The sequence below is a fragment of the Choloepus didactylus genome, chromosome X (assembly GCF_015220235.1).
Source record: "Choloepus didactylus isolate mChoDid1 chromosome X, mChoDid1.pri, whole genome shotgun sequence".
Classification (NCBI taxonomy): Eukaryota; Metazoa; Chordata; class Mammalia; order Pilosa; family Megalonychidae; genus Choloepus; species Choloepus didactylus.
The window spans coordinates 117,914,413-117,986,501 of record NC_051334.1 but is presented as its reverse complement, the minus strand read 5'-3'; the positions used below and the strand labels follow the sequence as shown (position 1 = coordinate 117,986,501).

General features: G+C 38.3%; 3 pseudogenes; 1 reads left to right on the top strand and 2 right to left on the bottom strand.

Annotated features, from left to right (window-relative positions):
• Nucleotides 1–28,169: 28,169 nt before the first annotated feature.
• LOC119522318 lies at nucleotides 28,170–30,879 on the bottom strand (annotated as a pseudogene).
• Nucleotides 30,880–30,920: 41 nt separating this feature from the next.
• LOC119523382 lies at nucleotides 30,921–31,871 on the top strand (annotated as a pseudogene).
• A 15,950-nt stretch (nucleotides 31,872–47,821) lies between these two features.
• On the bottom strand, nucleotides 47,822–48,361 carry LOC119522317 (annotated as a pseudogene).
• Nucleotides 48,362–72,089: the final 23,728 nt, after the last annotated feature.

The following is a 72,089-nucleotide window of genomic DNA, read 5'->3' as shown; positions in this document are numbered from 1 at the left end:
GTTTGGAAAATTCCAGGCTTCCAGAAAGTGAGACCCCAGAAGCTATAGTCCCACGTGAGGATTTAACCAAATATGTAACCCAGCCGCCATTTCAGTACAAGCCAGTATTGGAGATGGAGTTATCCAGAAAGGATTTGTGGAAACTCCTGTTGTCTGACAGTTTTGACCCCCGCGTGCTTCATGCCAAGCCTACATAATTTTTGTAAAATCTGTATAGAAGGACCACTGCCGGTCTGGACTGGAGGAACACAGAAGGAACAAATTGAAGGAAAATTTCTTCAAAGACAGAGCCGTGAAGATTGAAGTATGAAGTCAAGAAGTCTCAGGTTGGGAGAGTGGAGGAGCCCATGCACGTTGAAAGGGAGAGTTTGCCCGGGAGGCAGAGCGTGGGCTTTCCATCTTGATGCTCAGGAAGAGTGCTGCCACCCGAGGCCCTAGAGAGGGTGGAGCACATTCCCCAGGGATTGGGGAGATCCTGGCTGCCACCACACTGTTTGGAGAGGGGAGAGACTTTGCCCCGGAGAGGCAGAGTCAAGGTGGCACCGTGATGTTTGAGGAGGGTGGGGCCGGGAAAAAGGTGGTTTCACCAATGTGTAGATATGTTGGAGCACTCACCCCAGTGTTTGGAGAAAAAAGGGCTGCCACAAAGGCCCTTGGAAAGGGTTGGACTCCTGCTCTCTCAAGCCCCAAGGATAAAACAGCATTCTATAAATGACTCTTAGACTTTGAAATCTAATGAAATTTGCCCTGTGGGTTTTAGGAACTGTTTTAGTCCCTTAAACCCTGTTTTCCTTACTGTTTCTCCTTATGGCAATGGGAATGTTTATCCTATAACTGTCCCTCCTTTGTATATTGGAAGCAGTTAAAAGGTTCATAGCCAGAGGGGAACCACACCTGTAACTGATTTTGATGAGATCTTGTACTTACCTATTGTTACTGAAATAATTTAAGTTTATGTGATATTGTGGTGGGATGAATGTATTTTGTATATGGAAAGATCATGTCATTTTGGGGTCTGGGGGAGTGTGTGTGAGTTTGGATGTATTATGTCCCCCAAGATACCATTATCTTGATACAATCTTGTGGGGAAGATGTATTAGTGTTGATTAGATTGGAACGTATTAATTGAGTGTTTCCATGGAGATGTGACTTAAACAACTATAGGCAAGACCTTTGATTGGATAATTTCCCTGGAAATGTTACCCCACCCATTCAGGGTGGGTGTGAATTAAATCACTGGAGCCAGATAAAAGAGCTGACAAACAAGAAACTCAGAGCAACTGAGTGTAACATTTTGGAGAGGAGCTGCAGCTGAGACAGACATTTTGAAGACAGCCATTGAAGCTGACACTGACATTTTGGAGAATGCCATTTTGAAACGCAACCTGGGAGCAAGCAAACACCAGCCATGTGCCTTCCCAGCTAACACAGGTTTTCTGGATGCCATTGGCCATCCTCCAGTGAAGGTACCCAATTGTTGATGCCTTACCTTGGACAATTTATGTCCTTAAGACTGTAACTGTGTAACCAAATAAACCCCCATTATAAAAGCCAATCCATTTCTGGTGTTTTGCAAAACAGCAGCATTAGCAAACCAGAATACCAGGATTAATGGGTCCAGGAATCAAGAGGTGGAGATGGGAGTGGCACCATTCACTATCACTCCTAGTGATCCATTAGGAAAATTTTTGCTTCCTGTCCCTGTAACCTTAAACTCTGCTGTTCTACAAGTCTTAGTTCCAAAAGGAGGAATGCTTTCACCAGGAGACACAATTATCCCATTGAGCTGGAAGTTAAGACTGCCACCTGGCCACTTTGGCTTTTCATGCCTCTGAATCAACAGGCAAGGATGGGGATTACTATACTGACTGGGGTGATTGATCCTATCAATGGGAAATAGTACTGCAACTACACAGTGGAGGTAAAGAAGAGTTTTCCTGGAATGCAGGAGATCCCCTAGGTTGTCTCTTAGTATTACCATGCCCTGTGATTAAAGTCACTGGAAAACTGCAACAGTCCAATCCAGGCAGGACTACCAATGGCCAAGAAACTTCAGGAATGAAGTTTTGGGTCACCCCACCAGGCAAAGAATCTTGGCCAGCTGCAGTGTTTTCTGATGATAAAGGGAACATTGAATGGGTAGTCAAAAAAGGTAGTGATAAATATGAACTATGACCATGTGACCAGTTACAGAAATGAGGATTATGATAGCATGAATATTTCCTCCTTGTTTTGAGTATGTTTGTATTTGTCCATAAAGTAAATATCTTTGTTTTCTTCTCTATCTTATCCCCTTATCATATGACATAAGTTGTATTCATTTCATAGTATTTAAGTTATAGGATATCAAGTTTAAGAGTGAATGTTACCTAAGGTCTTGCAGTCTATTCTGGAGAGATTTAGTGCATTTCTGGTTGTCTGCAGGACAGCTGAGTATTGTTAGGTGAAACATATGTTTGTTGTATTTTGAGATTAAGTATCGTTTAAGGTGATGTGTACAGCTGCCAAGTTGACAAGGGGTGGACTGTGATGTTTAGTTTCATGTATCAACTTGGCCAGATGATGGTTTCCAGTTGTCTGGTCAAGGAAGCACTGGCCTAACCAGTACTGCAAGTACATTTGTGGCTGGTTAATAAACCAGAATGTTGGTTTATTAAATCATCAGTCAATTGATTGCATCTGTGGCTGATTACATCATTGAAGGGCGTGACTTATGCCATGAGAGAATTCAATCAGCTGGATTTAATCCCAGCAGTTGAAAACTTTTGAGGGAGAAGATAGAGAACTTTCACTTCTTCAGCCAGCCAGCCTCTCCTGGGGCATTCATCAAAAAACTTCATTGGAGTTGCCAGCTTGCTGCCTGCCCTATGGAATTTGGACTCATGCATCCTGCCCTATGGAATTTGGACTCATGTGTGTGACACTTTTATAAAATTGCAGTTTTATTAAACCACAGTTGTGTGAGACACTTTTATAAAATCTCATATTTACAGATATCTTCTCTTGGTTCTGTTTCCCTAGAGAACCCTAACTAATACACCTATTAAGCAATTAATCCCCATTTTCCCCTACCTGTCCCTGGCATCACCAGTCTGCTTTTGTCTCTCTATTTTTACCTAACTGGATATAGCATATAAATGGAAACATACATCTAGTGTCTTTCATTTAGCAAAATGTTTTTAAGTCTCAGCCACGTTGTAACATATATAAGTATTTTATGCACTTTTGTGGTTGAATAATATTCCATTGTATGACTGTATGACATTTTGATTATCATCAGTTGATGGACATTTGGGTTCTTTCATCCTTTGTCTATTGTATGTGGTTTTGCTATATATATTTATGTGCAAGCTTTTGTTTGAATACCTGTTTTCAATACTTTTGGTTATATGCCTGGGATTGGAATTCCTATATCACATTGTAACCTAATGTTCTGTATATTGAGGAACTGCCAAAATGTTTTCCATAATGACTGCATCATTTTATATTACCATCAGCAATTTCTAATTTCACCATATGCCCATCAACACTTATTGTATTACATTTTTAAAAATTCTGAGTGGAAAGAAGATGGCTGCATAGAGAGGAGTGGAAGTTAGTCCCCCTGGAACAACTAATAAGCAGCCAGGAACAACTAGAAAATAATATGGAATAACTGTGGGGGACAAACTTGACCATCCACTCATAATACACCAACCTGAATTGGAAGGAATGCCCGAGATCACAGTGTAAAATCTGTAAGTAAAAACTGTGGACCTGAGCTGGGAGGTCCCTCCCCCCACAGCCCAAACTGCAAAGCCTTGCTATGCTAGAGAACAGCATTCTCTCAAGCTGCAAAGCCTCTCTGTGCTAGAGAGCAGCACTCTCTGAGCAAGCAAATATAGCTCAGCTGAGCTCCAACTAGGGTTTCAATTAGCACATGCTCAATACAAGTTATGAATCCCCAACAAGCAGACAGAGGCTTTTGATGACTGACCTTGGAGAGCTGGAGGACCTCTCTGGGAGGGAGGGGGAGCCCATAGGACCAGGTGCTGTCTCTGGCCAATGGGTGAAACTGAGGGGGGCCACAGACTGACCCTGAAGGGGGTCTTTCTGTCCCTTTTTCAGCTCAGTGGAGAAAGCCTCAGCCATTTTCAGTTCCCAGCACTCTGACCCAGCCAAGGGTGGATAGCAGAGACAGAGTCTATTCAAATGCTAATAACCTCTCCCCAGGATGTGTATCTTCCCTAAGAGGAAAGAGGCGGTGCCAAGCTCTACTACCAACCTTCCATTCAGAACCAGACCCCAGAGCCTGAGGGAAAACAACCACGGGCCACACCTTCTTACACCAGTCTGGAGATACAGACTGACAGGTGGCACTTGCTGGGCAGAAAAGCACAGTGACTTCAGGCCTCACAGGGTGCATCAATCTTCTAAAACACCCTCAGGGAGACCTGAAACTATTGCCTCCTTCCAAGACCTGAGTCTGTTCTGGTCTGGGAAAACCTGTTTGGGATAACCAAGGAGGCCAGATGCCTAGACAACAGAAAACTACAACCTACACTAGGAGGGCCAAAGTTATAGCCAAATCAAAGGAACAAACTTAACTTCAACTGAGATACAGGAATTTAAACTAGTGCTGGATCAATTTAGAAAGTTTAGGGAAGATATGGCAAAAGAGATGAAGCATATAATGAAAACAATGGGCATACATAAGGTAGAAATTGAAAGTTTGAAAAACAACTGGCAGAATCTATGGAAATGAAAGGCACAACACACGAGATGAATGACACAATGGAGACATAAAACAGCAGCTCTCAAGAAGCAGAGGAAAACACTCAGGAACTGGAGAACAAGGCATCTGAAAGCCTGTACACCAAAGAACAGATAGAGAAAAGAATGGAAAAATTTGAGCAATGTCTCTTGGAACTTAAGGACAAAACAAAATGCATGAATGTACATGTCATTGTGTCCCAGAAGAAGAGAAGGGGAAGGGGCAGAAGCAATAATAGAGGAAATAATCAATGAAAATTTCCCATCTCTTATGAAAGACATAAAATTACAGATACAGGAAGTGCAGTGTACCCCAAGCAGAATAGATCTGAATAGGCCTATGCCAAGACACTTAATAATCAGATTATCAAACATCAAAGATAAAAAGAATCCTGAAAGCAGCAAGAGAAAAGTGATCCATCACATACAAAGAAGCTTGATAAGACTATGTGCGGATTTCTCAATAGAAACTATGGAGGCAAGAAGGAAGTGGAGTGATATATTTAAGATACTGAAAGAGAAAAACCACCAACCAAGAATCCTATATCTGGCAAAACTGTCCTTCAAATATGAGGGAGAGCTTAAAATATTCTCTGACAAACGGACAATGACAGAGTTTGTGAACAAGATACCTGCTCTACAGGAAACACTAAATGGAGCACTGCAGACAGAAAGGGAAAGACAGGGGTAAGCAGTCTGGAACACAATTTTGGGAGATAGTAGCACAGCAATGTAAGTACACTGAACAAAGGTGACTGTGAGTATGGTTGGAAAAGGAAAGTTAGGAGCATATGGGACACCAGAAGAAAAGAAGAAAGACAAAGACTGGGACTGTATAACTCAGTGAAACCTAGGGTGCTCAACAATTGTGATAAAATGTACAAATATGTTTTTACATGCGGTAGAACAAATAAATGTCAACATTGCAAGGTGTTCAAAATAGGGTGGGATTGGGAGAAAATACAATCAATGCAAACTAGACACTACAGTTAACAGATACATTGTATTATGCTTCCTTTAATATAACATAGGCAACATACCAAAGCTAAATGCATATGGGGAGCACATAGGGGAAGGGTATGGGACTCTTGGCATTGGTGATATTGTCTGACTCTTTATTCTACTTTAGTTTAATGCTGTTTTTCCTTTTGTTGCTTCCTAGCTGTCATGTTTTGCTTTGTTTTTTCTTTTTTCCTCTTTCTTCTTTTCTTTTCCTCCTGTCTCTCTACCTGCTTTGACTCTTCATCCTCCTTTGTGGAAGAAATGGAGGTGTCCTTATACAGATAGTGGCAATGGTGGTGAATACATAAATACATGACTATACAGGGAACCATCGATTGTTTACTTAGGACAGAATGTATGATGTGTGAACTAACAGTGCTGAATGGTTTGTGAAGGTAATGGAAAGGGGAAGCTCAGTCATGTATGTCACCAGAAGGAAAGTTGGAGGTTAAAAGATGGAAATATATAAAACAGTGAATCTTCTGGTGGACAATGTCTGTGATTAACTGTACAAATATTATAAATCTCTCTCATGAACTAGAACAAATGTGTGACACTATAACTAGAAGTTAATAATAGAGGGGCATGTAGGAAAAAAATATATACCTATTGCAAACTTTATACTACAGTTAGCAGTATTTTAACATTCTTTCAATGGTAACAAATGTACTATACCAATACTATGAATCAGTACTGGAGGGGGGGGGTCATTAGGGGTATGGGAGTATTTGTGTTTCCTTGTGGTGTGTGTCTTTATTCCTTTTCTGGAGTAATGCAAATGTTATTAAAATTGAAAAAATAACTGTGGTAATGGGTGCACAGCTGTATGTTGGTACCATGAACAAGTGATTGTACACTTTGGATCTTTGGATAATTGTATGGTATGTGAACAATCTCAATTTTAAAAATGGAAAAAAATCCTTATAGTCATCCTAATGAATGTGAAGTAGTATCTCATTCTGGAGTTCATTTATATTTACCTAATGGTTAATGATGTTGGACGTTTTTTCATGTGCTCATTGACCATTTGTATACATTTTTTGGAGAAGTGGCTATTCAAGTACTTTGCACATTTTTAATTGTTTTTTTTTGTCTTTTGTCTTTTTCTTGTTGAATTGTACAATTCTTTTATACATTCCAAATACTAGACACTTATCATATGTATGATTTGCAAATATTTTCTCCCATTCTGAACATTGTTGTTTTACTTTCTTGATAGTTTTCTTTGGTTCGCAAAGGGTTTTAGTTTTGATGAAGTTCAATTTATCTGTTTTTTCATTTGTTGCTTATGCTTTTCATATCTTATCTAAGAAACCATTGCCATATGCAAGGTCATGAAGATTTACCCTTATGATTGCTTCCAAAAGTTTTATAGTTTGAGCCCTTACATTTAGGTCTTTCATCTATTTGTAGTTCATTTTTATATATGGTTTTAGGTGAGCACCAAGTTCATTCTTCTACCATGTGGATATCCAGTTGCACTCATCAGAATTTGTTGAAAAGACTATTTGTTCCCATTGAATGATCTCAGCACTCTTACCAGAAATCAATTGACCATATACATATAGGTTTATTTCTGGCATACTGTTTACTGTATCTTTGTAGTATGTTTTGAAATCAGGAGGTGTGAATTATCCAAATTTGTTCATCTTTTCAAGATTGTTTTGGATATTTGAGATCCATTGCTATTCCATATAGATTTGAGGTTCAGTTTATCCATACCTTCAAAATATGCCATTTTAATTTTCATAGGCATAGCCTTTAATCTGTGGTTCAATATTGGGAGTACTGCCATATTAACAATAATAAATATTGCAATCCATGGACACAGCATGTCCTTCCATTTATTTGGATCATTGTTAATTTCTTTCAGCAATGTTTTGTAGTTTTCAGTGTACAAGTCTTGTATCTCCCAGGTTCAATGTATTCCAAAGACTTCTAGTCAACCAAGACAGAGGTGTGAGATGCTCCAGGGTTCTATTCCTCCACAGGATCTTTGATCAACTAGAAGAAACTTGCAAAGACATCTTCCTCAGAGCTCTGAAAAACTGTTAAAGGGTTGAAGTAAGTAGGCAAGCACCAAATCAAGAAAAATATAACTTAAAATGGTAGGAAAAGCTTCTGGTACCCTTGCTAGACACACCCCCATACCCACTATGGCTCAGTGTGGAGCCAGCCTGTATTCTCACTTTGGGTACCTGGTCATATTCCAGAGGGAGCAGAGTAACCCCTATGTGCATACTGGGTGCATGTATGCCTGTGATAATCTAGTGGCCGCCTGAAGTACTGATGCAGGTCACTTGTCTCTGGCTTGCCATCCCAGAAATTGCCTTGCATGCAGAAGCACCTTGCAGGCAGCTAAAGCAGAGTAATAATCAAATCAAAATGGCATGTAACAAAAGATTTCTGGCTATAATATATACAATACAGCACTTGGAAGGGGTGTTTGCCAGTTTGGATATATTAAGTCCCCCAAAATGCCATTATCTTTGATGCAGTTTTGTGTGGGCAGATGTATTAGTGTAGATTAGGTTGGAATCTTTGTGTCCATGGAGATATGACTCAATCAACTGGGCAAGTCCTTTGATTGGGTAATTTCCATGGAGGTGTTACCCCACCCATTCAGTGTGGGTCCTTATTAAATCACTGGAGTCCTATGAAAAGAGTTCACAGACAGAATTAGCTCAGAGCAACTGAGAGTAACATTTTTGAGAGAAGCTGCAGCTGAGAGACACCTTTTGAAGAAGGCCGTTGAAAGCTGACATTGACATTTTAGAGAATGCCATTTTGAAACACAACCTGGGAGCAAGCAGACACCAGCCACATTCCTTCCCAGCTAACAGAGATTTTCAGAGGCCATCATCCATCCTTCAGTGAAGGTACCCTGTTGTTGATGCCTTATGTTGGACACTTTATGGCCTTAAGACGGTAACTGTGTAACGAAATAACTCCCCTTTATAAAATCCAATCATTTTTGGTGTTTTGCAAAATGGCGGCATTAGCAAACCAGAACAGATTTTGGTACCAGAAGTGGGGTGCTGCTGAGTTTGCAAATACCAAACATGTTGGAATGGCTTTTTATATGGATAAGGAGAAGGCTCTGGAAGAATTGTGAGGAGCTTGATAGAAAAGGCCTAAATTGCTTTGAAGAGACTGTGGAAATAGGGACTCTAAATATACTTCTGATGAGGCCTTGACCAGAAATGTTGAATATGTCATTGCAAACTGGAAGAAAAGCAATCCTTGTTTTAAAGTGGCAGAGAATTTGGCAAAATTGGGTCCTAGTGTTGGCTGGAAGGCAGCATTTGAGAGTGATGAGCTGGGATACCTAGCTGAGGAGATTTTGAAACAAGCCTGGCTTCTCCTTGCAGCTTATAGGAAAATGCGAGACAAAGGGATAAACTGAGAAATGAACTCCTGAGTACAAAGAAACCAGGAATGGATGGTTTGGAAGATTCTGGGCTTCCAGAAAGTGAGACCCCAGCAGCTACAGCCCTACATGAGGATTTACCCAAACATGGAACCCAACTGCCATTTCAGTACAAGCCAGGATTGGAGATGTAGTTATCCAGAAAGGATTTGTGGAATGTCTTATTATCTGAAGGTTTTGACCCATGTAAACCTGCCAAACCTACAGAAGTTTTACCACATCTGTATAGACAGAGCCACTGCCAGTCTGGACTGGAGGGAATGGAAAAGGGACAAATTGAAAGAAAAATTTCTTCAAAGACAGAGCCATAGATGTTGAAGTCTTGAATCAAGAAATCTCGAGCTGTGAGAGTGGAGCAGCCCATGCATGTGGAAAGGGTGAGTTTGCCCCAGAGGCAGAGCACAGACCTTCTGCCTCAATGCTCAGGAAGAGTGCTATCACCCCAGGCCCCAGAGAGGGTGGAGCCCATTCTCTGGGGATTGGGGAGAGCCTGGCTGCCACCCTGTTGTTCAGAAACTGGAGAGCCTTTGCCCTGGAGAGGCAGAGTTTAGATGGCACCCCAGTGTTTGAGGAGGGTGGGGCCAAGAAGGTGGTCTCCCCAGTGCAAGGATATGTTGGTGCACTCACCCCAGTGTTTGGAGAGAACAGGGCTGCCATGAAGGCTCTTGGAAAGGGTTGGGCTCCTGCTCTCTCAAGCCCCAGTGATAAAATTCCATTCTCTAAATGACTCTCAAACTTTGAAATCTAATGAAGTTTGCCATTAGGAATTATTTTGGTCCTTAAACCCTGTTTTCCTTACTGTTTCTCCTTATGGCAATGGGAATGTGTATCCTGTGAATGTCCCTCCTTTTTATATTGGAAGGAGATAACTTGTTCTAAGTTTCACAGTCCACAGCTAAAAGGAGAATTATGCCTTAGGACAGACCATGCCTGTAACTGATTTTGATGGGATCTTGTACTTAACTATTGTTACTGAAATGATTTAAGTTTTTGTGATATTGTGATGGGATGAATCTATTTTGTATATGGAAATATCATGTCATTTTGGGGTCCAGGGATTGGAGTGTGCCAGTTTGAATGTATTATTTTCCCCCAAATGCCATTATCTTTGATGCAATTTTGCGGGGGCACACATATTAATGTTGATTAGGTTGGAATCTTTGATTGAGTGTTTCCATGGAGATGTGACTCAATCATCTGGGTGAGACCTTTGATTGGATAATTTCCGTGGAGGTATTACCCCACCCATTCAGGCTGGGTCTGAATTAAATAACTGGAGTCCTATGAAAAGAGTTCACAGACAGAAGGAACTCAGAGCAACTGAGAGTAACATTTTTCAGAGATGCTGCAGTGGAGAGACACATTTTGAAGAAGGCCATTGAAAACTGACACTGACATTTTGGAGAATGCCATTTTGAAATGCAACCTGGGAGCTAGCAGACACCAGCCATGTGCCTTCTCAGCTAACAGAGGTTTTCAGAGGCCATCGGCCATCCTTCAGTGAAGGTACCCTGTTGTTGATGCCTTACATTGGACACTTTATGGCCTTAAGACTGTTACTTTGTAACCAAATAAACCCCCTTATAAAAGCCAATCCATTTCTGGTGTTTTGCAAAATGGCAGCATTAGCAAACTGGAACAGGGTGGAAAGTCTATTTCATAAGAGAAGAAGGTGCATTCAAATCCCTGTAAATGGAGGAAATCTTAAGGCCATGAATGCATGCCAGAACAAAATGCATGCTTAGAAAAGAACAGACAGGACCCAACACACTTGCATCTGGCTAATCTTCTTAGTAAAAGGGTTAAGCTCTGAAGATCACCAGCCAACACAGAGCCAATTTGCAAAGACTGTGAAAGGTGTTTTTTGTATTAGTTTATTTGTGTTAGCTCCTAACACTCAAGGAAATTTCTGTCATACCATGAGCTGGATACAAACTTAAGGAACAGAGAGCTCAGGCACTAACTTCCAGAGTTAATACATTAAAATATTAAAATTCACAGTGCAACAAAAGATTACAGGACAAACAAAGGTACAGGAAATGATGATGCATCCAAAGCAACAGTATAAAAATCCAGAAACCATCAACTAAGAAGACAAGACTTAGGACTTTAAAAAATGAGATTAAGGTTGCTCAGAGAGAGAAAGAACTAAAGGATATGAGGAAAAACTATGTGAAAAAAATTAGAATCTTAGTAAAGATATAGAAATTATAAAGAATAACCAAAAGAAATACTGGAATTGAAAACCACAGTAACTGAAATAAATAATTCCATAGATGGGTTCAACAAAATATTGGAACTGGAAGAAGCCAGTGAACTTAATGATAAGAGAGTTGAAATGATTCAGGTTGAGGAGAAGAAAGAGAAAAGAATAAAACTGGAAAGTGCCTGAGAGATCGGTGGGACACCACCAAGCATACCAGTATTATGGTAACAAAGAGAAAGGGGCAGAAGGAATATTTGAAGAAATAAAGACAAAAAACTTCCTCAAATTTCACAAAAGTCATATGTGTATATATATGTATGTATGTATGTATATAACATACATACATACATACATTAAAAAACCCCAAAAATCCTTTAAAAGGATAAATTCAAAGAGATCCATTCCCAGATACATAGAAATCAAACTGTTGATTATCAAGAAGAAAGGGGAGAGTTCTGAAAATTGTAAGAGAAAATAAACATCATGTACATGATGCCCCAAGAGAATAAGTTCCTATTTCTCCCAGAAATCATGGAGGCAAAAAGGTAGTGGGTTGAAATGTTTAAAGTTCTGAAAGAAAATAATTACCAAAGAAGAATTTTATATCCAGTAAAACTGTCTTTCAAAAATGAGGGAAATATTAAGACATTCCCAAATAAACAAAACCTGAGAGAGTTCATCAACCTGGACTTGCCCTATGTTTCAGCTTTAGCTGCCAGAATGCAATATACCAGAAATGGATTGGCTTTTACAATGGAGGTTTATTCACAAATTTACACTTCTGAGGTCATGAAAATGTTGCAATTTAGGCATCAACAGGACAATACCTTCTCTGAAGAAAGGCTGATGGCATCTGGGTTTCCTCTGTAACATGGGAAGGAACATGGTGCCATCTGCTGGTCCTTCTCCTAGGTTCTGGTTTCAAAATGGCTTTCTCCAAAATGTATCTGGGCTTCTGTCTTAGCTTCTCTCAGTTCTCTGCTTGTTTATCCCAGGGTGTTTCTAAGCATCTCTCTTAGCTTCTCTTGGCTCCTGTGGATCCTCCTTGCTTCTCCCAGGGGCAAACTCTGGGTTACATTTCTTAGCTTCTCTCCAAAATGTCTTTCTCACCTTCTCTAGGGCAAACTCTGCTTCATCTCTCAGCTTAGCATCTCCAAATGTTTTTCTGTCTGCATCTGCCAATGTCTGGGTCTGTGTCAGCTCTGAGCTCTCTTAAGGACTCCAGTAAACTAATTAAAACCCACCTTGAATGTGTGGAGTCACATCTCCATGGAAATAATCTAATCAAAAGGTACCACCCACAGTTGGATGGGTCACGTCTCCATGGAAACAACCTAATCAAATGATCCCACTCACAATAGGTCTGCCTCCACAGCAGTGGATTAAAAGAACATAGTCTTTTATGGGGTACCTAACAGATTCAAACTAGCATACCCTATAAACAATGCTAAATGGAGTACTTCAGATTGACAGGAAAGAAAACTAGACAGTAGATTGCTGTGGCATAAAGGAAAAACATTTCTCCTGTAAAGGTGACCACATATATAATTATAAATGCCGGTTCTATTGTATTGTATTTTTGGTAAATAACCCACTGTTTAAAATGAAAATGCATAAAAACTAATGCATTGTATAATGATATAATTGGTGGCAAGAACAACAAAAAGGTGGGAGGATGGAGGGATCCAGGAACATAGTTTGTGTATGCTACTGAAGTTAAGTTGGCATCAGATCAAATGAGATTATTATAGATTTAGGATGTTAACTTTAAGCCCTATAGTAGGCATAAAGAAAATATCTGAAAAAAATATACACAGAAATAAATGAGAAGGGACTGAAAATGCTTCACTACAAAAGATCAAATAAATGGCATTTATGAAAGGCATTAAGGGAAGAATTGAGGGACAAATAAAATATAAGAATTAGAAAAACCAAATAGCAAAATGGTAGATGAAATCCTGCATTATTAGTAGTTGTTTTAAATGTAAATGGGTTGAATTCTCCATTTCAAAGGCAGAGATTAGCAGAATCGATTATAAGCATAGGTTGTTTATAAGAGACTCACCTTAAATTCAAAGACACCAGTAGATTGAAAGTGAAAGGAGGGAAAAATTATTCCTTGAAAAGAGTAACCAAAAGAGCCGGGGTAGGTATAACTATATTAGATAAAATAGACTTTAAGTCAAAATCTGTTCCATTTTACCCAGCAATCCCACTTCTAAGTATATATCCAAAGAGAGTGAAAATAGAGTCACAACTACTTATAAACCAGTGTTTTTAGCAGCATTATTCAGTGTAGCCAAAAGTTGGAAACAAGCCAAGTGTCCATCAATAAATGGCTAGAAAAACAAAATGTACATATACACAATAGAATATTATTTGGCCATAAGAAAAATGAGACTTGCTGCTACAAGAAAGAACCTTGAACACATTTTGTTCAGTGAAATATGAAAGACACATAACAACAAAAATTGTGTGATATCACTTATGAGATGAATAGAAATGAAAAGTGACAGAGACAGAAAGCAGATTAAAGGCTACCAGGGAGGAGGATGTGAAGAGAGGAAAGAGAGGGTATTTGTTTTTTAAAAGTTATTTACCTAAATATAGCAAAAGCAGAAAAAATCCCACTCCAATTGCCAACAAAAATGACCCCTTAAAAATATGTTTCAAGGGACAAAGAAGGAAACTATAGACTGATAAAAGGGTCAAATCAACAAAAAGTTATAGCAATTTAAATAAATATGAATCTCAAAATCTATGAAACAATTATTGACAAATTTGAAGTGAGACATAGACACTTCTACATTAATATAGGAGACTACCTACATCACTAAGAGTAAAGGATAAAATATCTAGCCAGAAAATCAATAAGCAAACAGAAGTCTGAATGATTCTATAAGCTATCTAGACCTAACAGACATATATAGAACACTTCACTCATCAACAGAAGAATTCATATTTTTCTCTAGTGCACCTAGATAATTCTGTATGATAGATCATATGTTAGGTCATAAGACTACTGTCAAAACAATTTGAAAAGGATGAAACCATGCAGTGTATCTTCTCCAACCACAATGAAATGAATATAGAAATCAATAACCAAGGGAGACCTGGAAAATTCACAAAGTCATGGAAATTAAACAACACACTCTTAAACAACCAATAAGCCAAAGGAGAAATCACAAGGGAAATTAGGAAGTATGTTGAGGTGAATGAAAATTAAAGCACAACATACTAAAATTTATGAGATGCAGCAAAGGCAGTAGGAAGAGGGAAATTTGTAGCTCTAAATGCTGGCATTAAATATGAAAAAAAGATTTCCAATAAACTAATCTCACACAAAGGAACTAGGAAAAAAGAGTAAACTAAAGGAAAAGTGAGCAAAAAAGTATTAGTTTCTAAAGTAAATAACAAAGATTAGAATGGACTTAAATGCAATACAGAATAAAAAATAATAGAATCAATGAAACCAAAAGTTGGTTCTTTGAAAAGATCCATAAGATCAACAAATCTATAACTAGACTAATAAAGAAAAAGAGGAAAGATGCAAATAACTAAAATCAGAAATGCAAAAGGGGAGTTCCTACCAATGCCCAGAAATAAACATGATTATAAGAGGATACTATGAACAATTTTATATGCCAACAAATTAGATAATTTAAATGAAATGGACAAATTCCTAGAAGCACACCAACTACCTCTACTGACTCAAGAAGAAATAAAAGATTTCAACAGATTAATAAAATAGACTGAATCACTAATTGAAAACCTCCAAACAAAAAGCCCCCCAGGACCAGATGGCTTTACTGGTGAAATTTCACAAATTTCAAAGAAGAAAACCAATCCTGCTCATACTCTTCCAAAAAGTTGAAGACAAGGGAACACTTACTAATTCATATTATGAGGCCAATATCACCCTGTACCACAGCCAGATAAAGATATATTAAAAGAAAATTAGAAGCCAATATTCCATATGAATATAGATGTAGAAATCCTCAACATGATATTCAAAATTGAGTCCAACAATGTGTTAAAAGCATTGTACACCAGGTAAAGTGGGATTTACTCCAGGAATGCATGGGTGGTTTGACATAAGAAAATTAATTAATGTAATGTACCATATTTATAGAATGAAGGAAATAAACCACATAATCATCTCAATTGATGCAGAGTTAATACATTTCTCAAAATTAAGCACCACTTAATAAAAAAATTAGAGCACTAGGAATAAAAGGGTACTTCCTTAATATGATAAAAGGTATATAAGAAAAGCCACAGCTAAAATCATATTTCATGGTGAAAGTCTGAAGGCTTTACTCCTAAGATCAGGAACAAGACAACTTGTTCCTGCAATATTGTACTGGAAGTTTCTGCCAGAGTGATTAGGCAAGAAAAAGAAAGAAAAGACTTCCAAATTGGAAAGGAAGAAGTGAAACTTTCTCTATTTGCAAATGATATGATCCTATACACAAAAACCCTGAAAAATCCAGAACAAAGCTCCTAGAGCTAACAAATTAATTCAGCAAAGAGGTGCAGTACTAGATTAACACCCCAAAATCAGTGTTTCCATAAGCAAGCAATGAACAATCATAGGAAGAAATCAAGAAAAAATTCCATTCACAAAAGCAACTAAAATAATCAAATATCTAGGTAGAAATCCAACCAAGGATATAAAGGGCTTTTACACAGGAAACTACAAAACATTGCTAAATAAATTAAAGAAAAACTAAATAAATGGAAGGCCATTCCATTTTCATGGATTGGAATACTAAATATCATTAAGATGTCAATCTTACCCAAAGCCATTTATAGATTCAATGCAGTCGCAATCAACATTCCAACAACCTTCTTGGCAGAAATGGAAAAGCCAATCATCAAATTTACATGAATGTTAATGGGCCCAATAGCTAAAGCCATCTTGAATAAGAAGAATGAAGTTTTAGGCCTCACACTTCCTGATCTTAAAACTTATTACAAAGCCACAGTAATCAAAACAGCATGATACTAGCACAAGGACAGACATATAGAACAATGGAATAGAATTGAGAAATGAAAGAGGAAAATGTTTCCTATTTGTAGATGTTGTAAACCTATGTATAGAAAATCCTGAAAAATCCACAATAAAGCTATGAGAGCTAATAAACTTATTCAGCAATGTGGCAGGGTACAAGATCAACATAAAAAAATTAGTATGCCCCTATATGGTAGTAATATACAATCTGAAAAGGAAATAAAAAATTCTGTTTGTAAGAGCTAATAAAAGTATGAAATATCTAGGAAAAATTAATTAAGTATGTGAAGGACTTGTACATGAATACTAGAAAAATTGCTGAAAGAAATTAAGGAAAACCTAAATAAATGGAAGGATAGTCTGTTATCCTGGTTGTAAGAGTACATATTGTCAAGATTGAATTCTATCCAAAGTGACTTACAATTTCAATGCAATCCCAATCACAATTCCAAATAGCCAAAGCCATCTTGAAAAAGAAGAATGAAGTTGAAGAACCCACACTTCCCAATTTTAAAACTTATTACAAAGCTACAGTAATCAAAACAGCATGGCACTTGCACAAGGACAGACGTATAGACCAATGCAATTAAATTAAGAGTTCAGAAATAAACCCTGCTATCTATGGCCAACTGATTTTTCCAAAAGGTGCCATCTCCACTCAACTTTAAAATAATAGTTTCTTTAACAAATTGTGCTAGAGAAACTGGATATCCTTATGCAAAATAATGAAGGTGAAAGGCAAAATATGGGGTAAGGATTGTGATAAGATGGCAGAGTAGCTAGCTCCAAGATTCAGTCTTTCCAACAGAACCACTATTAAACAGGCAGGAACTGTCTGTAACAAGTATTTTTAGATCTCTGGAGTCCAATAGAACACTGTACAGCATGCAGGGAAGAGCAGGAGGAAGAGGCCGATAAATTATGATAATGACTAGTAATTACTCTCTCTGGTGATGACCAGCACCCATTCCCCATTCTCACAGCAGGCCACTGTGGGGGCCAGCATCTGGCTAGCTCATTGGTGAAAGAAAGGGGCTTAAAATCCTCTTCCCCAAGACCAGGGGTATACACAGATGATCATTGATCATGGCTTTTGTTAAGCAACTTCAGATAACTAGGGGCCTGGCTCTTAGAGCAGCCATTGTTAAAATGGCCTGAGCAAAAGAAATGGCAGAGGAGACTTAAAGACAATATGCTTCTTCAGGACTGTCAACAACAATTTCAAGGGCTACATTTGCTGGGCAGGTCAAGAAAGCTCAGCTTCAGGGAGCCACTGAAGAAGCACCTGGTGTCCCACATGAGCCCCTCCTCAGGGCATTTTGGAGCTGATCTGAGCCCCCTTCATGGGTCCCTGGCCTTGTTTCAGCTGGGAAAGAGTGACCTGGTAATCTCATCTCTGGTGTGCCCCCCGCCCCTTAGAATTTGCCCTCTAGGTGAAAGCAGCTTGAGACAACAAAAGAAGCTACAGAGACTCACAGCCTGGGACTTAGGCTGGCCTCCTGGAAACACCAAGGAGAGGGAGGTCTCTCTCCTGGGAAATAGAGGGGACATTCAAATTCCTATATACAGAAGAACCTCAAAAGAACTAACAAGCCCAAGCCCAGAAGAAGGAACAGGCCCAGAAAGAAGCAAGGAATCTGCACACTGTATTCATCTTGGGCATACCTTTCTGATAGGAGGGCTGAAGCTCAAGAAAATCTCTGTCTTATCAACAATTGTTTAGAAAATCAAGAAACAGACATCTCAGGGAATAAATCCCAGAGCTGACTTCCTAAAATATTAAAATATGCAGTGTTCAGCAAAACAGTACAAGATAAACATAATGATGACCTATCCAAAGGAACAGGATAAAAATCTAGAAAATACCAACAAAGAGGACAAGAAGGTGGACCTACTGAACAAAGCCTTTAAAAATGATCTTTAAAATACTCAAGGAAATGAAGGAAAATAAAGAGAAAGAACTAAAGGATATCAGGACAACAAAGAATGAGCAATATGATGATCTTAGTAAAGACAGAATTTTTTAAAAAGAACCAAACAGAACTACTGGAGTTAAAGACCATAATAACTTAAATGAAAAATGTCCAGGAGGTTTTCAAGAGCAGATTGGAGCTGGCAGAAGGAAGAATCAGTGAACTCAAAGAAAATAACACTGAAATGAATCAAGCTGGGGAGCAGAAAGAAAAAAAAAACAGTTATGAAAAGCAAAAATAGCCCAAATCACCTCAGGGACACCATCAAGCATACCAATATATGCATTATGGGAGTTCTAGAAGGATAAGAAAGAGAGAAAGGGGCAGAAGGAATATTCAAAGAAACAATGTCAGAGAACTTCCCAAACTTAGCAAAAGATATGAATATGCACATCCAAGAAACTCAGAGAACACCAAATAGAATAAACATGAAGAAAAACGTACTCTTTCATATATTGATCACACTATAAAATTCAAAGGACAAGGAGCAAGTTCTGAAAGCTGCAAAGAAAAGCAATATGTTACATACAAGTGAGTCATAATTAGATTGACTGCCAATTTCTCATCAGAAACCATGCAGGCAAGAAGGCAGTTGGTTGACATACTCAAAATGCTGAAAGAAAAGAAGTGTCAGCGAAGAATTTTATATCCTGTGAGAATCTCAGAAATGAGGGAGAGATAAAGACATTCTCAGATAAACAAGCTGAGGGAGTTCACCATTTGAGCTGCCCTGTGAGCAATGCTAAAGGGAGTTCTTCAGACTGAAAAGAAAGGACAATCGACAATGGTTCAAAGTGGCATAAAGAAATAAAGACCTGCAGTAAAGGTAACTATTTGAGCAATTATAAATGCCAGTATTACTGCAGTGTATTCTTTGGAATGTAACTCCCCTTCTTACTTCCTACAGGTACTACAGTGCAAATGCATAAAAAGAAAAAGAAATGGTAAATCTATGCTTTTGGACACATGATGAACAAAGATATACATGCTAAGAAGCCCCCCCAAAATGGTGGGTGAGTGTTGGAAAAGTTTATGTGCATGCTGTTGAAGTTAAGTTGGTATCAAACCAAATACATTTGTTATGTATTTTGGATGTTAAATTGTAACTCCATTGTAACTACAAAGAAAGTAGATGAAAAATTCATCCCTATAGAAATGAGAAGGCACTCCATATGGTACAACACAAAAAAGGCAAACAAATGTAGAAATAGGCTTTTACAGAAGGAAGGAAAAAAAGTATAAGACTTACAAAGGCTACATTACAAAGGAAAATGGCAAAATAAAGTCCTGTATTATCAGTAGCAACTTTAAATGCAAATGGCTTAAACTCTCCAGTCAAAAGGGGGAGATTGGCAGATGGATAAAAAAAAAAGCATGACCCAACTATATGCTGTCTGAATATACACTCTCACTTTAAATTCAAAGATATAAGTAGGATAGAAAAAATATACCATGCAGCTAGAAATGGAAGATAGCTTGGGTGGCTATACTAATATAAGATAAAATAGACATTAAGTAAAAAACAGTTACAGGGCTACCAAAATCCAACCCAGTAGCCTTGACTCTTGAAGACGATTGTATAACAATGTAGATTACAAGGGGTGACAGTGTGATTGTGAAAACCTTGTGGATCACACTCTCTTTATCCAGTGTATGGATGGATGAGTAGATAAATGGGGACAAAATAGGGTGGGATGGAATGATTTGGGTGTTCTTTTTTATTTTTATTTTTTATTCTTATTCTGATTCTTTCTGGTATAAGGAAAATGTTCAAAAATAGATTGGGGTGATGAATGTACAACTATATGATGGTACTGTGAACAGTTGATTGTACACCATGGATGATTGTATGGTATGCTAATATATCTCAATAAAACTGAATTAAAAAAACAGTTATGGGGGAAAAGGTGGTTATTATATATTGATACAGGGGACAATTCAACAGGAAGATGTAATAATTGTTAATATATATGAACCTAACATCAGAGCCCCAAAATATATGAAGCAAATACTGTCAGATTTGAAGGGAGAAATTGATTTTTCTACATTAATTGTAGGAGACTTTAGTACACCAATCTCAGTAATGGATAGTATATCTAGTCAGAAGATCAATAATGAAGTAGACTTGAATGATACTCTAAATCAACTAGTCCTAACAGACATATATAGAACACTTCACCCAAGAAAAATGGAATACACATTCTTCTCAAGTGTACATGGATCATTCTCCAGGATAGACAATATGTTAAGTCACAAAACAAGTTTCAATAAATTTGAAAATATTGAAATCATACAATGTATGAAGCTAGAAATCAACAACAGAGAGAGAAATGGAAAATTCACAAATATGTGGAAATTAGACAATGTACTCTTAAACAATCAATGGGTTAAAGAGGAAATCACAAGGGAAATTAGGATATATCTTGAGGCAAATAAAAATGAAAATACAATATACCAAAATTATGGGATGCAATGAAGGCAATGCTGAGAATGAAAATTATATGCTTACGTTAAAAAAGAAGAAAGACTTCAAATCAGAGACCTAACCTCAAAACTGTAAGAACTAGGAAAAGAGGAGCAAACTACACCCAAAGTGAGCAGAAGGAAGAAAATAACAGATTACAGAGGAGATAAATGAAATTGAAACAAAAAAAAAACTGCTAGAGAGAATCCAGAAAACCAAAAGTTGGTTCTTTGAAAAGATCAATAAAATTGACAAACCTTTAGCTAGATGGACAAAGGAAAAAAGAAAGAGAATACAAATAAATAAAATAAAAAATGAAATGGGGACATCATTACAAACACTGCAGAAATAAATAGGACCTTAAGAGGAGACTAGGAACAACTGTGTGCCAATATATTAGATAACCTAGAATAAATGGACAAATCTGTAGAAACACACAAACTACCTACATTGACTCAAGAAGAAATAGATGATCTCCACAAAGCAATTACTAGTAGAGAGATTGAATCAGTCATCGAAAACCTCCCAACAAATTAAAGCCCAGGACCAATGGTTTCACTGGAGAATTCTACCAGATATTCCAAGAAGAATTAAATCCAATTCTGCTCAAACTCTTCCACAAAATTGAAGAGAAGTAACACTCCCTAATCCATTCTATTAGTATCTATTAATATCAATGAGATCTAATTGAAATTAAAAACTTTGGGGCCTGAGAGCACTTTATTATGACAGTAAAATAACAACCTACATAATGGAAGAAAATATTTGGAAACCACATACCTGATAAAGTTTTAATATCCAGAACATAAGAAAAACTAAAACAAACAAACCAATTAAAAATAGGCAAAATGATCCTTTCTTGTGTTGTTTATCAATTGTAACATACACACTTTGCATTCCACTTCAGTTCATCAGGCAATTCCTGTGAGCATTACCTGAAACATTTCTCTGCACAGTTCCACCTATGGAATGTTAAACCCAACTGGCAAGAACCTCCTCATATACTTCTTGAGTTCTCACAATCTTCTACCCCATCTACTCCTAGATTTCACTGAGGCCTCCAGTTCTCCTCATCCCTCCCTTATCTCTTTCCTCTGGTACCCTCATAGCTTAACTTCCTTCTCTAAACAGCCTCTGCCCAGGGCTTACAAGTCCCCAGAGTACTTTTGTCTCTGTCCTTCTCTATCTTATCCCCATCCCCGGAGAAACCCCCAACCTTGTATTAGTCCAGTCCCCAGCATTCTCCATGCCCACCTGCAGGCTATCACACATATTTAGACAGTCTTTGCTGAGCAATCTCTGGACACATCTCTTGTCAGGCCACCCCACATAAGCTATTTTAAACTTTCATACCCTGTGGTAGAGCCTGCCCCATCCCTGTTTACCTTTTCCTCAGCATGTAATCTTGTGTCCTACCAGGTAGGAGAAATAGATAACATTAGGGAACATGGGAGAAATGGATAACATTAGGAATGCTTTCAATGCCACCTCCCACCCCACCCCACTCCTAGCAACTATTTATATACATTTACATCATCTTTAACCCCTTCTCAGAGGGAAAAAAGGTCCTCTTTTTAGTCAAGGCCAAACCAGTTCCCAGCAGCTCCCCTTACTTCAGAGGCCTGCTTCAAAACCTCTTAATCTTATGGTAGTAGTTATATGACTGTATATATTTGTCATGACTTATTGAACAATACACTTAAAATGGGTGACTTTCATTGGATGTAAATTCTACCTCAATAAAACAGTTTAAAAAATAGGCAAAAGACATGAATTGGCATTTCTCCAAAGAAGATACACAAATGGTCAGAAAGCACATGAAAAGCTGCTCAATACAATTAGCCATCAGGAAAATGCAAATCAAAACCACCGTGAGATACCAGTTCACCCTGTTCTGGCTGGCAGGGGCTGGTTCGGCAGGAAGGCCGTAGGATGCACCAGGAACTGAGTGACATAAACTTTATTATGGGAACTTACAGGAGTGAAATGGGAAGTCAGAAGCTACTCTAATAGTGGCTGGTTCAGAGCACAGTGTGAAAGTACTTTGCAGTTAGGCAGGAATTAGCAAGGCCAGTTATAGAGGCCTGAAACAAAGACATTCCAAAGGGAGGACAATGTAGATATATGAACGGGAGGGGGTTTGTGATGCAGGGGAAAAATTAAATATCCTCAGGGTGTCAGATAACACTCCAAGGGCTCTGGAGAAGAGCAAGCCAGGGGTTAACATCCTATGCAGATGAGAGCCTGATGCCTAGCTTACATTGACCATTTGCACATCCCTCCCTCCTCAGGGAGGTTAGCTTAAACATTAGCTGACCTAGGTCACACAGGCTGCTGTGTGCTTTTGGATTTCACAGAGTGTCAGGGAGAGGCCTGGGCCTTGGGCTCCCACAACACCCATTAGAAGAGCTGCTGTTAAGAAAACAGAAAATTACAAATATTGGAGAGGATGTGGAGAAATAGGAACACTCATTCATTCCTGTTGGCAATGTAAAATGATACAGCTGTTGGGGAAGACAGTTGGCAGTTCCTCAAAAAGTTAAGTATGGAATTACCTTATGACCTGGCAATCCTGCTGCTAGATATATACACAGAACTGAGAGCCAGGAGTCGAAAAGACATTTGCAGACCAATGTTCATAGTGACATTATTCACAATTGCCAAAAGATGGAAGCAACCCAAGTGTCCAACAGGTCATGAAAGGATAAACAAAATGTGGTGTATACATACAATGGAATCTTATTCAGCCATAAAAAGGAATGAAGTTCTTGATACTTGTGACGACATGGATGAACCTTGAAGACATCATGTTGAGTGAAATAAGCCAGACACAAAAAGACCAATATCATATGATCTTAGTGATATGAAATAATTAGATTAAGCAAACTCATAGAGTCAGCATCTAGAATATAAGTTACCAGGCAACAGGCTGGGGCTAGGGAATGGGAAGTTAGGCTTAAACTCTACAGGGTTCCTATTTTGAATGATGGAAATGTATTGGTAATGGATGGTGGTGATGGTAGCATAACATTGTGAATGCAATTAACAGCACTGAAATATATTAGATTAAAAAAGGGGCGACATTAGATTCTATATATGGTAATAGAATAATTTTTTAAAAAAAAATCCATTCTATTGTGCTACACAGTGAACCCTAAGTTAAAGCATGTACTAATTAATAGTACAATGATAAAAATGTGCTGTCATCAATTGTAACGAATATTCCACACCAATGCAAGGTGTTAATGATTGGCTTGTATATGGTGTCATGGGTTTGTCTCTTTACACCTCAAACCTATGATCTCCATTAGAAAATGCCTGAGCCTTATCAGGTCGTGATTCAATGGGTTTGGGCTTCATCAAGTAACCTCCCACTCAATTAAGAGTATAGGGAGAGACAATAGTTTAAAAGTAAAGAGCATTCAAGACAAGAATTCAACTTTAACACATTTTTACTAAAGGAGCACTTAAGGTAAAAGGAACAAGTTTACAGTGTAAAAAATTAATTGATATACTACCAAGCCTTGGAACCCCTGCTCCTCCAGATGCAGCTGGACATGAGATCAGAGAGCTCCCCCTTGTTTGAGTTACAGAAAATTTATAGCATCTTGATTTATAGTACCTTCAATTAAGTCATATTCTATTTTACATTAGATGATGTGTCGTGAACACGAGTGACTCACAAAGTGAAACATCTTGATCCACGATTGGTTCAAGAGCAAAGGAGGGTATCCACAACATTATTAGAGACTTAGCTTTGAATGCTTGTAAAACTATACTGATAATATTTTTCCTAATTAAGCTATGACTTCTATAAGAGCAATATAACATACTTTTATTTATATCAAGTCTAAAAATTAGAAAAGAGATTACTATTACTTGTCTCTAACTTCTTAATATAGTTTTCTCATTTTATTCTATGATTAATTTAGCCATTACATCATATTGATAAACATACATTTGATTAGGACTGTATTCAACATTGCTACATTATTTATGACTTATCTATGATTAAAGTAACAGCTGCAGCCCCATCCTGTTGTCACAGAGGACCAGATGATTACATGTTATCTATATCTAAGAAGGTTGAGAGGGCCTTTCTGCTTTCTTGAAAATATTCACAAGTTTTTTAACTGTTTAGCTTCTCCTTCAGTATAATCTAATATAGGATTTTAAGGATACGAATCATGTGTCCCAGTTATTATAGTAAGACCTTTCCATTTTTTATCATTTGGAAATTGTACTTGAGTGTTTTTAGGTAAAAGTTCTGTTAAATATGCTTCTATATCAGAAGGAATAACTGATTCTTCACTATCGGAACAGAAAACATCAGGTGGTATATGAGAGCAGCATAGAGAGGAGTCAGTATCCTTATTATCAGATTCCTCAGTAGAGATATTATCCTGAGATAATGGGATTGCTGTATTTTATGCATGATTGTTCTGTAAACCTACAACTTCTCTAATAAAAAATTGAAAATAAATTTTAAAAAGATTTATGTGATTTAAAGAGAAAATTTGAATGAGGTTAAAAGGGGGAAACTTTAGTTTGTATTTATGTTACTAGAATAATTTTTTTTACAAAAAAATCTAGTACTATACAACAGAAAGAGTGAACCCTATTGTAATTGATGGACTATAGTTAATAGTACAACCTTAAATATATTTTCATGAAATTGTTACAAATGTACCATACTAATGCAAGATGTTAATAATGGGGTGATATATGGGAACTCTCTATTTTATGCATGATTTTTCTGTAAACCTACAACCTCTCTAATAAAAAATTCAACTATAAAAGATGTGTAGACAACTGAGGAAATTTGATTATGTTGTCAGTAGTAGATAATATTAGGAAATGGTTGCTAATTTTCTCAGGAGTTGATAATAGTATGATGATAATTAAGGAGAGTATCCTTACTTTTAGAGATGCATGCTGAAGTATTTAGGAGTGAGATATCTTGTCTGCAACTTAAGGATGTTTCAAAAAATTATGTTTACACACATTAATATAATGTATTATTAACAATTGTTTAATTGTTGCATCTGAGCATTAGTACAATAGAATCAGGGTGGCTACTGTACTAACCTTTCAAATTTTCTGTATATTTGGAAATTTTCATAATCAAAACTTGGAAAAAATGAATGAGATTGGACCCCTACTTCATACCATTTACAAAAATTGACTCAAAATGTAACAAAGACCTATATATAAGAAATAAAACTATAAAACTCCTAAAAGAAAGGGAAACATTTCCAGGATCTTGTGATAGGCAATGCTTCCTTAGATTTTATACCAAAAGCACAAGCAATAAAAGAAAAAATTGATAAACTGGACTTCATCAAAAGTTAACCTTATATGCATCAAAGGACATTATTAAGAAAGTAAAAAGACAACCAAAATGGGAGAAAATATCGAGAAAACATATATGTGATAAGGGTTTAATATCCAGAATATATAAGGAACTCCCATAAGTCAACAACAAAAAAACAAGCAACCCAATTTAAAAATGTGCAAATGTCTTGAATAGACATTTCTCCAAAGAAGATATACATTTAAATGGCCAATAAACACATGAAAAGATGCTCAACATCATTAGCTAGTAGGGGAATGCAAATGAAAACCACAATGAGTTACATTTCTCTCCCACTAGAATGACTACTCTTTAATAAATGGAAAATAACAAGTGTTAGCAAAGATTTGGGGAAATAGAAACCCTCATACATTGTTGGTGTGAATGTAAAATGGTGCAACTGCTTTGGAAAACAGTTGACAGGTTCCTTAGAAAATTAGGTATAGAGTTTCCATATGGCCCAGCAACCCTGCTTCTAGGTATATAGGCAAAAGAATCAAAAGTGGGGAATCCAACAGTTATTTGCACACTGATGTTCATAGAGTCATTAGTCACACTTGCCAAAAGGTGGAAGCAACCCATATATCCATCAATGGAAGAATGGATAAACAAAACTGTGGTATACATATAAAAGGGAAAATTTTTCAGCCATAAAAATGAATAAATTTCTGATACATGCTATAAAATGGATGGACCTTGAAGACATCATGTTGTGTTAAATAAGCCAGGCAGAAAAGGACAAATATTGTAGGATCCCACTTATAAGAAACATTTATACTATCCAAATTCATGGAGTCAGAAACTACAATAATAGTTGCCAGAGACTGGGTGAGGGTAGGGAATGGGGATTTAATGCTTAGTTGGTACAGATTTTCTCCTTGGGGTGATGGGAAAGTTTTGGTAGTGGAAGGTGGTGATGGCAGCACAACATTGTGAATGTAATTAACACCACTGAATTATATATTTGAATGTGGGTAAAAAGGGAAATTTTAGGTTGTATATGTGTTACCAGAATAAAATGTTTTTGTTTGTTGTTTTGTTTTGTTTTCACCATCCAAGACAATTTTACTTACTCACAAAAACAAATCCAAAGCCTGGTGCAGCAGCTCTGAGCACAGACCTCGTCCTGCCACTCTCATGGGCCTGAACTCATAACACTGAGCATTACTTGTCCTTCACTCATAGTAGCACTTTAGTCCCCACAACAACCCTGTGAGGTAGGTATCACCACCCTCCCCTTCCTGATCCATGTTACAGATGGGGAAACTGAGGCACACATTAACAAAGAGCAAGTCATGTGTTCAAGATTGGCACTGGAGTTTGAATGCAAAAGGACTCCTGGTTCTCACCACTGACTAGCCAGTGGCCCACCTGGCCTCTTCGCACTCCCCTTGGTGACTTCCAAGGGTAGTAGCACAAGAATTTAAAACTTCATTTTGCTGAAAGCAAAATCTGCAGAGCTTCAAGGCTGGGGGGATGATGTTTAGCTGAAGCAAGCCACATTACCTCAGCTGTCCCTCTCCTCAACAGTGGGGTGGACCCTTCTCCCACCAAAGAACTCTGGCATATGGGCACATGGGCATCCATAAAATACTAACATCTTTCACATCCCTAATGCAGGAATGTGGCTGATTCTTCCATAACATGCAGCCCTTTATAATGTGCACAGGTGGAGGTGACTTTAATGGCATTCTTCCAATGGACTTATGTGCAAAAGAAACAGGAAGGCATCTCCTGGGCAAAACACCCACTTCAGACAGCCAGAGGACAGACTGCACTGCCCCAGGGCCAGGGATCCCAGTGCAGCTCTGAAGAAGCTGGAGTCCTGGATCCAGAGCAGCTCCAAAGAACCCCAGAGTCTGAAAAGGATGCAGCAGTGGGGACGGTGGTAGGGGCGGCGGTGGTAGCAGCAACTCCAGCTGGCTCATGTGTCAGGATTCAGGCATGGTGGCTGCAGCCAGCACAAGCTGAGGACTCAGGAACGGCTCCTGTCCTCGTGGTTCCCAACAATCATCTTGCTATACAGCTTCTGCTGTTCCTCTTTGAATGTATCCTTCACTTTCTCCCTCTTCAGACCACCACCCCACAGGTCATGGGAGGCAGGTACCAAACACTGCAGACAATGGCCCAGCTGGTCATCATTCTCAGCAGGTACATCACCATCCCATATTTGCTGCTGTTCCAGAAGGCATCACCAAATTGAAGGTCATACTTGATAGCAACAAGGTGAACTGTGGCTCCAATTTCAGAACTTCCCGTTTTGAACACCATCATTGATGTGTTATGTATACAGGTTCCTTCTGGGAAAATGAGGATAGGTAGTTTGCTTTTATCCTGCACAGGCTCAGTCAACCTTTTAGCCACCAGGTGGCGATCTTTCACTTCAGAACACTCAAACCAGCCTTGAGGGCAGGCCTTCACCATGGCTTTCTGAATTACACCCATGAGTCCCCCTGTGCACTTGACCCACCATGGTATAATAGCTATCAATAGCCAAAATGACCAAGACAATAGGAGACGTATGATTGGCCACACAGATGCCACCATTTCTAGGTTTGTTTTTGCTGTCATGGTAGGTAATGATGGCTGTTAGGGCTCACATGCAAATCTGGTAACACACTACGTGGACATGTTTACTCATAAACTTCTTAAACCTCCCATTTGGTAAGTATCCCACCACGGTTGTGCCCACCACCAGAAGGCTAATCCGCATGAAAGTAGGAGCTATCTTGAGTGGCAGAAGGAAGCAATATTGAATCAGCACTCCTAACCCCCATAAGACAGTGAAACGAAGGCTGATATACTGGAAGTTATAACTGGTTCTGCTCAGCAGGTTCCAGGACTCCAATTCCTCTGCTAAGGATCTTTTTGTCACCTCATCATCCATAATGGTCTCCATTCTTTTCTGGCAAAAGTAGAAAATGTCAGAGAGCTCAAACTCTGGAGTTCTATCCAGAGCCTTACTACTCCCACTTCGATGAATATCTTTGATTTCTTCTAGGGAAGTAGGATCTTTTGCAATGATTCCATTGGTATAAGGCTTGTTAAGCTGATGGTTCTCCTTGGCTCCTCTCTCCATTCTCAAGGTAGCCCACACAAAGATTTTTAACAAAGTTTTCATGTAGAACTTTGGAATACCAAAGGAGATGCCAAAAATGGCTGGGATTATGATGCAAACGAGGAGAGTGAAGAGGGAGACGCCCAGAAGGTTGACAATCAGGCTATCAAAAGGCAGCAAAAGGATCACGGCGGAGATTGCAGGCAAGGCCAGGGCCTCCCCAAGAACAAACCACAGCTCTCAAATGGTCCTCCCCGACAGCAACAGCCTGGGAAAGGAGGCAGGTTCCCAAAGTATAACAAACTCCATTTCAAAGTTCATATCATTTGACTGCCTGAATGGAAAGGTTGGGATTAAAAAGATGGTAGAAAAGGGCCACAGAAGGTAGCTCTAAAATGCCAGACTCCCCAGAATAGATGGAGATGAATGAAGCAGGATAAATCTTCAGTAAAAGCATCCAAGTCCAGGCTGAGTTTCTGCAAAAGTGCACAGCAAGCGAGGGATCTCTGCTCTGCTATCCTTATACTGCTTCCAGAGGTTTTGCTTTCTTTTCTGCTCGAGAGAATTTAGCAGATAAATCTGTCCAGAAGTTCTGTCATTGCCAAAAGTACCAAGAAGAGTTCAATGTGGTGCCAGAAAAATCCTGATAATTTCTGTGGGGGTTGGGGGGTGGTGGCTGCTGGCACTTCACACAGAAGACTACTGAACTTGAATATGTGGAAATTAATTATTTTACTTAAAATTCCTTCATAAGTTGAAAACTGTGTTCATTATAGAGAGTTCATATCTGGCCCCATTCTTCCTCTAGAGAGGCTCCTGATGCTTTCTGCTTCCAGGACCCTCCTACCTGGAGAGCGACAATCTTTGCCAGTAGGGCACAGAAGCTGGCACAGAATGTCTCATGCTGCCTGCGGTGAGTGAAATTCCAGACGGTCTGGCATTGGTTTCCTCTGGATATTCTCCCTAAGGCCTCCTCCTATGCGGTGAGCTGGGTTCTTGGCAGGAAGTTGCTCACATGCTGCCAAAGCCACTGCAAGGCTCGGGGGCTCCAAATCTCTCTGTTGATTGTTCCTCCCGTTCTTCTAAAATGTTTTTAAAAAACAAAACAAAACATAGTATTATACAGTAGAAACAGTGAACTATAATGTAAACTATGGACTAGAGAAAATAGTACAATTATAAAAATATCGTTTCTACAATTGTAACAAAGTACCTCACTAATACAAAGTGTTAACAATATGGTAAACTGCGTTGGGGGTGGGTGGCTTATGGGAACTCTATTTTCTACATGCTTTTTCTGAAAACCTATACTTCTCTAATAAACAATAAATTTATTTTAAAAAGCCATCGGGGCATGTCGTAGTGACTGGTGCGGAAGCGTCCGGGGGCCCTTGGAAGCCACCAGGACAGCAGAGCGGCCGCGGCTATGGCCCGGCGAAGCGATATAGGGGGCAACGGAAGGGACCCCGGATGAATAAAGCCGGCCAAACCCCTTCAGCGCCGTCGCTGCCGCGGGTGGCCGGATGAGTCGTGGGATATGCCCCAGCCGGTAGCATGGCCTGCGCAAGGTGCGTGGAGAAGCCAGCGTGAGAGGCAGGGACAGCGTCCGGGGGCCCAGCAAGAGCATGGGAGGGCCAGCAGCTGCGGCCGCTGGAGCGGTGTTTGGCAGAGTATGCGGAGGATATGTATCATGCGCCGGGTGAAATAGAAAAGGAAAATTACTTACACATGAAAGAGGGTCATCAGAACCCAGATTAAGTGTAGCTCCTGTAATGGATATCATGGACTACTGCAAAAAAGAATGGAGTGGAAATTCGCAAAAAGCAACATGCATGAAAAAGGGCTACAAGAAGGTTTCTCAGAAATTCACCTCCATAAGGCGACTCTGCGGTGATAACTGTGAGCTGAGGGTCACATTGTTCCAGGTGCTGAGCCAGCCTGCCTAGCTGCCCCTGTGGCTGTAGTACCCCAAGCTCATGCTGTTACCAGAAAATTTGATCATCAAATACAGCTGGATCAAGCAGTGGAAACTTGGACTGCAATTTGATGGGTAGAGCGAGGACCTTGTTGGTAAAATTATGGAATCCCTCACTCGGCTAAGGAAGTGGGCAGGCTTGACTGAAATGAGAACTGCAGAAGCAAGGCAGATACCTCGTGATGAACTGTTCACAAATGAAGAGGAGGAATATAGTCTATGAAGCCGTGTAATTTATAATGCTAAACAGAGCCATTGAACTTATGATGATAAAGAGAAGGGAAAGGAAGTTCCATTTTCTCTGTGCTCCTGTTTGCTCCAGACACATAGAATGACCCTGGGCAGCTGCTGAGGAACCACCTAAACCAGGTGGGTCACACTGGTGGCCTTGAACAGGTTCAAATGTTCCTTCTTGCCTACTCTGTGGCCACGCCATCCAGGCGCACTGGCTCTCCAAGTATGACACTGTAGAGTTCATCACAGTCTACCTGTCAGACCCCTCAGAGGACTGGCCGATGGCAACACTGATTGCTGAGGATGATCGGCACTATAACATCCCCATCCAAGTGTGTGAGGAGGTGAGTCTGTGAGACGTCCATACTGCATAGCCTGGCGGGCCTAGCCTAGGACCCAAGCAGGGCCTCACTCAGGGTCTCTTAGAATGATCCATGAGAGTCCTTGGGTTTTTAAGCCAAGTTGGACTGAGGTGTTCTGAAGACTGTCTTTGATATAAGAATTAATCAGGTCCTTTCCATCATCTTCAACATAAAGCAAATACTTTTGTCTCCTCTTTGTATTGGAGGAGACTCATTTTGGAGAATGCATTTTTTTTATGTCTCAAATCAAAACTCCCTCTAATGGTAAACTGGCTTTTAATTTTTTTTCTTTTTAATTTCAGTTTTATTGAAATATATTCACATACCATACAATCATCCATGGTGTACAATCAACTGTTCACAGTACCATCAAATAGCTGTGCATTTATCACCCCAATCTATTTTTGAACATTTTCCTTACATCAGAAAGAATAAGAATCAGAATAAAAAATAAAAGTAAAAAAGAACACCCAAATCGTCCCCCCATCCCACCCTATTTTTCATTTAGGTTTTGTTCCCATTTTTCTACTCATCCATCCATACACTGGATAAAGGGAGCATGATCCACAGGGTTCTCACAATCACATGTCACCCCTTGTAATCTACATTGTTATACAATCATCTTCAAGAGTCAAGGCTACTGGGTTGGAGTTTGGCAGTTTCAGGTATTTACTTCTAGCTATTCCAATACAATAAAACCTAAAAAGTGTTATCTATATAGTGTGTAAGAATGTCCACCAGAGTGATCTCTCAACTCCATTTGAAATCTCTCAGCCACTGAAACTTTATTTTGTTTCATTTTGCATCCCCCTTTTGGTCAAGAAGATGTTCTCAATCCCATGAGGTCAGGTCCAGATTTATCCCCTGGAGTCATATCCCACGTTGCCAGGGAGATTTACACCCCTGGGAGTCAGCTCCCACGTAGAGGGGAGGGCAGTGAATTCACCTGCCGAGTTGGCTTAGCTAGAGAAAGGGCCACATATGAGCAACAAAGAGGTACTCGGGGGAAGACTCGTAGGCACAATTATAAGCAGGTTTAGCCTCTCCTTTGCAGTAACAAGCTTCATAGGGGCAAGCCCCAAGACAGAGGGCTCAGCACTGACTTTTAATTTTTAAGACAGTAATTCTTCAGGTGGTAATGGGTCTCTAGTGATCTTCCTATGCAATCTGCTTAATTGGTATAATTCTGGAATCAAATCTATTCATGGTACAGTCATAACATCCCTCTAATGGTCTTTCTCCTGCTTCCTGTGGGGAGAAGAGCAGTGGTTTGGATTTACATATTAATGAAGGCTATTGTAAGTAGGCTGTCTCATAGAAGATGAAGTACTGTGTCCAAAGTGGGTTATTGAAAGGTTGTTAGGAAGGCTGGAGAAGTAGTTGCAGGGGGGAGTGGGGATGGAATGCAGAACTTGTTGCTCTCCATGAGCAGGACTGGTGCCTGGCATCCCCTCAAGCACTGGTGCCTGTTGCAGTTGGTGCACTGTTCAAACCATGGACACTGTGCAGGTCAGTTCTAGTATCATGGACTATTCATTATTCTAAATTCCTAAGACCCGTGAGTTTTCCATTGGAAGGAAGTTTATATCTATCTGTGTTTTCAGAGATTCAGTCACTCGATCTACATTTAGATGTGGGGTAAGCTTGCATCCAGGTGTCTTCCTGGGTCCTCTTCATGCAGTGTTTTTGAGGATGCTTCCATCATCAAGTCCATGTAACTGAGCTGGTGGCAGGGGATGTGTTACAACAAATTGACTAAGATTTTTCATGAGTAAGTTCAAGCACAAGCATGTATCAAAATTGTGGCTATGCTGTATGCACCCATGATTTGGTTTGGGAAGCCTACTGAAGCAATTTTGCTGGTTATGATTACTTCTGCAGTCCAGGTGATGGGGGTGGACAGCCTGGCTGAGCAAGGTCTGCATGAAGGCCTGAATTGTCCATGCAGGACATGGACACTTGTTAGGACTGCATTAGCAGCATCTGAATTGGCTTAACATTTGTGGAGGTTGTATTTCCTTGACCTATTGAGTTCTATTTTATAGTAATTGAAATCTTTATTTGGTTTGATTCATTATAGATTATAAGCTATATAATCATCTGGGGGTGAACCTTTTTTGAAACTAATTTTTGCTTTTACTTAATTAAATTCTTAGTTAAGAAAACTCAAGAGGACACAAAACTATGCAGACTGCTACTATCATTTTTTTCCCATTACCTCATCAGTAATATTCACCCTTTTGCTAGATCCTTATTGATTAGAGTGTTTGAATCAAATTCTGCTCTAAAATGTGTGTGAATACGTTGGACAGGCTTTGTTTTGTCACTGTGAAATGCAGTGATACTTTGATTAAGTAGGTACCTGGAGGTCAAATTAAGGTAATAATAATGAGTTCTTGTTGACTTTCATGCTTAATTTTAGCATTATAAATGTACGATGCTCAACATATCATTCTTGGACATTTTTCAAACCACCACCTTATATGTTTATGTTATAAAAGGTGGTTGGGATCTGTGTCCCTCAGGCATGTTGAATCTGGCCATTGTCCCATGTGTACTACTGAATTTTAACAATACTCATGATCGTATATCTTCACATATTGAAAAACGTTCTATCATCCAACTTAATTCTTACATTTCATTCCTTTTTCTTTTCTCTATGTATGATATTGTTAGAATGTGTACAGAAATTGTGGTCTTAACTACCACATTGATAAAAACCCAAGAGGGTGAAACAAAAGAAGGCCATAGAACTGTACAACACAAAGAGTGAACCCTATTGCAAACTATGGACTAAAATTTATAATTTTATAGTAATATAGTTTCATCAATTATAATAAATGTGCCACACTAATGCAAATTGTTAATAACAGGGAAAACTGTGTTTGAAGGGAGTAGCATGGGAACTCTACTTTCTGCATGATTTTTCTGTAAACATACTACAGCTCTAATACAATTAAAAATTAATTCCTAAATATTTTTTGGTTTTTGATGGAATCTGTTCTAGTTTGCTAATGCTGCCAGAATGCAAAATACCAGAGATGGATCGGCTTTTATAAAAGCGGGTTTATTTGGTTACACAGTTACGGTCTTAAGGCCATAAAGTGTCCAAGGTAACACATCAGCAATCGGGTACCTTCACTGGAGGATGGCCAATGGTGTCCAGAAAACCTCTGTCAGCTGGGAAGGCATGTGGCTGGCATCTGCTCCAAAGTCCTGGTTTCAAAATGGCTTTCTCCCAGGACGTTCCTCTCTAGGCTTCAGCTTCTCTCCAAAATGTCACTCTCAGTTGCTCCTGGGGCGTTTGTCCTCTCTCAGCTTCTCCAGAGCAAAAGTCTGCTTTCAAAGGCTGTCTCCAAAATGTCTCTGTAAGCTGAAGCTCCTCTCTCAGTTCCAGTGCTCAACCCCTTAAACGGTTTTGAGGAACTGCAGCCTAGAGAGGAACGTCCTGGGAGAAAGCCATTTTGAAACCAGAACTTTGGAGCAGACACCAGCCACGTGCCTTCCCAGCTGACAGAGGTTTTCCAGACACCATTGGCCATCCTCCAGTGAAGGTACCCAATTGCTGATGTGTTACCTTGGACACTTTATGGCCTTAAGACCATAACTGTGTAACCAAATAAACCCCCTTTTATAAAAGCTGATCCATCTCTGGTAGTTTGCATTCTGGCAGCATTAGCAAACTAGAACAGAATCTAAAAGAAATTGTTTTCTTAAATCCAGTTTTGGATTACACATTTAGTGTATAGAAATAAAAATGATTTGGGGTGTTGATTTTCTGTATTGCAACTTTGCTGAATTTGTTTAGCAGTTCTAATAGCTTTTTGTGGACCCTTTAGTATTTCCTATGTATAATATTATGTCAACAGTGAGTAGATATATTTTTATTTCATCCTTTCCAATATTGATGTATTTTATTTCTTTTCCTTGTCTGATTTCTCTGGCTATAACTTCCAATACGATTTTTAAAAAAATCTATTTTATTAAGATTGTTCACATACTATACAATCATCTGAAGTGCACAATCAATTGCCCATGGTACCATCAAAGAGCTGTGCATCCCATCACCACAATTAATTTTTCTTTCAATGTTTAGAACATTTTCATTACTCCAGAAAAGAAATAAAAACAAAAAAGAAAACTCAAATCCTCCCAGACCCCTAACCACCCCCCCTTATTGACTCATAGTGTTGGTATAGTACATTTGTTACTATTGATGAAAGAATGTTAAAATACTACTAACTGTAGTACATAGTTTGCAATAAGTATATTTTTCCCTATATACCCCCTATTATAAATTTCTAGTTATAGTGTCATACATTTCTTCTAGTTCACGAAAGAGATTTCTAATATTTGTACACTTAAACATAGACATTGTCCACCACAAGATTCACTGTTGTATACATTCCTATATCTTAACCTTCAACTTTCCTTCTGGTGACATATGTAACTCTTAGCTTCCCCTTTCCACCACATTCATACACCATTCAGCACTGTTAGTTATTCTCATAACGTGCTACCATCACTTCTGTACATTTCCAAATGTTTAAGTTCACCCTAGTTGAACATTCTGCTCACAATAAGCAACCATTCCCCATTCTTTAGCCTTGTTCTATATCCTGGTAACTTATATGTCATGTCTATGAGTTTAGATATTCTAATTAGTTCATATAAGTGAGACCATAGAATATTTGTCCTTATGTGTCTGACTTATTTCACTCAATATAGTGCCCTCAAGTTTTCTTCATCAACCCTTTTTTTCTAAGACAGTTTTGTTCACCCACCATACATTCCATCCCAAGTGAACAATCGATAGTTCCATGTATAATCACGTATTTATACATTCACCACCATCACCACTATCTGTATAAGGAAATCTCCATTGATTCCACAAAGAAGGAGGAAGAGTCAAAGAATGCAGAGAGACAAAAGAAAAAGAAAGAAAAAAATAACAGCTAAAAAGCAACAAAAGGAAAGACAGAATTAAACTAAAGTACAATAAAAGAGTCAGACAACATCACCAATGCCAAGAGAGTCCCATAGCCCTCCCGTACATGCCCCTCTTATAGGCATCCAGCCCTGGCACACCATCTTTGTTACATTAAAGGAAGCATAATACAATGTCTCTGTTAACTATAGTCTCCAGTCTGCATTGATCTTATCTCTTTCCCCAATACCACCCCATTTTCAACACCCTGCAAGGTTGACACTCATTTGTTCTCCCTCATGTAAAATCATATTTGTACATTTTATCACAGTCATCGAGCACTCTAGGCTTCACTGAGTTACACAGTCCCAGTCTGCATCTTTCCTCTTTCCCTCTGGTGTCCAACATGTTCCTAACCTTCCTCTTCCAACCAAACTCACAGTCATCTTTGTTCAGGGTACTTACATTGCTGTGCTACTATCTCCCAAAATTGTTTTCTAAACCTCTCACTCCTGTCTTTTCCTTTCTGTCTGCAGTGCTTCCTTTAGTGTTTCCTGTAGGACAGGTATCTTGTTCACAAACTGTCACTGTCTGTTTGTCAGAGAATATTTTAAGTTCTCCCTCATATTTGAAGGACAGTTTTGCTGGATATAGGATTCTTGGTTGGTGGTTTTTCTCTTTCAGTATCTTAAATATATCACCCCACTCCCTTCTTGCCTCCATGGTTTCTATTGAGAAATCTGCACATAGTCTTATCAAGCTTCCTTTGTATGTGATGGATCACTTTTCTCTTGTTTCTTTCAGGATTCTCTCTTTATATTTGATGTTTGATAATCTGATTATTAAGTATATTGGCATAGGCCTATTCAGATCTATTCTGTTTTCAGTACACTGTGCTTCTTGGATCTGTAATTTTATGTCTTTCATAAGAGATGGGAAATTTTCATTGATTATTTCCTCTATTATTGCTTCTGCCCCTTTTCCCTTCTCTTCTCCTTGTGGGACACCCATGACAGGTACATTCATGCACTTCATGTTGCTGTTTAATTCCCTAAGATGTTGCTCACATTTTTTCATTCTTTTTCCTATCTCTTCTTTTGTGTGTAGGATTTCAGGTGTCTTGTTCTCCAGTTCCTGAGTGTTTTTTTCTGCCTCTTGAAATCTGCTGTTGTATGTCTACATTGAGTTTTTAATCTCCTGTGTTGTGCCTTTCATTTCCATAGGTTCTGCCAGTTGTTTTTTCAAACTTTCAATTTCTACCTTATGTTTGCTCAGTGTTTTCTTCATATCCTTCATCTCTTTTGCCACATCTTCCCTCAATTCATTGACTTAATTCCTGAATTGATTTAGCATATTTCTTACAAAATCTTTAATTGATTGTTTCATTAGAGTGAAACAGTATCTCAACTGTATCTTATTTGAGGTGAAAGTTTTTTCCTTTGACTGGGCCACATCTTCAGCCTTCCCAGTGTAATTTGTAGTTTTTCTGTTGTCTAGGCATCTGGTTTCCTTGATTATCCCAATCAGATTTTCCCAGACCAGAACAGGATCAGGTCTCAGAATGGGGCTATATTCAGTGCCAAGTTTCCCTGAGGGTGTGTCTTAGCAGATTGACAGACTTTCCTGTGATGTCTCTAGCTGCTTTGCTTTTCCTAACCTGCCCAGCAGGTGGCACCTGTCAGCCTGTCACTGCTGACTGGTGTAAGGAGGTGTGACCACTTTAATTCTCCGCTTATGTTGTTTCTGTTTTGACTGTTTTCCCCCAGACCCTGGGGTCTGAGTTCTGAAGAGAGGGCTGGCCCTAGAGCTGTGCCCCACCTCCTTCCTCTTAGGGAAGATACACCCCTAGGTAGCTATCTTCTGCATTTGAATTACTCCTTTGTCTCTCTGACTTTGTTAACTCCTCCCCTCTCTGGGTCAGAGCACTGAGAACTGAAAATGGCTGAGGCTGTCTCCACTGAGCCACTCGGGTTTAGAGAGATAAAAAGGGAAAGAAAGCCCCATTTCAGAGACAGTCCATGGCCCTCCAGTTTTGCCCATCAGTCAGAGAGAGCACCCAGTCTTCTGGGCTCCATTCCCCAGGGCACTGGCATTTTCTGGCTCTCTAAGGTTAGTTGTCTTTAAAAGCATCTGTTCTTCCCCTCTTTTTTTTAATTATCTTTTTTTTCTGTCAGCCCCACCTCCCCTCCACTGGAAGCAACCTCAGGGTACTTTGCTGCTTGTCAGGGGTTTGTCTATGTTTGTAGCTTGTATTCAGCAGTTCACACTCATTAATCAAAACCCCAGTTGGAGCTAGGCTCAGCTACATTCACCTGCTCCAAGAATGCTGCCTTCTCCCACAGTGAGGTCTTGCAGCTCAGCCTGCTATGGGGGGAGGGGGCTCCTAGCACAGCTCCACAGTTTTTACTTACAGATTTTATGCTGTGATCTCAGCCATTCCACCCAATCGAGGTTGGTGTATGATGTGTGGACAGTCATGGTTGTCCCCCAGCAGTTGTTCCAGATTATTTACTAGTTGTTCCTGGTTGTTTATTAGTTGCTCCAGGGGACTAACTAAATTCCACACCTCTCTATGCTGCCATCTTGTCCCTCCTCCTCCAATATGATTTTGAATCAAAAGTGGTGAAAATGGTTATGCTTGTCTGCTCTTAGGCGGAAGCTTTCAGTCTTTCTCCATTAAGTGTGATATTAGATGTGCATTTTCCTTAAATGTCCTTTCTCATGTTGAAGAATTTCCTTTCAATTCCTAGTTTGGTGAGTCTTTTTTTTTTTTATCATGGAATAGTGTTGGATTTTGTCAAATGCAATTTTTGTGTCAATTGAAATGAATGTCTGGTTTTTTTCCATTCATCTATAAATGTAGTGTATTACATTTTTGGTTTTTTTATGTTGAAGCATTCTTGTATTGCTGGCATGAATTCTACTTGATCATGTGTAAAATACTTTGATGTGCTATTGGATTTAGTTTGCTAGTGTTTTATTGAGGAATTTGCATGTATATTCATAAGGGATATTGATCTTTAATTTACTTTTCTTGTCATGTCTTTTTCTGGCTTTAGTATCAGGGCAATCCTGGCCTCAAATATCAAGTTAGGGAGTGTTCCTCTAATTTTTGGAAGAATTGGTTTTTCATTGTTGGGATGTTTTTGATTACTGATTCAATCCCTTTATGTTTTAGAGGTCTGTTCCAATTTTGTATTTCTCCTTAAGTCATTTTTGATAGTTTTTGTGTTTCTATGAATTTGGCAACTTCATCTAGGTTATCTGATTCATTGGTGAGCAGTTGTTCATTGATTTCTCTTATAATGCTTTTTATTTTTTTAATGTTGCTATTAATGTCCCCCACTACCTTTCTGATTTTAGTACTTTGAGTCTTCCCTCTTTTGTTTTTGGTCATTCTAGCTAAATGTTTGCCAATTTTGTTAATCATTTTAAAGAACCAACTTTTGGTTTCATTGACTCTCTCTATTGCTTTTCTATTCTCTATTTCATTTATCTCTGCACTAGTCTTTATTATTTCCTTTCTCTAGGCTTAGGTTGAATTTATTCTTCTATTTCTAATTCCTTATGGTATAAAGTTAGATTACTGGTTTAAGATCTTTCTTCTTTTTAAATGTAGGCATTCACAACTGTACATTTCTCTTTGTTCACCACTTTTGATCTACCCCAGAGATTTTGGTATGCCATGTTTTCCATTTTGATTCAAGGTATTTTCTAATTTCTCTTATGATTTCTTCTTTGACCCATTAGTTGATATTTTTTTTAGAGAAGTTGTGTGTTTACAAAAAAATCCCATTGATTTTTAAAGAGTCTGTTGTTTAATTTCCACATATTGGTGTTTTCCAGTGTTCTTTCTGTTAATGATTTCTATTATCATTCCCCTATGGTTAGAGAAGGTACTTTGCATGAATAATTCTTTTAAAATTTACTGAGATTTGTTTTGAGCTCTAACATATGGTCAGTCATGGAAAATGTTCAATGTGCACTTGAGAAGAGTGTGTATTTTGCTGTTCTTGAGTGGTGTTTTCTGTTTTTTGATAGGTCAAGTTGGTTTATATTACTGTTCCTCTATTTCCTTATTTATCTTCTGTCTAGTTGTTTTATCCATTTATTGAAAGTGAGGCACTGAAATCTCAGAATATTACTGTAGACCTGTCTACTTATCTCTTTGATTTTTGCTTCATATATTTGGGCCCTATTTTTTGGCTTGTATGTTTATCATTTGTATATATTCTTTATTGCTTCAACCTTTTATTAATGTGTAATTCCCTTCTTTGACTCTTGTAACAGCTTTTTATTTAAGTCAGTTTTGCTTGATAATATTATAGTTATTCCAGGTCTAATTTGGTTACTATTTGCATTTAATGTTATTTCCATACTTTCACATTCATCGTATTTATTTCTTTTTTTTCTATAATGAGTGCTTTGTTGACAGCATATAGTTGGATCGTGATTTAAAAAAAAATCCATTCTGCCAGTCTCTGTCTTTTGATTGGAGAGTCTAACTCATTTAAATTTAATTACTGATGATAAAGAAGGACTTCTGGTATTGTGCTATTTTGTTTTCTTCATGTCTTCTATCTTTTTGGTTCTCAATTCTCCCATTACTGCTTTCTTTAGTGTTTAATTGATTTTTTCCTTGTATACAGTTGTGATTCCCCTCTCATTTCCTTTTCTGGATATTTTTAAGTTATTTTTAATGGTTACCCTTGGGATTACAATTATCATCCTAAATTTATACCAAAATAGTTTGCAATTATACCTATTTAACTTCAATGGTATATTAAAGCCTGGTCCTAGACAGCTCCCCCTGCCCCCATTTCTTATTGCCACAAATTACAACATTATACATTTTGTGCCCATTAATACAGATTTCTAATTAGCCTCTTATGCATTTGTCTTTAAATCATATAGGGAAAACAAAAGGAGTTACAAACCAAAAATAGGGTAGGTCTACTAGCCACAAATGCTGTTTTGGTTTTTCTTGGAATGTCTTAATTTCTCCTTCATTTTGGGGGGATAGTTTTGCCAGATACAGAATTCTTGGTTGACTGCATTTTTCTTTCAACACATTATGTATGCCAACTCACTGCCTTCAAGCCTCTATGGTTTCTGATGATACATTGCTGTTAATCTTATTGAGGATCCCTTGCATGTGATGAATTGCATCTCTCTTATTGCTTTGAAGATCCTCCTTTGTCTTTGTCTTTTAGTAGTTTGATTTAAGTGTCTAGGTGTGATCTCTGAATTTTTCCTACCTGAAGTTCATTGAGCATCTTGGATATGTAGATTCATATCTTACATCAATTAAAAAAAAAAAAAGCAACAGAAATTTATTGTCTCACAGTTCTGGAGGCCAGAAGTTCAAAATCAAGTTGTTGGTAGGGTCATGCTTCCTCTTTTTAAAAAAAAAAAAAAAACAGAAAACATTTTTTATTGTGAAATTTAACATATATACAGAAAAGTGGTAACTTTCAAAGTATGGTTTAACAAGTACTTATAGAGAAATTTCAAAGTATGGTATGGGTTATAGTTTCAAAATTTCAGTTATTTCCTTCTATCTGTTCTTCTAATACACTAGAAACTAAAAAGAAATGTCTGTATAATGATTCAGTAGTCATAATCATTTGTTAAATCCTATCTTGTCTGTTGCTACTCCTTCCTTTCATTTGATCACTTTCTCAATCTTCAAGGATACCTAAGCAATGACCACCCTAACTTGTTGATGTTGAAAAGGGTTGTCAACATTATGGGGAAGGAGGATGCAGCTGGTTGATGTTCTTGAAGAAACTGACTGGTGCCTTTGAGTTTCAGGACTTATCTGGCATAGGAACAATCTGGAGGTTTTAAATTTCTGAAAAATAAACTTGGTGAGTGAAACTTTTATAGAGGCTCAGATAGAAACCTGGGTAGTTTTTAGGGTTTTCAGGAATACTGTTGGTGGAGACTTGGCATACTATTGCAATTTGCAATATCTAGCTGAAGTTTGCATAAGAGTAACCCCCAGAACAGCCTCTTGACACTATTTGAAATATCTTAGCCACTGAAACCTTATTTTGTTACATTTATTTCCCCCCTTTTGGTCAAGCAGGCATTCTCCATCCCACGATGCCAGGGCTAGACTCATCCCTGGGAGTCATGTCCCATGTTGCCAGGGAGACTCACACCCCTGGGAGTCATGTCCCATGTAGAGGGGAGGGTAATGAATTTATTTGCAGAGTTGGGCTTAGAGAGAGAGATCTCACAACTGAGCAACGAAAGAGGTTCTCTGGAAGTGACTCTTAGGCATAATTTTATGTAGGCTTCGCCTTCCCTTTACAGAAGTAAGTTTCATAAGAGCAAGCCTCAAGATCGAGGGCTTGACTTTTTAAGTAGGGGCTCCCTAATTTTACATAGCATATATTCTATCAATAATAAACAGTGTCTCACATTATCCATACTTAGTTGTACAATCATCATTCTCAATTTTAGACAGTTATCATATCCCAAAATACCCCGTTACTCTTATTCCCCCAATTATTTACCCCTAGTAGTGGTTTGGTGTGGTGCTATTAAGGTATTCCTAAGAAATGTAGTCTAAAGTATGCAATAGGTAGTTTTTCCCATATACTACTCTGTTATTACCTCTTTGTACAAGTGTCATACCTTAGAGGTAGATCATGCAAGAACTTATTTATATTTGTAATGGCAATCTGTGAGGTACATGACTTTAAACAACCCCTTTCAATCATTTTTGTTTTCAATACAACACTGTTACTTATAATCCCATTAATGAACAATCATCACCCGTGTCCATTCCCATACCTTTAAATTAAACCTGGTTAACAAGTCTATACATATTAGGTAACTGCCCCACTTCTCTAGATTCTGTCTATCTCTAGGCCCCCCTATATTCTACATTTTAATACTCTGATTTTACCTTATCCAGGGGGTTCATATTAGTGAAATCATATAATCTCTCTCCTCTTGTGCCTGACATTTCATTCGGCATTATGTGCTAAAGGTTCAACCATGTTGTCACATTTTCAGGACCTCATTCCTTCTTACTGCTGCATAATATTCCATCATATGTATATAACACATTCTGTTTACTCGCTTGCCTATTGAAGGATGCTTGGATTTTTTCCATCTTTTGGCAATTGTAAATAATGCCACTATGAATATCAGTATGCATATATCTGTTCATGTCACTGCTTTCAGATTTTCTGGGTATATACCAAGAAGTGAAATTGCTGGATCATGGGGTAACTGGATATCAACTTTTGTGAGGAACTGCCAAACTGTCTTCCAGAGTGGATGTACCATTATACAGTCCCACCAGCAATGAATAAGAGTTACAGTTGCTCCACATCCTCTCCAGCATTTGTAGTTTCCTTATTTGTTTAATGACAGCCATTCTTATAGATGTGAGATATCTCATTGTGGTTTTGATTTGCATTTCCCTAATAGCTAATGAAGGTGAACATTTTTTCATGTGTTTTTTAGCCATTTGTATTTCCTTTTCAGAATATGTTTATTCATATCTTTTGCCAATTTAATAATCATGTTGTTTGTCCTTTTATTGTTAAGTTGTAGAATTTCTTTATATATACTAGATCTCAATCCCTTATCAGATATATGGTTTCCAAATATTTTCTCCCATTGAGTTGGCTGCCTCTTCACCTTTTTGACAAAGTTGTTTGAGGCACAGAAGCATTCAATTTTGAGGAGTTCCTATTTATCTGTTTTTTTCATTGTTTGTGCTTTGGGTGTAAGGTATGCAGTATCAGTATCACTAGGGCTTGAAGACATTTCTCTATACTATCTTCTATGAGCTTTAAAGTAATGGTTCTTATATTGAGGTCTTTGATCCACTTTGAGTTAATTTTTCACTGGGTGTGAGGTAGAGATCCTCTTTCATTCTTTTGGATATGGATATCCAGTTCTCCCAGCCCCAGCCCCATTTGTTGAAAAGATTATTCTGTCCCAGTATAGTGGATTTGGAGACCTTATCAAAAATCAATTGACCATAGGTCTGGGGGTCTATTTCCAAACTCTCAATTTGACTCCATTGATCAATATGTCTATCTTTGTGCCAATACCATACTGTTTTGACAACTGTGGCTTTATAGTAGGCTTTAAAGTCAGGAAGTGTAAGCCCCCCCCCACTTCATTCTTTTTTAGAATGTTTTTGGCAAATTGAATCCCCTTTCCCTTCCAAATAAATTTGATAAATTTGTTGGAATTTTGATCGGTATTGCATTGAATCTGTAGATCAGTTTGGGTGGAATTGACATCTTAACAACATTTAGCCTTCCAATCCATGAACATGGAATATCTTTCCAACTATTTAGGTCCTCCTTTATTTCTTTTAGCAAAGTTTTGTAGTTTTCTCTGTAGAGGTCCTTTACATCCTTGATTAAGTTTATTCCTAGGCACTTGATTCTTTTAGTTGCTATTGTGAATGGAATTCTTTTCTTGAGTGAATCTTCAGTTAGGTCATTTCTAGTGTGTGGGAACATTACTGACTTTTGTACATTAATCTTGTATCACACCACTTTGCTGAATTTGTTTATTAGCTCAAGTATCTTTGCCATTGATTTCTCAGGATTTTCCAAATATATGCTTATATCATCTGCAAATAATGACGGTTTTACTTCCTTCTTTCCAACTTGGATGCCTTTAATTTCTTTGTCTTCCTGGATTGCTCTGGCTAGAACTTCTAGCATAATGTTGAATAATAGTGGTGACAGTGGGCATCCTTGTCTCATTCCTGATCTTGGGGGGAGGCTTTTATTCTCTCACCATTGAGTACTATGCTGGCTGTGGATTTTTCATATATGCCCTTTATCATATTGATGAAGTTTTCTTCAGTTCCTACCTTTTGAAGGGTTTTTATCAGAAAAGGATGCTGAATTTTGTCTGATGCTTTTCAGCATCAATCAAGACAATTGTATGACTTTTCCCTTTTGATTTGTTAATGTATTGTATTACACTGTTTGATTTTCTTATGTTGAGCCACTCTTGCATGCCTGGAATGAATCCCACTTGGTCATGGTGTATATAATTCTTTTAATGTGCCTTTGTATTTGATTTGCAAGTATTTTGTTGAGAATTTATTTTCATCTATATTCATTGGGGAGATTGATCTGTAGTTTTCCTTTCTTGTAGTACCTTTATCTGGTTTTGGTATTAGGGTGATGTTAGCTTCATAAAATGAGTTACGTAGTGTTCCTTTTTATTAATTTTTTGAAAGAGTTTGAGCAGGAAAGGTGTTAGTTTTTTTTGGAATATTTGGTAAAATTCCCCTTTGAGACCATTTGGCCCTGGGCTTTTCTTTGTAGGAAGCTTTTTGTTGACTCATGGGATCTCTTTACTTGTGATTGGTTTGTTGAGATCTTCTATTTCTTCTCAAGTCAGTATGGGTTGCTGATGTGTTTCCAGGAAATTGTCCATTTCCTCTAAGTTGTCTAGTTTGTTGGTGAACAGTTGTTCATAGTATCCTCTTGTCATATTATTCATTTCTTCAGGATTCATAGTAATGACCCCCCTCTCAATTCTGATTTTGTTTCTTTGGTTCTTCTCTCTTTTTTACTTTGTAAGTCTAGCTAAGAATTTGTCAATCTTGTTTATCTTCTCAAAGAACCAAGTTTGCTTTTATTTATTCTCTCATGTTTTTTGTTCTCCAGATCATTTATTTCTGCTTTAATCTTTGTTATTTCTTTTCTTTGACTTGCTTTAGGGTTACTTTGCTGTTCTTTCTCTACCTTCTTCAGTTGTTTGGTTAGATCTTTGGTTTTAGCTCTTTCTTCCTTTGTAATGTATGCATTTAGAGCTATAAATTTCCCCCTCAGCACTGCCTTTGCTGCATCCCATATGTTGATTTCTCCTTTTCATTCATTGCCATATATTTACCAATTTCTCTTGCAATTTCTTCTTTGACCCACTGATTGTTTAAGAGTGTGTTGTTTAACCTCCATATATGTGTGAAAGTTCTGGTTCTTTGATGGTTATTGATTTCCAGCTGCATTCCATTATGGTCAGAGAAAGTATTTTGAATAATTTCAATGTTTTTAAATTTATTAAGACCTGTTTTGTGCCCTAGAATATGATCTATCCTGGAAAATGTTCCATGTGTGCTAGAGAAGAATATATATCCTGTTGATTGTGGATGCAGTGAACTATATATATATCTGTTAGGTCTAATCAATTATCACATTGTTTATGTTCTCTATTTCCATATTTGTCCTCTGTATAGTTGTTCTATCTATGAAAGAGAGTGGTGTATTGAAGTCTCCCACTATTCTTGTAGAAACATCTATTACTCCCTTCACTTTTGCCAATGTTTGCCTCATGCATCTTGGAACTCCTTGATTGGCTGCATAAACATTTATGATTGTTATTTCTTCTTAGTGAATTGTCCCTTTTATTAATATATAGTGGGCTTCTTTGTCTCTTATGACATCTTTGCATTTAAAGTCTTTTTTTGTCTGATATTAGTAAAGCTACCCCTGCTTTCTTTTAGATACAGCTTGCAGGAAATATTTTTTTTCCATCCACTCACTTTCAATCTCTTTGTGTCATTGGGTCTAAAATTAGTCTCTTGTAAACAGCATATCTCTGGATCATACTTTTTAATGCATTCTGCCAGTCTGTATCTTTTAATTGGGGAGTTTAATCCATTCACATTCAAAGTTATTTCTGTAAAGGCAGTTCTTGAACCAACTATCTTATCCTTTGGTTTTTATTTGTCAGATCTATTTTTTCCCAGTCTCTCTTTCTTTCCTTTAAGTTATGCTTACTAATACTCTTCAATTCTGTGCCCTTCTCCAGATCTCTATCTTTTCTTTTTTTTTTTTTTCCAGCTGACAGCACTCCCTTTAGTATTTCTTGTAGTACAGGTCTATTGTTAACAAATTCAGCATTTGTTTGTGAAAATTTTAAACTCTCCCTCACTTTTTTCTTTCTGCTGCAGAAAGCTTTATTGTTTACACTTGGTTCAGGGCTTGTTAGAGGGCAGGCAAGGGGCTGGTTAAAAGGATGCCTACTGGCTGGAGGGAGGGGCCCAGGCAAAAGCCTGGATGCTGGGAATTCAGAGGGGCCTCCTAAAGGCCTCTAGGCTCTGGGGGCTCCTAGACATGCTTGAGGGTGAGCCTTTTGAAGAGATACCCCACCCGGCCTGTGGATGGGCCAGCCTCCAGAGGTTGATCAGGAGGTTGCCCATCTTCTTGATGATTTTCACATCCTCGTCTAGGAAATGGTTCTCCAGGAATTCACAGAGATGAGGGTCTGTGTTGGCAGAACCCAAGGCATGCAGATCCAAAAGGGCCTGGTTCAGGCTCTTCTCCAAGACCAGGGTGACTTCCATGGCTTCCAGACTATCTTGCAACAGCTTCTGCACATCCTGGAAGAGGGTATGGTTTTGTGTCTTCAAGAGATGCTTGGTGCCTTCACACTTCTCCTTCACCAACTTGCAGAAAAAAGTGGTCCACACCCTTCAGGGACATATCATCACAGTCTAAATAGAAGCCTGGAGAGAGGTAGATGTAGGAGGCCTGCAGATGCAGGTTGACCAGAGGTTAACAGAGGCCTCCACATCATTGGAATAATTCTTATGGACCTGGGAGCTCATTGTTGATTGACAATAAGGAGCTAACCACACAAAAATGGTGTTAGCTGGCCCCAGAAGCAGGGGCTGGCCCAGAAGATGGTCCCAGAGGTTGCAACTAGAGAGATAGTTGGAGGGTGGTTGAGGCTGAAGAGGTGGGGAGAGAGAGTCCCTGGGTCTGTTCCATTCCAACACTATTGAAGCAAAAGACAGATCCATGGGACCACTGGGTACACTGCATGTCTCTCCCTCACTTTTGAAGGAGAGCTTTGCTGGATAAAGAATTCTTGGCTGGCAATTTTTCTCTCAGAATCTTAAATATGTCATACGACTGTCTTCTTGCCTCCATGTTACCCATTGAGTAGTCAGTACTTAGTCTTATGTGGTTTCCCTTATATGTGTTGAATCACTTTTTCTTGCTGTTTTCAGGACTTTCTCCTTATCTCCAGCATTTGACAATCTGAGTAGTATGTATCTTGGAGTGCACCTATTTGGATTTATTCTATTTGTGGTTTCTTGGGCTTCTTTGATTTGCATATTTATGTCTTTTATAAGGGTTAGGAAGTTTTCCCCAACTATCTCCTCAAATACTCTTCTTAACCCTTTACTCTTTTCTTCTGGGACACCAATGATTCCTATATTTGTGTCCTTCATATTGTCCATCATTTCCCTGAGATCCACTTCAAATTTTTCAACCTTTTTCACTTGTTCTTTTGTACACTCTCATTCACTCTAGACCACTTATTCTTTCTTCTGCTTCTTCAAATCTGCTGTTGTGTGTCTCTAATATATATTTTTGTGTTTTTAATGCAATTTTATTGAAATATAGTTACACACCATACAGTCATCCAACGTGTACAATTGTTCACACCTCCATCATATAGTTGTGCAGCCAACACCACAATAAGTTTTTGAACATTTTCATTACTTCAAAAAATAAAAAATAGAATAAAATAAAAGTAATGAAGAACACCCAAAACATCCCACCCTTTCTCCACACACATCATTAATCTACTCCATGTCCCCATTTTTCCACTCATCTGTCCATACACTGGGTAAAGGGAGTGTGAGCCACAAGGCCCTCACAATCTATGGTCACACCATATAAGGTATACAGTCACACAGTGATCTTCAAAAATCAAAGATACTGGATTGCAATTCAACAGTTTCAGATATTTCCTTCTAGCTATTCTAATTAATAAATCTAAAAAGGGATATCTATATAATGCATATGACTTACCTCCATAATGACCTCTCTACTCCATTTGAAATCTCTCAGCCACTGAAATTTTATCTTGTTTCATTTATCTTCTCCCTATTGGTCCAGAAGGCTTTCTCAGTCCTATGAAGCTGGGTCCAGGCTTGTCCCCAGGAGTCTTGTCCCACATTGCCAAGGAGATTCACACCCCTGGGAGTCATGTCCCATGTAGCAGGGAGGGCAGTGAGTTTACCTGCAGAGTTGGTTTAGAGAGAGAAGCCACATCTGAGAAACAAGAGTTTCTCTGTGGGGTGACTCTCAGACACAATTATAAGTAGGCTTAACTTCACCTTTGCAGTAACAAACTTCATTAGGGCAAGACCCAAGATCGAGGACTTGGCCTACTAAACTGCTTGTCCCCAATGCTTGCCAGAATATCAGGAATTCCCCAGGTGGGGAAGTTTAATATTTCCACATTTTCCCCCAGTCCCTCAAGGGGGCTTTGCAAATTCTTTTTATTCTCTGCCCAGATTACTCTGGCATGTGTCGGGGCTTCATGCTAACCTCCCTATTCAAGCTTCCATGTAATTATGGCATTTGAGTAAACTCACCATCCAAATTAAATTATATAGTGTGCTACAGAAAATATAGATTTTGCACCAAATAAAAATTTCTTCCTTTGGTCCCACACAGAAGTCAAAGTTTTATAACACAGTTAATTTCATCCTCTACCCTTTAGTCTGATCTACCCATCTCAATGAAGTCCATTTCATTCATATCACCAATCAAATGCTGATCTCTTTTTCATCCTCTTTAACAGTTGCTGCATAGGGCAATGCTGGCACTCACAGCTGCCAAACTCTGGCTCTGAGTTCCAGGTGCCACAGAGACCCCCTGAAGCTCCAGGGACTGATCAGATTACAAACAGCTCAGCATCTCAGAATTTAGAGAAAACTGTTACAATTCATGAATAGATGTGGCTGTTGTAAGAGTTTACAATCTAGTAACCTTTATATAAGCCTTCCCCTGATAACCTGTGCTTGCAGATTAAATTCTCAGAGTTTGCACATTATTGTTAGTCCATATTTGGGATGTATTTTCATTTCTGGCTTATCTCACTCAATATATGGTCCTCAAGGTCCATTCACCTAATTGCATAACTCACAATTTCATTCCTTCTTGCTGCTGCTCAGTATTCCATTGTATGTATACACCACAGTTCATGATTCTGTTTATCAGTTCATGTACCCTTAGGTCACCTCCATCCATTGCAAATTGTGAATTCTGCTGCCACAAACACCCTTGTGCAAATGTCCACTTGTGTCCCCATTCTCAATTTCTCCAAGTATACAACCAATAACAGGGTTGCAGGAACATATGGCATATTTAGCTTCCTGTGGAACCACCACCCTCGAATATGTTTTTAATTTGATTTACAGTATCTTTCATTTCCATAAGATCTGCTATTTTTCTATTTACTCTTTCAAATTCTTGTTTATTCTCTTCTAGTGTCTCCTTGATGTCCTTTATGTCTTTAGTCAACCCTTTGAAGTTCTTTTGGAGATTTGTATTACTTCTTTGATTATTTGTTCTAAGTTCTTTGTCTCCTCCAGCTTTTTAATTTGGTCATTTGGTTTGGTCATATCTTCTTGGATCTTCATATGCATTGTGATTTTCTGTTACTTTCTTGCATTTGCCTATATTAATAAGGTTATTTGGGGAGATGCAAGTCTATGTGGACAGCTGTATAAAATTTGGCAGAGCTCCAGTTTGCCAGAGTGCACTTTCCCTGTCTTCCCAGGAGATTGCTCTCCCCCCCGCCATGTAGGACATGACTCCCAGGGTTTTGAATCTCCCTGGCAATGTTGGACATATCTCCCGGGGATGAGCCTGGGCCCAACATCATGGGATTGAGAAAGCCTTCCTGATGAAAAGGGGGAAGAGAAATGAAACAAAATAAAGTTTCAGTGGCTGAGAGATCTCAAGTGGAGTCTAGAGATTATTCTGAAGGTTATTCTTAAGCATTATATAAATATCCCTTTTTAGTTTTTAGTGTATTAGAATAGCTAGAAGGAAATACCTGAAACTATTGAACTCCAATCCAGTATCATTGATTCTTGAAGACAATCATATAACTATGTAGCTTACATGGTGTGACTGTGTGATTGTGAAAACCTTGTGGCTCATACTCACTTTATTCAGTGTATGGACAGATGAGTAGAAAAAAGTGGGATGAAAAGTAAATGAATAATGGGAGGGTGAAAGGAGTATGAGCGATTTTGGGTGTTCTTTTTTACTTTCATTTTTATTTTATTCTTATTTTTAGTTTTATGTTTTGGAGTAATGAAAATGTTAAAAAAAGTGAGTGTGGTGATGAATGCACAACTATATGATGATATTGTGAACAATTGATTGTACACTTTGGATGATTACATGATGTGTGCATATCTCTCAATAAAATTGCATTTTAAAAAAAATCATAAGGCTATACAATGCAAACTGTGAGCCCTAATGTAAACTATGGATTATAGTTAATAGTAAAGTTATAAACCTGTTCTTTCATCTGTTGTAACAAATATACCACACTAATACATGGTGTTAATAAAAGGGTGGTTTATGAGAACTCAATATTTTATACATGATTTTTTTTCTGTAAATCTACACCTTCTCTAATAAAAAAAAACCAAGAATTTTTCTCTGGCTAGTCACAGAAAAGAAATCAGAAATTCAAAGCACAAGAAGGAATTAACATGTTGCTGCTTTGGAGATGGAAGAGGCCATGTTGCAAGGAATGTGGGAAGTCTTTAGGAGCTAAGAGTGTTCCCAGCTGACCACCAGTAAGGAAATGAAGACCTCAGTCCAATAACTGCAAGGAATTACTCATTCCAGCTGATGTCTTGATTACAGCCTTCTGAGACCCAGAGCAGAGAACTCAGACATGTGTATTAAGGTGTTAAATTTGTGGCAATTTTTTACATGGCAATAGAAAATGAATTCATTGGTTATCATATCTTTTTTAAAGTACTTATTCCCTAGTCTCTTCCTTCCCAGACTTCTGGTTTTGCTGTTGCTTGCCCTGTTATCCCTTGTCCCAGGTGGCTGCTGTTAGTACATTTGCCTTTAAATGTTTTTGATAAATGCTGCCTAATATGCCACTTCAACCCTGAAAAGCTTCAATGTGAGTGAAAGAAGGTCCCTGAGATGATCTCTCGGGGAGCTCCCAGACAGGTCAAAACACGCAACCACTATTCTTGAGAACAAGATCCATATTGACCTTCTGTCTCCATCAAGTTCACCAAGAACATAGGTCACTGTTCCCATGACTACTAACAAGTTACAGATTGGGGGATGGTAGAGAGATAAGTTAAAATGCCACAAAAAAAATTTAGCAGCTTCCTTCTTCATTATGCATGCCCCTGGTTGTTGTATTTTATTATATCCCTGTGTTACAGAAAATTTTATTCTGACAATTTTTCCACCTTAATTCTCACTTTAGTTGTGGGGCAGAATTTTAGGCTTCCCTAGTCTGTCATTTTTGGTGACATTGCTCTTTTGAGAACTTTTAACTTTAAGCTGACCCCCATGCAGATTTTCAACTCTATTTCACACTACATGGGTAGTCTAATAAATATGCAGACAGTTTTATAAGTCCCCAAACTATGTGTATTGTTGAAACAAACAAATTATTGGGGCACCTATCTTCACCTTAGGCCTTAGAGAATTCCCATACATTAACTTTCAAGGAAAATAAATACCTCCCAGTCAAATTTTTAAAAAAAACACACTTGAGAAAACAAGGGTTAGGACCGAGAGCCCTAAGAATTAAGACTCCCAGTAACTTCAGATTGTGGAATTTTCAAACATGGAATATTAAATATGTTTAATAGGTTTCTAGAAAAAACAAAAGGCTTGAAATTATTATTAAAGTCACCCAAACTTCCAAATAGATTAGAAAAATAGAAATAGAATTTCTTCAGAAGGAAAAGATTTAGTAATTAAAATTGAAAACTTACAGCATGTTAAACCATGATAAGAGTGGATTATTAAAGTGGAATTTAGATTTTAAGAAATTTTTCTGTAGTTAGTGGATTCCAGAAGGAAGGGGAAGGGAGAATAAGACAAGAAATATTTGAAAAGACAATGCTTGAGAATTTTTCAGAATTGATGAAGGGCATAGAGCCACATATTCAAGAACCCCAATGAATCTAAAGCAACTGTGCCGGTTTGAATGTATTATGTCCCCCAGAAAAAGCCATATTCTTTGATGTAGTCTTGTGGGGCAGACGTTTTGGTGCTGATTAGATTTGCTTGGAATTTGCCCCACCCAGCTGTGGGTGATGGCTCTGATGAGATATTCCCATGGAGGCATGGCCCCACCCATTCAGGGTGGGCCTTGATCAGTGGAGCCATATAAATGAGCTGACTCAAAGAGAAGGAATTCAGTGCAGCTGTGAGTGATGTTTTGAAGAGGAGCAAGCTTGCTAGAGAGGAACGTCCTGGGAGAAAGCCATTTTGAAACCAGAACTTTGGAGCAGATGCCAGCCACGTGCCTTCCCAGCTAACAGAGGTTTTCCGGACGCCATTGGCCATCCTCCAGTGAAGGTACCCGATTACTGATGTGTTACCTTGGACACTTTATGGCCTTAAGACTGTAACTGTGTAGCCAAATAACCCCCCTTTTTATAAAAGCCAATCCATCTCTGGTGTTTTGCATTCCGCAGCATTAGCAAACTAGAACAGCAACTTAATAAAAAGACATGCACACCTAAACACATCATAATAAAATTGCATACATTAAGTTCATACACAAAATCTTAATAGTATCCAGAGGGGAAAAATACCTTCAAAGGAACACCAATTGTACTTGAAGCTGATTCTCAACAGCAACAATGAAAAAAAGAAAACATAAAATATATCCTTGAGGTAAAACAAACCTGTAAATCTAGAATCCAACTTTCAGAGAGTGAGAAAAAAATGGTTAACATGAAAATAATCTAGCCAGCTTGGATCTAATTTCTAGATTACAGTAAACACAGGGCATAAAACAGCAAGTGAAACATCATAAGTATTCAGTCAGACAAATCCTGAATATTGAAATTATAGAAAACAATCAGCCAAGTCTCCACAAGATCAGTGTCATGAAAAAATTCAAGAGGAGTAATGATTGTAGGTTAAATGATATTGAATAAATATTACAACAGTATGTGACTCTTGATTGGATCCTCATTTATAAAAACCACATTTTGGGGCAATTGGTCAAATTTTAATATAAACAGGGTATTAAATAACAGAATTATAGTTAATATTGTTAGGTGTTTTATTAGTTTCCTAGGGCTGCCATAATGAAATACCAGAAAAATAGTTGGCTTAAAATAACAGAAATTTATTTATCATGAGACGTTCTAGATGATAGAAGTCTGAAATCAAGGTTTCAGTAGTATCATGTTCCCTTTGAAATCTCTATGGGAGACTCCTCCCTTGCCTCTCCCTAGCTTCTGGTGCTTCTCATCTGTCCTTGGCATTCCTTGGCTTATAGCTGAATAACTCCAATCTCTGCCACACTCCTCATGTGACTCTTCCTTGTGTGTGTTTCTCAGTGTGTCTTCTCATCTTCTTATAAGGACACCAATCATTGGATTTAGAGCCTACCACAATCCTGAATGATCTCATCTTAACTAATTACAACTGCAAAGACCCTATTTCCAAATGTGTTCACAGTCTGAGGTTCCAGTGTAGATGAATTTTTGGAGATCACTATTCAACCCACTATAGGTGTGATAACAGTATTTTTGTCATGTAAGAGAATGTTCTTATACTTTGGAGATGCATGGTAAATGATGTAGAGTTTACACATTGAGTGGGTAATTTACTTTGAAATATTTAGCAATAATTATGTAGACAGAATAAGTAGCAAGATATTAACATATATACATATCAAAATATAAACAATTATTGTATCTAGATGTGTATATACATGTTTCTAACTCTTCTTCCCACTTTTATGTATATCCTAAAATTTTTATAATAAAAATGTTTATTAAACATTTAAAATAAAGTTTAATATTTAATATTTAATGTTAATATTAATTTTAAATTTTTTTTAATTTGTTAAGAAAATGTTTATAATAAAAACAAAAAGAATGAGGTTGAAATCAAGGCATTTTCAGAAAAATAAATGTAGACAGGTTTGTCAAAATCAAGCTCACCAAAAATATTTTAAAATAATACTTCAGGAAGAAGGATAAAGAGCTGAGATGCAAGGAGAAATAAAGAGCTGGGAAAGTAGCAAATACAGGTAAATCTAAAGAATCACCGACTAAAAAATAATTATATCTTGCAAGATAAAACATAATGAACAGTTAAATGTATGATATTAACAGTATGTAAGTGTTTTGTTTTGCTAAAGCTGATGAAATGCAATATACCAGAAATGGATTGGCTTTTTTTTTTTTTAATTCAGTTTTATTGAAATATATTCACAAACCATACAGTCATCCATGGTATACAATCAACTGTTCACAGTATGATCATATAGTTATGCGTTCATCACCACAATCTATTTCTGAACATTTTCCTTACATCAGAAAGAATCAGAATAAGAATAAAAAATAAAAGTGAAAAGAGAATACCCAAACCATCCCCCCATCCCACCCTATTTGTCATTTAGTTTTTACTCCCATTTTTCTACTGATTTTTTTTCAATTTTTTAACTTTGTTTATCAAAAAATTAAAAACAAACAGGCAAACAACAACCAAAAAAACCCCACAACATTTCAAACAAAGCAATGGATTAAGGAAAACAAATAACCTAAAATAACTACTTTGTTTCCAATATGTTCCTACCATACCCCAAGAAAATTAATAAACCATGTCCAAACAGAGGAGTAAGAAAAACAAATAATCTAAAATAACTACATTGCTTCCAACATGTTCCTACCATACCCCAAGAAAATTAACAACCCCTAAGAAAACAAAGGAATAAGAGAAAAAAAAAACCTAAAATAACTCTATTGCTTCCAACATGATCTTACTATATCCAAGAAAGTTTACAAACCATAATCATTCCTGAGCATTCCCATAACATTGAGATTACCCTCCATAGTTTATCTGTTCTTATTAGATTATCATTCCCCCTCCACTAATTGGTATCTCTAGGTCCCCTACATTCTACAGTATAAAACATTGTACATTTTTCACAGAATTCACATTAGTGGTAACATACAATATCTCTCTTTTTGTGCCTGGCTTATTTTGCTCAGCATTATGTCTTTTTTTTTTTTTTTTTTTAATCTTCATTTTATTGAGATATATTCATATACCACGCAGTCATACAAAACAAATCGTACTTTCGATTGTTCACAGTACCATTACATAGTTGTACATTCATCACCCAAATCAATCCCTGACACCTTCATGAGCACACACACAAGAATAACAAGAATAATAATTAGAGTGAAAAAGAGCAATTGAGGTAAAAAAGAACACTGGGTACCTTTGTCTGTTTGTTTCCTTCCCCTATTTTTCTACTCATCCATCCATAAACTAGACAAAGTGGAGTGTGGTCCTTATGGCTTTCCCAATCCCCTTGTCACCCCTCATAAGCTACATTTTTATACAGCTGTCTTCGAGATTCATGGGTTCTGGGTTGTAGTTTGATAGTTTCAGGTATCCACCACCAGCTACCCCAATTCTTTAGAACCTAAAAAGGGTTGTCTAAAGTGTGCATAAGAGTGCCCACCAGAGTGACCTCTCGGCTCCTTTTGGATTCTCTCTGCCACTGAAGCTTACTTCATTTCCTTTCACATCCCCCTTTTGGTCAAGAAGATGTTCTCCGTCCCACGATGCCAGGTCTACATTCCTCCCTGGGAGTCATATTCCACGTTGCCAGGGAGATTCACTCCCCTGGGTGTCTGATCCCACGTAGCGGGGAGGGAAGTGATTTCACCTTTCAAGTTGGCTTATCTAGAGAGAGAGGGCCACATCTGAGCAACAAAGAGGCATTCGGGAGGAGGCTCTTAGGCACAACCATAGGGAGGCCTAGCCTCTCCTTTGCAGCAACCGTCTTCCCAAGGGTAAAACCTGTGGTAGAGGGCTCAACCCATCAAACCACCAGTCCCCTATGTCTGTGGTCATGTTAGCAACCATGGAGGTGGGGTAGGCGAATACCCCTGCATTCTCCACAGGCTCCTCAAGGGGGCACTGCATCTTTTTTTTTTCCTTGTTTTTTGTTTTTTTTTGTTTTTTTTTTTTTAACTTTCCCTTCTTTTTTTAAATCAAGTGTATGAAAAAAAAGTTAAAAAGAAAACAAACATACAATAAAAGAACATTTCAAAGAGACCATAACACGGGAGTAAGAAAAAGACAACTAACCTAAGATAACTGCTTAACTTCCAACATGTTCCTACTTTACCCCAAGAAAGTTACCTAATATAGCAACAGTGTGATCAGTATATGTCTCGGAGTGGGTTTTTTTGGATTTATTCTATTTGGAGTTCGCTGAGCATTTATGATTTGTGTATTTATGTTGTTTAGAAGATTTGGGAAGTTTTCCCCAACAATTTCTTTGAATACTCTTCCTAGACCTTTACCCTTTTCTTCCCCTTCTGGGACACCAATGAGTCTTATATTTGGACGTTTCATATTATCTATCATATCCCTGAGGTCCATTTCGATTTTTTCAATTTTTTTCCCCATTCTTTCTTTTATGCTTTCATTTTCCATTCTGTCATCTTCGAGGTCACTGATTCGTTGTTCAGCTTCCTCTAGTCTTGTACTATGAGTGTCCAGAATCTTTTTAATTTGGTCAACAGTTTCTTTAATTTCCATAAGATCATCCATTTTTTTATTTAGTCTTGCAATGTCTTCTTTATGCTCTTCTAGGGTCTTCTTGATTTCCTTTATCTCCCGTACTATGGTCTCATTGTTCATCTTTAGTTCTTTGAGTAGCTGCTCTAGGTGCTGTGTCTCTTCTGGTCTTTTGATTTGGGTGCTTGGGCTTGGGTTATCCATATCGTCTGGTTTTTTCATATGCTTTATAATTTTCTGTTGTTTTTGGCCTCGTGGCATTTGCTGAACTTGATAGGGTTCTTTTAGGATTTGTAGACCAATTGAAGTCCTTATCTCTAATTTATCAGATCTACAGCTTCGTGGAGTACACTTTCTCTAACTAACCAGCAGGTGGCGTCCACGAGCCACCTGTTCTCCACAAGCCAGTTCTCCCCTGCTTAGCCTTTTTGGTGAGTGGGGGAGTGAGTCTTGTGGGGTCCAATTGGTGTACCAAGCTTGCGTGTGTATTTGGTGTTGCCTGCCCTGTATATGGGGCGTGTTTCTGGGCAGTCAGGGAGGGGGGGGTGGCTCTAACAATCAAATCTCCCTGGTGGTCCTAGAGTTTTAAAGCTGCTGCAATAGTCTAATCCTTCAGTTCAGTCCTGCCACAGTTTGTCTCTGCCACTGACCCACAAGTCCTTGGTATTGGCGTATGGCTCCTGAGACTTGCAAGTGGGCCGCTCTTCCAGGCCGTGCACCCCGGGTCCTCTGTTGAGGGATGACTGTGCTATGTCACAGGTGAGTGCCGTCCCCCCAGGGCAGTTCTGGGCTGCTGGGCTGTGTAGGGAGGCTCCCAGTCTGCTGAAATGATGGCTGAATGGGGCTTTGTTAATTCACACTGCTCTACCTTCCCAACTCTGGGACTATCAGCTGAGGTTGCAGGGAAGGCTAATGTCCACGCCCAGTTTTGTGGTGTGTGCCTGTTATTTGAAGCACTTCCGTCACACTGGGTTGTCTGGGGCAGTTCTGGGCTATGGGGCTGGCGATGGGCAGGAGTGTTTCCTGTCCACCAGGATGATGGCTGTGAGCGGACACCCCCCTTTTCTTGGGAAGTTGTGGTGTTTAGTGAATTTTCTCAGCCACTGGATTATTGCGTTTTGTCTCAGAGCTCTCCTAGTTCTGCTCTTGACTTGACCTGCCCAAATAGCAAGTCTTTGAAGCTTTCTGTATTGGGCTTCTTAGAGTAATTGTTTTAGAAAAAGAAAAAAGGATTAAAAAAAAAAAAAAAAAAAACGGGCCCTCCTCAGAGATCTAATGGGTTATTGAAATGCTAAGAGACAAAGCAACCAGGGCCATTAAGGAAAGGTCCACAGGGCAGAGAGATCAGCTTTTCTTCGGGATTTGCATATGCGCCTCAGGGCCCTTCCCCTTTCTATGTTCACCAGAACTCCAAAAATCCTCCGCTTTTATTTTGGAGTTTTTTGTGTTGTTTTTTTTTCTATGCCTGTCTCCTCTCTGCTGGGCTGGCTGCTCTCAGATTCTCTGGTGTCTGGTCTCAGTCTATCTATGATTGGAGTTTGGATCAGTAGAATGAGTTTCCGATAAGGGCTGCCACTGCACTTCTCCCTTCTCCTTCCCGGAGCTGACAGCCCCTCCTCCCCTGGGACTGAGCCTGGCAGGGAGGGGCGCGGGTCCCCTGGCCGCAAAAACTTACAGATTTCGCTGATCTCAGCAGTTCCACGTTTTCATGAGTGTTGTATGAAGTATGCCCAAAGTCAGATTGCTCTGTGGTGTCCAGTCCACGCAGTTCCTGGCTTTCTACCTACTTTCCTGGAGGAGTAACTAAAACATACAGCTCACCAGTCTGCCATCTTGCCCCGCCTCTGGATTGGCTTTTAACAATGGGGATTTATTAGCTTACAAGTTTACAATTCCAAGGCCATGAAAATGTCCCAATTAAGGCATCAACAGGATGATTTCTTCTCTGAAGACTGGTTACTGGTGAGCTTGGGCTCCTCTGTCAGATAGCAAGACATGTGGTGACATCTGCTGGTCCTCCTCTCCTTCTCTCCTGGGTTTTGTTGTTTCCAGTTTCTGGCTTCAGTGGCTTCCTCTCTGTTTCCATGGGTGTGTCCTTGTCTCTCAGCTTTTCTGGGGCTTTTTCCATGAGTTTCTCTTAATTTCACCTCTTAGCTTCTGTATGTGTTTTATCCTCTTATAAAGAACTCCAGTAAGCAGACTGACCTACCTTGAAGGAGGTGGGTCACATCTCAATTGAAATAACCTCACCACAATGTCCCACCCATAATAGGTCTACACCCACAGGAATGGATTAAAAGAACATGACTTTTCCTGGGGTACATACAGCCTCCAAACTACCACAGTAAGTTTGGAGGAGATTATTGGAGTTAAAATATTTTGAGTTAGAGAAGAGGGTTGAGAGAGTGATTCACTTTATTTTTTTTAGATAAAAATGAATAGGGTAACCACTAAAAAAATAGAAATAATGTATATGTAGTTTGAAGAAGCATATTTTTAAAACATGGGATGAGAAAAATATTCAAGTCAATTCAAAAGAATAGACAGCAAAGAAGATTAGGAAGACAGAAATCACAAAATAAAATGGGAAATAAATTTAAACCTATTCATTTAAAAATGTAAATAGTTTAACGTTCAAATTACAAGATGATTTTCAGACTGGATGCAGAACAGAATCCAATTATATACCATTTACAAGAGACATAAATAAAACAAGGATACAAAATGTTTAAAAGTAAAAGGATTTTAAAAAAAAAAACCATATCATGTTAGTTAATAAAAAATATCTGGCATAGTTTTATTAAACGCTAACAAATAGAATTTGATTAAGGGGGTAGTTTCATAATAATAAAATGTACAATTCATCAGAAAGACATAACCATTAAAATTGTATTCCCTTAATACTATAGGTTAAGAATATGTAAACAAAATTTCAAATAAGTACATGAAGAAATAGATATGTCTAACATAATAGTCAGAGATTTAAGGACAGTACTTGTTACATCAAGGAACAAACAACAAGTTTTTTAAAACACATATTTTAAAAAACTGCCCATAACAATTTGCAAAATATATACTCTTTAAAACAAAAATGGAACATTTACTGAAACTGAACACACAAAGTGTTATAAAATAAATCTCAGCAAATTACAAAGGATTGTTAAATAGATCACAGTCTTTGACCACAGTGCAAATAAATTAGAAATCAATGGCAAAGCAACATCTAGGAACAAAAATTTGAAATTTAGGCACACTTCAAAATTCATGGATTAAAGTAAAAATGGAGGTTGGAAAATGTTTAGGGCTAAACAGTAATAAAAATATTTTACCAGAACGTCATTAACATCTTGGGGTTAAATTTGCATTATGCTTGGCTGTCACAAACACATTATATCATTACATCTTCAAGACAACACTATGAAATTTTCTATTTTTGAAGACAAGGAAACTGTCTTCAGGAAAATGAGAACTAAGTTTGTCAAGTTGCAGCACATTATTCCCCATGTTTTCAGGTTTTTTACTCAATCATTTTTTTCTGATTCTAAAAGTCATAAATGCTGGTTATAAAATAAATCCAACACAGTAGTGTATATCCCCTTTGTCTTCTATCCTTCTCCTTACCTGTAGGAAAATATTGTGGGCCTTGAGTTTTCAGTTAACAATGTATCTAGTCTATCTTTCCATGCTTTTGCACTTAACAATATATCTTATCTATCCATTTCAATACAGATCTAACTTCTTATTAAAAGCTGCCTAATTTTTCATTTGGATGGAAGGTTTAATGAACCATTAAACCCTATTTTTACTTGTAGTTGGTACCTCTCTATTCAGTGTTGCACTTGGGGTGGGAATGTATCTAAATGAAAAGTCCTAGACCTAAAACTGTTTTAGCAAAAAGCCTGAACATTGTATATTTTGCTAATTATTTTAAAATAATCTTCCAAACATTGGTATTAATTTATGTTCTTACCAACAAAGTATTAAAGTGTCTAGTTCCCCCACACATTTGCAGATACTGACTCTCATTTATATTTTTAATCTTTGCACAGTTTGATAGAAAAAAATCTCATTGTTTCATTATAACTCATTATAATAGTCACAAAGCATTATGGCTGTGACATGATTGAACCAGATAATTTTCTTGACCATTTAGGATGATTGTCATTTTTCCATATAAGAAACAATGCAGTGATGAACATTGTGGTAGTCTGAAAAAATGGCCCACCAAAAGATATCCATGTCCTAATCCCTGGAACATGTGAATGCTACCTTATATGACAAAAAGGCATCTTTGCAGATGTGATTAAGTTAAGGACCATGAGATGGGGAGATTATCCTCGCTTATCAGGATGGACCATAAATGCAATCATGAGTGTCCTTATAAGAGAGAGGAAGAGGGAAATTTGACACCAAAGAGTAGAAAACAAAGAGAAGAGAAGGCAATATGACCATGGAAGCAGAGATTGAGGTGATGCAGCCACAAGCCAAGGAATGCCAGCAGACAAGAGAAACTGGAAAAGGCAAAGAAGAGATTCTTCCCTAGAGCATCTGGGAGGAGTGCAGCCCTTCTGCCACCTTAATTTTATACCAGTGATGCTGATTTTGGACTTCTGGACCCCATAACTGTGAGAGAATAAATTTCTGTTGTTTTATGCCTTCCAGTTTGTGGTAATTTGTTATATCAATATCAGCAGTAGGAAACAAATACAAACATCCTTGTAGTTATTTCCATTTGTTAAAGTGTATGTTCCGCATGTGCCATTTTACTTGTACTGAAGAATTTATGGGTTTGTCCTCTTCACCAGGAAGAGAAAGCAAGAGGCAGAGAGAGCAAGAGCTGGACTTAGTAAGTATCTTTAATGTTGCTGTCATGGGAAGCATGTAAGGTGAGGCAGAGGTATGCTAACATGGGATTAGTTGACTATATTTGAAAGTGGCACCTCTGTCCTAGTATAGCCCTATTTGAAACAGACCAAAATATAAAATTGAATTTAAAATATTTAATGGTTTATCATGAAGCTTTAATAATTAAATAATTTGGTTATGGATTGAAATAGAATAAAACAGTCTAGAATACATGAATTGACCAAAATATATAGAGGGATTTAATATAAGATAAAGGTGGCATGTCAAGTCTTTGAGCAAAAGGTGAATTTTTCAAAGATGCCACTTGGTCAAATGGTGGTGACCTATTTGAAAAACCTAACATAAAATATTTTTTCACCAAAATAAATTCCAATTGTCTCAAATACTTAATGCTAATTTGAAATCATAAGAGTATTAGAAGAATATATTAGTGATTCATTTCTATTTATTCTTCTTGTGAAAACATGCTTTTCAAGTTTGGATAGAAATCAGTAAGGACATAAAAAGATTGACAAAGTTAATTATAGAGTTTACACAATTCACATTATAAATATTTACAGATGACTTGATCTTGTGTATAGAAAATTCTAAGGAATATACTATAAAATTATTAGAATTAAGAAACAAGTTAGACAATGTTACATGATACACAATCATATAAAAATTGTATTCCTATACAGTAGCAATGAACAATCCAATAATTTATTAAGAAAACAATTCCATTTACAATAGCATTGAAAAGAATTAAAAACTTAGGATAAATTAACCAAAGAAGTACAAGACATGTACACTGAAAACTACAAAACATTGTTGAAAAAAAATTAAAGAAGTCCTAAATAAATGGAAAGATATCCCAAGTTCATGCATTGTAAGACATTATTATTAAGATGGCAATACCCAACAAATTAATCTACAGATTCAATACAATCCTTACCAAAAATTTCCTTTTGCGTGAATTGACAAGGGAATCTTAATGTTTTTATGGAAATACAAGCAATGCTGAACAAATTAAACTGAAAAAGAACAAAGTTGAAGGACTCAAAATCAAATTTTAAAACTTATTACAAAACTATAGTAACCAAGACTGTGTGTAACTTCATTAAAGGTAAATATATGAATCAATGGAATAGAATTGAAAGTCCAGAAATAAGCCAATGAATCTATGGTCAATCTCTTTTCAACAAGTGTTCCAAGACCATTCAAATAGAGAAAGAAGAATCTTTTCAAAAAATGGACCTGGGGCAATTGGATAGCCACATGCAAAGAATGAAGTTGGACCTTTACCTCACACCATATACAAAACTTAATTCCAAATGGATCAAAGATCTAAGTGTATGATATAGAACTATAAAACTCTTAGAAGAAAACATAGGTATAAACCTTTGTGGCCTTGGATTAGGCATATTTCTTAGATATGACAACAAAAATAAAAGTAACAAAAGAACAAATAGAGAAAATGGACATCAAGATTAAAAAAAAAATGTGCTTCAAAGGACAAAATCAAGTAAGTGAAAAGACAACACAAAGAATTGGGAAAATATTTGCAAATCATATACTTGATAAGGCACTTGAATTTAGAGTATATAGAGAACTCTACAACTCAATAATAAAAAGACAAATAACCCAATTATAAAATTTGCAAAGGAACTGAATAGACATTTCTCCAAAGAAGATACATGAGTGACCAATAAGCACATGAAATTACCCACCAGGGAAATGCAAATCAAACCACAATTAAATACCATTTCACACTCTAGGATAGCTATTATCAAAAAGGCAGATAGTAACAAGGGTAGGCAAGGATGTGGAGATATTGGAAACCTCATGAACTATTGGAAATGTAAAATGATGGACTTGATTTGGAAAACAGTCTAGCAGTTCTTAAAACATTACCATATAATCCAGCAATTCCACTCCGAGGTATATACCTAAGAGAAATGAAAACACATATCTACACAAAAGCTTACATGTGAATGTTTGTAATGCTATTATTCATAATAGCCAAAATTGGAAACAACCTAAATGTCCATGAATTCATAAATGGGTGAATAAAATGTTGTAGATTCATAAAATGGAATGTTAATTGCAATAAAAATTAATGAAATACTGATACATGCTACTTTATGGAAGAACCTTTAAAACATTATGCTACATGAAAGAGGCCAGTCACAAAGGACCACATATTGTATGTGTTCTGATTTGCTAATGCTGCCAAAATGCAAAACACCATAAATGGAACGGCTTTTATAAAGGGTGTTTATTTGGTTACAAAGTTACAGTCTTAAGGCCATAAAAGTGTCCAAGCTATGGTGTCAACAAGTATACCTTCACCGAAGGAAGGCCAATGGCATCCAGAAAATGTCTGTTAGCTGGGAAGGCATGTGGCTGACATCTGCTTGCTCCCAGGTTGCATTTCAAAATGGTATTCTCCAAAATGTTGCTGAGACATTTTTTCCTCTTAGCTGCAGCTGCTCTTCAAAATGTCACTCTCAGTTGCTCTGCGTCTGGGCCTGTGTGGCTCTTTTTAAAGTACTCCAGTGATCCAATAGAGACCCACCCTGAATGGGTGGGGCAACACCTCCATAGAAATAATCCATTGAAAGTTCTCACCCACAGTTGACTGAGTCACATCTCCATGAAAAGACTGAACCAATAGGTTCCAACCTAATCAACAGGAATACATCTGCCCCCACAAGATTGCATCAAAGAACATGGCTTTTTCTTATACAAACTGGTACATTCCACCCCCTGGACCCCAAACATCCCATTAAAATATTACAAAAACTCAAATCATTTCAGTAAGAATAAGGAATTACAAGATCAAAATCAGTCACATGTGTGGTCTATCCTAAGGCACAATTCCACTCTAGCTGTGGACCTGTGAAACTCAGAACAAGTTATGTACTGCCAATATACAAAGGAGGGACAGTCAGAGGATAAACACTCCCATTGCCATAAGGAGAAACTGAAAGGAAAACAGGGTTCAAGGGACCAAAACAGTTCCTAAAACCTGCAGAGCAAACTTCATTAGATTTCAAAGTCTGAGAGTCATTTTGAGAATGGTGTTTTATCCTTGGGGCTTGAGAAAGCAGGAGTCCAACCCTTTCCAAGGGCCTTTGTGGCAGCCCTTTTCTCTCCAAATGCTGGGGTGAGTGCTCCAACATATCCACACATTGGTTATACCACCTTTTTGGCCCCAACCCCCTCAAACATTGGGGTGCCACCTGGACTCTGCTTCTCCAAGGCAAAGGCTCTCCCCTCTCTGAACAATGGGGTGGCAGCTAGGCTCTCCCCAATCCCCAGGGAATGTGCTCCACCCTCTCTGGGGCCTTAGGTGGCAGCACTCTTCCTGAGCATTGAGGTGGAGCCTGGTGCTCTGCCTCCTGGGCAAACTCAACCTTTCCAAGTGCATGGGATGCTCCGCTCTCCCAGCCTGAGACCTCTTGACTCCAGACTTCAATCTCCTTGGCTCTGTCTTTGAAGAAATTTTTTCTTCAATTTGTTCCTTTTCCATTCCCTCCAGTCCAGACCATTAGTGGCTCCATCTTTACAGATGTTGCAAAAGTCTCTTTGGCTTGGCATGTAGCACACAGGGGTTGAAACCGTCAGACAATAGGACTTTCCACAAATCATTTCTTGATAACTCCATCTCCAATCCTGGCTTGTACTGAAGTGGTGGTCAGGTTCCATGTTTGGTTAAATCCTCATGTGGGACTGTAGTCTCTGGGGTCTCACTTTCTGGATGCCCAGAATCTTCCAAACCTTCAGATTCTGGTTTCTTTGTACCCAAGATTTCATTTTTCAGCTTATCTCTGTCCTCTCGCATTTTACTATAAGCTGCAAGGAGAAGCAGGCCACACTCTCAATATTTAGTGTCAAAATCTTTTCAGCTAAGTATCTTGGGTTGTCCTTTTCAAATTCTGCCTTCCATCCAACATCAGGACACAATTTTGCCAAATTCTCTGCCACTTTAAAACAAGGATTACCTTTCTTCCAGTTGGCAATAACACATTCATCATTTCTGCTCAAGACCTCATCTGAAGTATTTTTAGAGTCCATATTTCTACCAACAGTCTCTTCAAAGCAGTCTAGGCCTTTTCTATCAAGCTCCTCACAATTCTTCCAGAATCTTCCCTTTAACCATTTAAAAAGCCATTCCATGTAGGGGACCTAGCGAAAGACAGCAAATAGTGAGGGGGGAACGATAATCTAATAACAGATAAATTATGGAAGGTAAACAATGTTCTGGGAATGCTCAGGAACAACTATGGTTTGTTAATTTCTGGGGGTTGTGGTAGAAACAAGTTTGCAGAAATGTAGTTATTTAGGTTATTTGTTTTTCTTATTCCTTTGTTGAGTTATAGTCTATTTTTCTTGGGGTAGGGTAGGAACATGTTGGAAGCAATGTAGTTATTTTAGGTTATATGTGTTTTCTTAGTCCTTTGTTTTGGTTTTGAAATGTTTTTTTAGTGCTTGTTTTTAAATTTTTTGATAAAGTTAAGAAAAACAAGGAATGAGTGTGAGAAAAAGTAAATGAACAATGAGGGGAGGTGGGGAATGAAATGTTTTGGATGTTCTTTTTTATTCTAATTTTTATTTTATTTTTTGGAGTAATGAAAAGTTCAGAGATTGATTATGGTGATCAATGTACAACTATGAACAACTGATTGTGCACTTTGAAGGACTGTATGTTGTGTGAATATATCTCAATAAAACTGCATTTAAAAAAAAAAAAAAAAGCCATTCCAACATATTTGATGTTTGCAAACTCAGCAGAACCCCATTTCTCTGGTACCAAAATCTGTTCCGGTTTGCTAATGCTGCCAGAATGCAAAACACCAGAAATGGATTGGCTTTTATAAAGGGTGTTTATTTGGTTACAAAGTTACAGTCTTAAGGCCATAAAAGTGTCCAAGCTATGGTGTCAACAAGTATACCTTCACCGAAGGAAGGCCAATAGCATCCAGAAAATGTCTGTTAGCTGGGAAGGCATGTGGCTGACATCTGCTTGCTCCCAGGTTGCATTTCAAAATGGTATTCTCCAAAATATTGTTCTTGAGACATTTTTTCCTCTCTTAGCTGCAGCTGCTCTTCAAAATGTCATTCTCAGTTGCTCTGTGTCTGGGCCTGTGTGGCTCTTTTTAAAGTACTCCAGTGATCCAATAGAGACCCACCCTGAATGGGTCGGGCAACACCTTCATAGAAATAATCCAATGAAAGTTCTCTCCCATAGCTGATTGAGTCACATCTCCATGGGAACACTGAACCAGTAGGTTCCAACCTAATCAACAGGAATATGTCTGCCCCTACAAGACTGCATCAAAGAACATGGCTTTTTCTGGGGGACATAATATATACAAACTGGTACAGTATGATTCCACTTATTTTAATTGTCCAAAATAGGTGAATTTATAGAGACAGTATATAGTAGTTGCCTAGGATTGGATTTGGGGGAAATGGGGTCTGACAGCTAAGGAATGTGAGGCATCTTCTGGTACTAATCAAAGGATTCCAAAATTGATTATATTGATGGATGCACAACTCTGTGAATATATTAAAAGCCGATGAGTAAATTTTAAATAAGTAAATTGTATGGTATGTGAATTACATCTCCATAAAGCTGTTAAAATACTATCAACGAAGTCAAAAGACAAAGCATATACTGTAAATGCTAGTTATAACACATATGGCAGTGTATGGGCTAATTTCCTGAATTCATCAAGTGTTCCAGTTTGCTAATACTGCCAGAATGCAAAACACCAGAGATGGATTGGCTTTTATAAAGGGGGTTTATTTGGTTACACAGTTACAGTCTTAAGGCCATAAAGTGTCCAAGGTAAGGCATCAACAGTCAATTGGGTACCTTCACTGGAGGATGATGGTCAATGGCATCTGGAAAACACCTGTTAGCTGGGAAGGCACGTGGCTTGCATCTGCTCTGGAGTTGTGGTTTCAAAATGGCTTTCTCCCACTATGTTCCTCTCTAGGCATCTGCTTGCTCTTGGGTTGTGTTCTCCAAAATGTCTCTGAAAGCTGAAGCTCCTCCAAAATGTCACTCTCAGTTTCTCTTGGGGCATTTGTCCTCTCTTAGCTTCTCTGGAGCAAAAGTCTGCTTTCAACGGCCTTCTTCAAACTGTCTCTCATCTGCAGCTAGCAGTGAGATCCTTCTGTCTGAGCTTTTATAGGGGTCCAGTGAACTAGTCAAGGCCCATGCTGAATGGGTGGGGCCAAACCACCATGGAAATTATCTAATCAGAGTCATCACCCACAGTTGGGTGGGTCACATCTCCATGGAAACACTCTAATCAGAAGGTCCCAATCTAATCAACACTAATATGTCTTCCCACATAAGACTGCCTCAAAGATAATGGCATTTTGGGGGACATAATATATTCGAACTGGCACACCAAGAAATAGTAGAAACCAGTGGAGTGAACAACCCAATGGAAATTTGAATAAGTAAACAGTTCAAAGGAAAAGAAGCATGTTTGCAGTAACCAATGAACAGATGTAAGACCTTTTTTGGTGTGCCAGTTTGAATGTATGATGTCCCCCAAAATGCCATTATCTTTGATGCAATCTTGTGTGGGCAGATGTATTAGTGTTGATTAGATTGTAATTCTTTAATTGAGTGTTTCCATGGAGATGTGACCCAACCAACTATGGTGATAACTCTGATTGGATAATTTCCATGGAGATGTGGCCCCACCCATTCAGCATGGGCCTTGATTATTTTACTGGAGCACTCTATAGGCTCAGACAGAAGGAGCGAGTTTGCTACAGCCAAGAGGGACACTTTGAAGAATGCACAGGAGCTGAGAGAAGAGCTGCATATGAGAGACAGTTTAAAGACAGCTGTTGAAAGCAGACTCTTGCTCCAGAGAAGCTAAGAGAAGACAAATGCCCCAAGAGCAACTGAGAGTGACATTTTGAAGAGGAGCTGTGGCTTAATGAGGAACATCCTGGGAGAAAGCCATTTTGAAACCAGAACTACAGAGTAGACATCAGCCACGTGCCTTCCCAACTAAAAGAGGTTTTCCAGACACCATTGGCCATCCTCCAGTGAAGGTACCTGATTGTTGATGTGTTATCCTGGACACTTTATGGCCTTAAGATTATAATTTTGTAAACACATAAACCCCCTTTATAGAAGCCAATCCATTTCTGGTGTTTTGCATCCTGGAAGCATTAGCAAACCAGAACAGTTGGTATTAGTGTAGTTCACCAAAATTTCCTGCTGTCCAATTTCCAGGTGCTTAGGATTGCACTTCACTCTTTTTGAACACAGGCATGGCTGTGTGTCTTGCTTTAGTCAGTGAAATGGAGTGGAAATGGTTTATGTAAGTTCTTGGAAGAAACTTTCCACTGTGCGATTTCCACACTCTGTCTTTTCCTATGTCATGGTAACCTGCAATGTTCCAGATAGTGACTGTCCCATCATTTTAATCCTACTGATAATATCCCCCAACCAACGTATGTTGGACATGGAGTGAGAAAAGAAATATAGTTTTGTTGTTTAAAGTTACTGAGATTTTGGGGATGTTTGTTACTGCAACATAATATAGCACATACTGACTGATACATTCACTTCAATTGTAGAAATGCACATCAAAACAATAGGATTCCAAAAAAGGTTTTTGGGAGAGGTGGCAAGATGGCAGCATAGAGAGGAATGGAACTTAGTTAGTCCCCTGGAACAACTAATAAACGACCAGGAACGACTAGTAAATAATCTGGAATAACTGCTGGGTGACAACCGTGACTGTCCAAACACCATACACCAGCCTGGATTGGGAGGAATGCCTGAGATTGCAGCATAAAATCTGTAAGTAAAAGCTGTGGAAATGTGCCAGGAGCACCCTCCCCCCACGGCAGGCCAAATGGCAAAACCTCACTGTGGTAGAAAGCAGCAATTTCTGAACAACTGAATATACCTCAGTCCAGCTCCAACTGGGGTTTTAGTTAACAAATGTGGACTGCTCAATACAAGCTACAAATCCCCAACAAACAGAGACCTTTACAGATGACTGGCCTTAAAGAACCAGAACACTCTGCTGTCCCAGGAGGGGGAGCCCAGAAGACCAGGTGTTACCTCTGGCCAATGAGTGAAATTGGGGGTCCATGGACTAGCTCTGAAAGGGGGCTTTCTGTCCCTTTTTCTCTTTCTCAACCTGAGCAGTTCAGTGGAGAAAACCTCAGCCATTTTCAGTTCCCAGCTCTCTGACCCAGACAAGGGTGGGGATAGCAGAGTCAGAGAAACAAAGAACCTATTTAAATGCAGGTGATAACTCCCTAGGAGGTGTATCTTCCCTAAGAGAAAAGAAGTGGTGCCCAGTTCTACTACCAGCCTTCCATTTAGAACCAGACCCCAGAGCCTGGGAGAAAAGTGCCAGAACAGAAACTAAGGGGCCACACCTCCTTACACCAGTCAGGAGTGACAGGCTGACAGGCACCACATGCTGGGCAGATTAGGAAAAGCAAAGCAGCTAGAGGCCTCATAGGGTGTGTCAATCTTCTAAGAGACACCCTCAGGGAAACCTGATAGTGAATATTGCCCCCTTCTGAGACCTGAGCCCCTTCTCGTCTGGGAAAACCTGATTGGGGTAACCAAGGAAACCAGATTCCTAGACAACAGAAAACTACAACCTACACTAAGAAAAACAAAGACATGGCCCAGTCAAAGGAACAAACTTACATGTCAACTGAGATACAGGAATTGAAACAACTAATGCTAAATCAATTCAACAAGTTTAGGGAAGATATGGCAAAAGAGATGAAGCATATAATGAAAACACTGGATGAACATAAGGTAGAAATCGAAAGTTCGAAAAAACCACTGGCAGAATCTATGGAAATGAAAGGCACAACACAAGAGATGAAAGA